This window comes from Pipistrellus hanaki, assembly GCF_964339955.1.
Source record: "Pipistrellus hanaki genome assembly, chromosome: 5".
Classification (NCBI taxonomy): Eukaryota; Metazoa; Chordata; class Mammalia; order Chiroptera; family Vespertilionidae; genus Pipistrellus; species Pipistrellus hanaki.
In genome coordinates, this window is record NC_140507.1 from 81121347 (window position 1) to 81177604 (window position 56258).

Consider the following 56258-nt stretch of genomic DNA (forward strand, 5'->3'; position numbering starts at 1 on the left):
AAGGACACAGGAGGTTGGCCAGCTGGGGAGGAAACGTGGGAGGACTCCAGGGCATGTCCAGCCCATCTCGCTCAGTTCCTATCGGCCAGACCCCAGCAGCAAGCTAACCTACTGGTCAGAGTGTCTGCACCCTGGTGGTCAGTGCATGTCATAGAGAGCGGTGGAGCGGCCTTACCATATCATTAGTATATTACACTTTGATTGGTTGAACGGACAACCAGAAGACTGGACATTCAGCATATTAGGTTTTTATTATATAGGATGGTAAACATGCTCTGTTAACTGTGATTGTTTTGTTCTGATTAAAGAAAGTACATTCTGCCCTTGCCTGTGTGGTTCATTGGTTGAGCACCGAATTATAAACCAGGAGATCAGAGCAGCCTGAGTTGTGGGCTCAAGCCCCAATAGGGAGCATACAAGAGGTAGCCAATCAACGATTCTCTCTCATCACTGATGTTTCTATCTCTCTCTCCCTTTCCCTTCCTCTCTGAAATCAATAAAAAAATCTATATATTAGTGCTAGTATATAAAACCCCAATGTGCAAATAGACCAAACAGTGGAACAACCGAACAACCAGTTGCTTGATGTGCTCTGACCACCAGGGGGCACGTGGAATATGGTGGGCACCAGCCATAGTGGCAGGATGGTGGAGCAGGTGAGCAGGGGCACCAGACCAAGGCAGGGCCCTGGTTGCTGTCATCAGGGCAAGCTTCTGGTGGTTACTGAAAATTATTTGCTCCTGCACACTGCAGTCCTGTCCAGGGCTGGTCCCGCTCACACCCACTGCTGGCGATGGCCCAATCTCTCTGCACCATCAGCAGGTGCAAGTGGGGCCAGTGCCATCAGCACATGGGAGGGGTGGGAGCGGGGCTACTGGCAGACGAACGGGACTTGGGGTGCGGTAGGAGGGGCCAGGCAGGGGCACAGAGGATAGGCTGTCCCCTGTCCCCACCTCGTGGCCCACAGTTCCTTTCAAGGTGCACAAATTCATGCACTGGGCCCCTAGTGTATATATATATGGGCCCAGTGTGTGTGTGTGTATATATATATTGAAATATCTAAAAAAAAGAAAAAAAGAAATCACATTCTGACCTGGCTGGGAGTTGTACATCCTGGGATTAACCTCAAAATGTGGTCCATTCTCCTTATCCAAGAACTATCATCATGGAAAGATGAACAACCTCGTTGCCGAAAGAATTGAGTCCCCGAGGTGCCCCCACCCCTTTGCAACCCCCAGCCAGCACTACCTGTAACCTGTAACCATTATACCCTTTCTTATTCCTTTTGCCTACTTTGCCTACTTACCCATATAATCTTTGTCCTTCCACCCAATCTAAGCAGCTGGCTTTGGGGTTGGGGGTAGGGGATGGAAGGGGGATAGAGCAGATTTCTGTGGATGACCTGCTGCTCTCCCATACTGCCCTAATTATTGAAATAAACACTCATAGGATTCTACGCTGCCTCTGCTTAACTGACTTAAGTCCCGAGTGACAGGCAGCACAGACCCGGTTTCAAAGTGACCTCCAAATCTGTTTAATAAAATAATAAAGTAGCCGAAACCAGTTTGGCTCAGTGGATGGAGCATCGGCCTGCAGACTGAAGGGTCCCGGGTTCAATTCCAGTCAAGGGCATGTACCTTGGTTGCGGGCACATCCCCAGTGGGGGGTGTGCTGGAGGCAGCTGATCGATGGTTCTCTCTCATCGATGTTTCTGGCTCTCTATCCCTCTCTTCTTCTCTGTAAAAAATCAATAAAATATATTTTTTAAAAATAAAATAATAAAGTAAACAATATTACAAGGGAACAGGGGAGGACAGTAACCCAGAGGAGGGGCCCAAGAGAAATTCGAGCCGCTCACGGTTCCATTTGGCCAAATTCAACTCCTGATCTTGATGGGCCTCAGTTTCCCCCATGGACGGCTCGGTGCTAATGGTTCTGCCTCCTTCTCCTGCCTCCTCCCGCCCCAGCTTCGCAAACGGAGGCAGAGAATGTGAGATAGGGGAGCGCAGAAAAAAAAAAGAAAAAAAGAAAAAAAAACCCGCAAAGCGACAGCGAAGGCTCAAGAGTGTTTTCCTCCACCTATTGGGTCTCCGGACCGCGCACGGACTGCGGGCTCTGGCGCGCCCTGGCGGGTGAGGTACGAGGCGGCCTGCCTCCGGGCAGCGGCCATCTTGGTAAAGGCAAGGTTCTAGATTGCCTGTACCTGCCCCTCCTGGCTCGCAAATATCTGAAGTGAGCACCAGGGATCGTTTTATAAACTATGCTTCTTGAAGAAAACGAATAAATGGCTGGTGGCCTTGGCTTGGGTCGGAGACACGGCCAGCACTTCCTTTACCAAGATGGCGGCGGTGCGTTGCGTCATCAGCGCGCGCCTCGGGAGCTCAGCACGCAAGCTCCACGGTGACGTCACGGAGGAGCGACCTGACCGGCGCCGGGGGTAGGAGGTAGGAGCGGCCGCGGTGCGGGCGGAGCTGGGTTTCGGGGTGCGGGTGGGCCGGGTGGGCGTCTGGGCCTGAGACCATTCCCCGCGAGGGCTAGAGGTGGGGTGCTCGGAGGCGGGGCCTCTTCCGGCGCCCAGTCTTTATGACGGCTGCCGCGGAGGCTGTGCCCATTAATACAGCTCGCGACTGAAGCCCAGAGGGATCGCGTCGTGTTCGAGTCCACCCAGGTCTGGCCCTGCCCTTGAGCAGCTGCCAGGCTTGGGATGACAGAGCTTCGTCCCCCGTGAGATCAGGACTGGAGAGAGGGACGATGGGCTGGGCGAGCCCAGAAGGGAGAGCCGGGGGGCGCTTCTTGAGGCGGAGGCTTTGCGCTTCATCTATTCTCTCTTACTTTCACTTCCAAGCAATTATGTGGTTCTTGGTTCTTGATTCCCACCTAAGTGTACCCCCTGTCCAGCCAGAGCCACTCCCCACATCCCTGATCCCTGCTGGAGCTCCCTGCTTCTGTCTCCTCCCCCATTTCTCATCCCAGTTTACTTCCTCCCCAATCTTAGAGGTTTCATCCCCATAGGTCTGCGCCTCCAGGCTCTAACACCCTCTGCACCCTCCCTTCACCCTGGAGTACAAATCCCTTTCCTATCCTGCCTCCCTCACGTTCCTGGGGGCTAGGATTTTCCTCTCCTTTAGACTTTTTCCTAGGTATCTCATCCAGGAAGTCTTTTGACTCACATCTCCCAGAAGCCCCCTTCAGGCTCCCCCACCTCCCATCCCCCTTGGCAGGTTCCTATCACAGCTCAGATCTCAAGTTGTCACTTTTTTTTTTTTTAATATATTTTATTGATTTTGTTCTGAGAGGAAGGGAGAGAGATGGAGAGTTAGAAACATCGATGAGAGAGCGATCAGCTGCCTCTTGCACACCCCCTACTGGGGATATGCCCTTGACCGGAATCGAACCCGGGACCCTTCAGACCCCAAGCCGATGCTCTATCCATTGAGACAAACCGGTCTCGGCTCAAGTTGTCACTCTAAATGCTTATTTCCCAGACAGCCTGGCAATCCCATTTGGGCAGGAAGCCCATTGGCTCCACCTCTTTCTCCAGGGGCTTGTATTAGGTGCTCAGTACATGCTTACTGGATGACACAGTGAGGGACTGTGTACCAGAGGAGAGCTGTCTGTCTTAGTCAGCCTGGGTTGCCATAACAAAATACCACAGACTAGGCAGCTTAAACAACAGATAATTTATTTGCTCACAGTTCTGGGGATGGCAAGTCCAAGATCAAGGCGCCATTTAATTTAGTTCCTGGGGCAGGCTTTTCCTGACCTGCAGACCGCCCACCTTCTCATTGTGTACGCACATGGTGGAGGGTAAGCTCTAGTGTCTTTTGCTCCAGGAGCACCAGCCCTATTAGATTAGGGCCCCACCCTATGACCACATTAATCTTTTTTTTAAAGTAGGATTTCCACCAAAGTGTCTTCTTTTTTAAAAAACAATATTTTATTTTTTACATAGAGGAAGGGAGGGGAATAGAGAGTCAGAAATATCGGTGAGAGAGAAACATCAATCAGTCGTCTCCCGCACACCCCCTACTGGGGATGTTCCCGCAACCAAGGCACATGCCCTTGACCGGAATCGAACCTGGGACCCTTCAGTCCACAGGCAAACATTCTATCCACTGAGCCAAACAGATCAGGGTTCTTTTTTTTTTTGGAAAAAAATATTTTTTGTTGACTTCAGAGAGGAAGGGAGATGGAGAGAGACTGAAACATCAATGATGAGAGAGAATCATTGATTGGCTGCCTCCTGCATGCCCCCTACTGGGGATTGATCCCTCAACCCAGGCATATGCCCTTGACTGGGAATCGAACTGGGGACCTCAATCCATGGGACAACGCTCAACCATTTGAGCCACACCAGCCAGAGCTGACCTCATTTAATCTTTATCGCCTCCTCCCCGGTTCTGCCTCCAAATACAGTCACAGCGAGGGTTGGGCCTTCAACATGGGAATTTTAGAGGGACACAAGCATTCAGTCCTGGGTTCTCAGTCTGAAGAGGGGGTCAAAAAAGCCGTGTCAGGCCTTGGGTTGAAGATGAGGGTGAGGAGATGCTGGGCAGAGTCCCTGTGAGTGGGCAGGGTTTTCACAGGAGGAGGGTGAGGGTAGGGTGTGTTAGATGAGGGCATAGCAAGAGCAGAGTTCCAGAGGCAGGAGGGGATGGGTGAGTGGGAAGAACAGTAAGAAGATGAGTTTGGACACGACACAGCATGAAGTAAATACTGGAGGAGCCCTGCAAATCAGCACTTGTTCATTCATTTGCCTAAAACATTTATTGAGCCCTGGCTGGTAGCTCAGTTGGTTAGAGTATCAATCTCATACAACAAGGTTATAGATTCATTCCCTGGTAAGGGCACATATAAGAAATAACCAATGAATGCATAAATAAGAGGAACAACAAATAACCTCTCTCAAATCAATAAATAAAAATTTAAACACATTTCTTGAGAGAAAAAAGAAAAACATTGTGCAAATGAATGAGGGTACTGGGGACACGGCAGTGACCAAGGTAGTCCCAGCCCTGCCCTTACGGAGCTCCCAGCTGGTGAGGAAGATGGGCGTTTGTTAGTCATATTATATAATGAACAGAAAGTAACCCAGACAAGGATCTCAAAGTTTGAGGTGTAAGAGTCAAGGGGATCCCAGGGAAGGCTGGGAGAAGTTTAAATAGGAGTTTACTAGATTAAAAGAGGAACAAAGAATAGCCACGTAGAGCACACAGCAAGTGCAAAGGCACTGAGGTGGGAACCCTCTGATATATTTGAAAAACAGCAAGGAGGCTGGTGTGTCTACTGCTGGATTCGCAAGGGAGAAATGGAGGGACTCACTGGAGTCGGGGTGAGGACTTTTCTCGGCTGTAACCTGGGCAGCAATCCCCACTCCTTGGTGCTTTCCTGGGGAAGCCGGGCCAGGTTTCTGGTGTGGATGCTCAGTAGTGAATGCTGCATTCAGTGTGGGGAAGGCCTAGAATCACCCCCACATCTCAAACAAGAAAACGGGGTTTGAAGGGAAATATATCAGTTATGATACTAGAGCCGAGGACTCAACCCTGAGTCTCCTGGGTCCACTGATCCCCAGTCTGTCCCGATCTTCCTTCTGGGGTTTGCTTCTGTGTCAGGTGAGGGTCCCTGTGGCTTCAGAGTCCTGATCTGTGTTGATGTTCTCTGAGGGACCTGCCAGGACCCTGGGGTGGAGCAGTGATTAAGAGCATGGAGTCTGGCCTGACCGGTAGAGTTCGGTGGTTGAGCATTGGCCTGTGAACCAGGAGGTCACGATTCGATTCCCAGCCAGAGCACATGTCTGGGTTTCGGGTTCAAACGCCAGTAGGGGTCCTGCATGAGGCAGCCTATATCAATGATTCTCTCATCGTTGATGTTTTTATCTCTTTCCCCCTCTTACCTTCTCTGAATCATTAAAAAAAAGGGGGGGGGGGAATGGGGGGCGGTGGGGAGAGACTGAGGTTGAAATCCAGGCCCCTTCACTGACCCCCTGTATGGCTCTGAGCCTGTCCCTTAACCTCTCTGCCTCAGCCTCAGGTCTCTCGTGTGTAAATGGGCACCGGGTACTTGAGCCTTTCCCCCTTAGAATGGGAATAAGGACAGTCCCCAGGATTGAGGCTTGGGACGCTTGTTTAGGTTGGTCCATGTGAAGTGCTCAGTGGAGGATGCCTCTGCTGCTGCTGGGGATGAAGTGGTTTAGAGCACACGCACAGCTTCATCCGACCAAACCTTCCGCTCCGCCCGCTGCATCATCGTCATCCCCTCAGCGTTCCGCGCCTCCCCCTGGTCAGCTAGAGAGGGCTTTGGAACAAACTAATCGGAAAGCGTTCCCGCCCTGCTCAAAGCTGCCTCGGCACTCCCCGTGCCTGAACACAGCCTCCCCCTCGCCTCAAGGCCTTTGCCTGTGTGGTGCCCTTCACCCTGAGTCCTCAGCCTCTGTCCTCCTGGGGCTGCCTCCAACCCATCCTTCAGGCCTCTGCGAGCGGTCTCCCTCCGGGGTTGTAAGAATTCACTAAGATGCTGCCTGTCAAGCACTCAGCCCAGCCGCACAGCTGCCGCAAACAGGAGCTGAAGTTAGAGTCTCTGCTGAGGGCTCAGCGATGGGCACCAGTCACGCAGCTGAGGGTGTGGAGTTAGAGGCTGCCTGTCCTAAGTCGGGGTGGTCCCACATTCCCTCCCCTTTATTCTTCTCCACGGTTCTGTGAGGGGTGAGGATGACTGGAGGGATGTGCATCAGCCCGTTTCCCAAATGAGGAAACCAGCCCAGCAGGCATGTGCCTTGGGCCATAGAGCACGTGGTCCTCAGTCAGTGCTTGGAGGTAGTGCTGTCCATGTCTCACCTCACAGCCTTCCCTTCCTCACCTGAAAGGCAGACTGGAGGTGAAGTGCCAAGCTCAGCCCCGTGTGACCAGGCCAGGTACCTCGGCTTTCCTGCCTTAGAATGGGAACAAATCCCCATATTTACGGCTTTGGGGCATTCATCGAATTGGTCCGTATAAAGTGCTGAGCAGAGGCTGGGCACAGGGAAATAGCTGGGACCTGCACAGACTATGTCCCCGCCGGACATAAGCTTCATGATTGCTACAGCACCTCCCAGCCGTGTGAGCCGGGCTGGGTCATTGCCATTCACAGCGGCTGCTGACCCAGCATGAGGGGGACTGAGGCTCAGTTCTGTGGGACCCAGGAACTAAAGCCTCAGAGGTGGCAGACTGGCCTGCAGAAGTCCACACTAACATGACTCACACCTAAAAAGCGAAGAGAACCCAGATGTCCATCAGGGGATGGATGGATAAACAAAATATCCGTTCACACAAGGGGATGTCACTCAGCCATAAAAAGGAACGAAGCAGTAACTCATGGTACAATGTGATCCTAGAAAACTTCATGCTGAGTGAAAGAAGCCAGATGCAAAAGACCACATGTGTGATTCCAGCTCTGAAATGTCCGGAACAGGCAGATCCACAGGGACAAAAAGCAGATTATTGGTTGCCGGGGCCGGGGGAAGGAGGGACTTGGGGTGATAGAAATGTTCTAGAACTAGTTAGAGGTGGTGATGATACAACATTGTGAATGTATGAAATGCCACTGAATTGTACGTTTAAAATGCTTCGTTTTGTGTCCTGTACATTTCACTCCAATACATGTTTAAAAAGAGAAATCACTAAATCTGAGTGCTTGTTTTACACATGAGGCCATTGAGGCCCCAAGGGGGTCCTGGCCGCCCAGGAGTGAGTCTGGGGCTCCTGGCATGGATGCCCCCTACTCACTGGTCCCCACCTCCTCCCACAGCCTGCTGAGGGATGCCCAAGAAGTTCCAGGGCGAGAACACCAAGTCAGCAGCAGCCCGGGCACGGAGGGCTGAGGCTAAGGCGGCGGCCGATGCCCGGAAGCACAAGGAGCTGGAGGATGCCTACTGGAAGGATGAGGACAAACACGTCATGAGGAAGGAGCAGCGCAAGGTCAGGGGCCCTGGGCTGCTGCGCCTGCGGCTGAGATGGGCACTGGTGGGAGAGGTGGTGGGAGGCCTCTGGGGCTTTGGCCTGAAGGGCAAGGAGGCACCGAACCCGGAGCGAGGGCGGGAGGGAGGCAGAAGCGGCAGCTCGTACAAAGGCCCTGGGGTGGCCAGGCCTTGGCTCGTTGGAAGGAAAACAAGGCAGCACCGCCCTCCGTGGGCTCGTTTCTCTCCTTCATGTGATGCTAGGGTCAGGTCACCCCGGCAGGTCTCACCTGAGGGGTGATTCTGCATCCAGGGAACACTTGGCAACATCTGGAGACATTTTTAAAAAAATCTTTTTTTAATTGATTTCAGAGAGGAAGGAAGAGGGAGAAAGAGAGAGAAACAACAATGAATGAGAATTATTGATTGGCTGCTTCCTGCACACCCGCTACTGGGGATCGTGCCTGCAACCTGGGCATGTGCCCTTGACTGGAATCAAACCTGGACCTTTCAGGCTGCAGGCCAACACTCCATCCACTGAGCCAAACCTGCTAGGGCATGGACACATTTTTGGTTGTCACAGCAGGTTGGTGGGAGGTGTTCCTGGCATCTGGTGGGTCAAGGCCAGGCATGCTGCTCAGACTGGGCCCCAAACAAAGACTGAGCCAGCCCAGACATCAGCAGTACCCAGGCTGGGAAATTCAGATAGACTCCCACTTCTGACCTGCTGACCTGGGCCTGCAGGACCTCGCAGGAGTTTATAAAGACACAGAAGAGGGCAGAGATAGCTGGCTATCCCTGATGGGTCCCAGTGCCAGGCACACAATAGGTGCTTAATGGTCTGGGAATGTTTGAGGGCTGGTGCTTACCTGTTTAGTCCAGTAGGTGGCGCCAGAGACCCACATAACAGACATCCTGGTTCCTGGGTTGGTCACACCTGCCTAGGATCCTGGGGATGCATTGGTGACTCCCGGCAGAGAACAGGGTTTCCTCCGTTGGAAAACTGATGAAGGTTGTGGAAAATAGCAGTGGTGATGCGCAGTCCCTGCACACCTAGATCATGGGGTGCCCGGGTATTGTGAGAGTTTTCCCATTGTCTTTCTGTGCAGGACTGGATCCTGCCTGGTTGTTAGTGGACATTGAATGTCACTGTTCCCTCCCCTCCTCCTCCTCACCATGCTACATCAGGCTTGTGGGGGTCTTTAAACTTTTCGATTTTCAACATTTTGACAACATAGCAAAGTTGAAAACCCAAAGGGAAAATCAAGTGTCTGCCAAAGATCCATTATGCAGACAGAAAAGCCAGGAACCTTTGACAGTCTGGGCCCTGGAAGCCCTCCCCAGGCCTTCACTTTGTGCCGTGGGGTCATCCCTATCTTCCAGATGAGGAAACTGAGGCTCAGAACACAGTGGCCTTGCCTGAGGTGCCTGAGCACGAAGTGGGAGCCCCGGAGCTGTACTCAGACACCCCTGGCCTTTAAACCTGCCCACACACACTTGGCGCCATGCAGGCAGGAGGGAAGCTCAGTGGGTATCCTCAGGCACATCAGCCCCTCTCCTGGGACATTCAGTCCAGCCAGAGTGTCACGGGGAATTGCAGGCCGGGACCACCCCGGAGGCATGGGAGGCAGATGGCGGGATTGTAGGCATGTGGGGGTGCCTGCAGTGCAGAACCCAGCCAGAGGCCACATGCCTACAGTGAGCACCTCACTGTCCCCGGAGCAGTGGAAGGGCAGTGACCCTGGGTAAGTTCTGTAGGCCAGATGTCCCCTCGCCCACTGGCATCTGGGTCTCCGTGGGGGCCAAGGTGCGATCAGTTCCGGCCACTGCTTTGCTAGACTGGGCACAGTGCCTCCTCCGAGGTCTCTTGACCCAAAACGGCAGAACTCTTGCCCCAGCTAGCAAATGGATTCAGACCCTCTGTGGCTCCCGTCTCCTTTGGAATCCAATACAAACTGCTCCCTAAGCCCCTGAGGCTCCTAAACTGCCCCCCCACCCCCACCCCAACACACACACACACACAGGTCTCCCTGTACACTTCCCATCCCCACTTCAGCTACACCATTCTCTCTGCTTCTCTGGTCATGCTGGGTGGTTCTTGCCTCCGGGTCATTACACCACCACTCTCCTTTCCCCAGCTCTCCTCCTGGCTGCTCCTCCTCTGGCCCAGGGGTCACTTTTTCCTTCCAGACCTACCCACCCACCTGTGTGGACAAGGTTCCCACGTTCCTATCTTCATATATGTTGGACCCTCGTGCTCCCAGCCATGTCTCCTGTGCCCAGCACAGGGTCTAGCACACTGCAGCATCTCGGACCACCTTGGTGGTAGGGTGGACCCACCCCTAACTGCCCCCTTACCCCAGGAGGAGAAGGAGAAGCGGCGCCTGGAGCAGCTGGAGCGCAAAAAGGAGACCCAGCGCTTGCTGGAGGAGGAGGACTCAAAGCTCAAGAACAGCAAGGCCCCCCGGGTAGCTGTGCCAAGCAAAGTCACCCGCGCCCAGATTGAGGAGACGCTCCGCAGAGACCATCAGCACAAGGAAGCCCAAGAATCAGGTGGGGCAGGGTCCCCTGTGGAGCTGCCCTCTTACACATTGAATAGGCAGCGGACCTCCCCACCCAGATGCCTGGGCTCTGCGTGCTGAAGCGGGGGAGGGGGAGCGATGGCCTGTGCCTGGAAGGCCTGCCCTGAGCGCAGGCACACCCTGTGGACGTGCTTGTGCTCCACTCCTCCCCCGGAGATGGGAGATGTTGCCCGAGGCTAGGGACATAGCAGCCCGTGTGAGCTTCTCACATGCCCAGCTCCAGCTCCGGAGGAGTGAAGAGGGCAGAGGGCTGAGCACCGATAGGGTAGGACCACCCCCTAGGACGGTCCTGGAAGGGCTTCTCTGCTCCAGTAGTGTTCCTGCCATCATTCTCATTTTCCCCTCCCTTTCCCCACTGTGTCTCTCTATCACCCGCTGGCTGCCCATCCCCAGCCGAGAAAGCCAAGAGCCACCTAGAGGTGCCCCTGGAGGAAAACGTGAACCGCCGAGTGCTGGAGGAGGGCAGCTTGGAGGCGCGCACAATCGAGGACGCCATCGCGGTGCTCAGGTAGCGGGGCGGGGCCTGAGCTCTGGGGGCGGGGCCTGAGTCTCGGACTCACCTCCTGGACCCCTTTGAAATCGTGTCCTCCCTGCAGTGTGGCGGAAGAGGCCGGCGACAGGCACCCGGAGCGCCGCATGCGGGCTGCTTTCACCGCCTTTGAGGAGGAGCAACTGCCTCGGCTCAAGCAAGAGAACCCCAACATGCGGCTGTCGCAGCTGAAGCAGCTACTCAAGAAGGAGTGGCTGCGCTCACCAGACAACCCCATGAACCAGCGGGCCGTGCCCTTCAACGCCCCCAAGTGAGCCCCGAACTGGGGGAGCAGCCCCACGAACTGGGAGAGCCGCCCTAGGGGCGGTCAGGGTCGTGACCCTGCTGCCCTCTCACCGGGTCAGCTCCCAGCGTTAGGCCCGGGCCAGTGTGTGTCCTGGGGGCTAACGGCGTCATCAGCCATGCCTCCCGCCAAGGGTCCCTCTGTGAGCGACACCCACCGCCCTCCTGTGTGCAGTCCTGGGCTGATGCCCAATAAAGGTGGTGGGTGAGGCAGAGTGTGGCCTTGAAATTGAAGTCTGGGGGGGCGGGGTTTGAAAGCTGCCTTCTGGGGGATATGCGATACACGGCCCAAGATGCTAAGAGCTCCCAGCAGCACTCCTGTTGCAGCACGCTACCCGAGACCTGTGCCCCTGCTCCTAAGGCGCTCCCTCCTGGGTGGGCCGTTTGTCCAGCGAGGAACCTGCACCACCGTTCCTGGATCTTGATGGGCTTCTGCAAGAGTGAGACTTGGAGAGCTGGAGGAGGCTCTGACTCGGGTCACTTAGGGAATGACTCAGGGGACGGGAGGAGAGGCGGGTTGCTGGCATCCTAAGCCTGGGTCAGAGTCGGCAGCCAAGTCACATGCTGTGCGCGGGGTCAGGAAATGCTGGCCGCTCTGCTGTTCCAGCCCAGGAGGCATCTGGTGGAGGCCTGGCAGGCTCCCAGGGGAGGGCTTTTCCAGAGCAGGCCTCCGTGGAAGATCAGTCAGATTCCATCTCAGGCAGGGCACTGGGCAGGCAGAAGCCCGGAGGCTGCAGCAGGCTGGTGGGTCTGGGTAGCAATGAGCATCCCTTCAGAGGCCACATGCCCGGGAAGGGCTGGGTGAATCTGAGCCTGGTTTCTGCTTCCAAGTGCTTCGTTACCCTCAGGGAGTCAGCAGAGAGGGAGGGCAGCTTGGAGATGGGCCCACATGTGTGGAGTGGGGTCTAAGCATTTACCAGGTCACTGCTAAGGCTCCCGCTAAAGTGACACCCTCCCTGTACCCACAAGGCTGCCCCTGAGTCCTTTCTCCACCCACCCCCATTCTTCACCCCCTCTCAGCTCCAGCTCCTCCTGCCTCCTTGCTCTCGGCTTGTTTCCCCTCAAGGCCGATGCCTTGTGGGTTCTTCCTGCCAAATAGGTTATTCTTTCAAATGGCAAGTCTCAGGTGCAGATCCTCATAGAGATCCCCAACTGTGTGGAGTCAGGGCGAGGCCAAATGGGGCCAGGCTCTGCCCAGAGGGAGGGCCTTGGAGGATGCATAGAAGTTCTCCACACACACAAGAAACAGAAAAGGCCAAAGGAGCCACTGGGACAAAGGCCTGGAGGTCGCAACTCTACCGTTGAAGGGAGGGGTGCCATTAATAATTGGGCACAGCTGGAGCGCAGTATGTAGGGTGCCTGAAACAATGGCAGCTGGCACACACACTAACCAACGTACAGTGAGCACTGGCTTAGGGTGGGGTCCCCCGGGAGCCAGCCCTGAGACAGGACTAGAAGGCATGTGGCGGATTCAGGAAGACTTGTGGGAGTTAGGGAAGAAAGATGGGGGAAGGAGCCCTGCAGAGGGTCCCCATTAACAGTCCCCACCAGGGAGTGAGAGGACTAGACAGCTGTAAGGGGATGCCCTGGTGATACCTCACTGCACCCAGAGGACAGCCTGTGAGATACTGGTCCCCTCCACAGATGGGAGAACTGTCACCTGCCTGTGTCAGCCAGGAAGTGCCCAGAGCTGTGAGGGAACCGGCAGGGTGGGGGTGGGGGGCCAAGAATCCGGTGAAGGGTCTGCCAATAACCAGTTCAGGAGTCCTGATGGCTCCCCACAAATCTTCTCAGGTCCTCTTACCTCTAGGACCTGAGGCCAGGGACTTAGTGGGTTTGAGCCTGTTAAGTCCTATATACAATGAGACTAAAAGCAGTCTCCCCCTGAGCTATCTGAGAGTCGGTAAGATGGTGCCTGGGGAGGGCCTATCTTGAAGAAGGGAGCCTCCTGCATGGCTTGTTGGGGTTTGGGGGCCTGGAATAAGGGAAGACCAGGGACCAATGGTGACTAACCCTAGGAAGGAAGCCATCAGACAGGAATGGGGCTTTACCCGAGGGCGATGGGCAGTGGTGTGACTAGGGGAGGAAGAGTACGGGAGCTGAGGAGCTGGGCATGCCAAGCCCTGCTTGGGGACCTGTAGGGGGCCGGCCACCTGGAGAGAAATGATAAAATGCAGGAGATGGTTAGAACCGCCGTCAGCCCTCAAAAGTAAAGATGTTGGTAATAACCTCTGTTCACAGAAAAGCCCCTCCTCTCTCCGCCCCGCGAAATCCCGAGCCCGCACGTGCGCGCTGGCAGGAAGGAATCCCCGGCTTCGCGGCGCGCGGGAGGGGCGCGAACAGGGAGTTCCCGGCGCTCTCAGCCCTCCCGCGCGCGCAGCCCGGACGACCTGGCGGGGCTGAGGGGCCGCCGAGGGCGCACGGCGCCTGCGCGGGGCGGGCGGGGGGAGGGGGCGGGGGCGGGGGGAATCTCCACGCTTCAGGGCTTTCCCGATGCGCGCCAGTGGCGGGGGGGGGGACACGCCAGCCCAGCGCGCATGCGCCGAGCCGGTCGGTGGGCCGGGGAATCCTCGCCGCCGCAGTGCGCCCGGGGGCGGGGCGGGGAACCGGCTCAAACTGGAGCGGGGTTCGCCCAGGTCCGGGCGGCGGCGCGCGTAGGGGGAGCGCAGGGTCTTCCCCGGGTTCCCGCTCCGGCCCTTGCCGTTGCCTTGGCAACTTGGCGCGCGGGCTGCAGTGCGGAGGCGGCCTGGGGAAGCCGGGCTCTCTGCGCCTGCGTGCAGTTCCGCGCCGGGGGCCGGGGTTTCCCTCCGCGCTCCCGGGGGACCTGCAGGGGAGGCTGCGGGGAGGCTGCGGGGAGGCGCGGAGGGGGTGGCGCTGTGGGAGAGGGTGAGGGAGGGAGAGGGGCTGTGGGGAGGGTGGGATCCGGAGGAGGTTGGGGGGATGCGCAGGGTGGGGATGATGGGGAGAGGGGTGCAGGAGGAGGAGGGGCTCGGAGAGAGCGTAGAGGGAGACGGACGACAAAGGAAGAGGGAGGGGAGGGGGACCTTGGGGAGCAGTTAGGGAAGAGGGACAATGTGAGGACAAAGAGAAGCCTGTGAAGGTAGCACGGAGGTGGGGGGTGATGTGGGAGTGATGGGAGGAGAGCCTGGGACGGACACCTTCTGGTGCCCCAACCCTACTCACCCCAGCAAACCCCAGAAGATTCCAGGCTAGGATTTCCAAGGAAAAAAAGGAAAGGATGCCCAGTTAAATAATGAATATAATTAATATTATTATTAATAGGTTCCATTTCGTGCCGGATCTATTATCTGGCAGCCTAATCTTGGGCGTTCCCCCTTTCCTTACTCCCTCCCCACCCCCTCTGTCCTTTGAGTCTTTCTGAAAGCCATGGGGACAGAGGATGTCTTTGTCTCACCTCCTTGGTTCCCTACAGCCCTGCGTGCCGGGTCCCACCCCCAGCCCATTCCCCATGCCACCTCCCAGCCTCCGGGATTTCAGCACCGGCCTGAGCTGGAGTGGTGGCCAGGTAGTGAATTTCACAAAGGTGTGGCGCTCTCTTCCCCCAACCCAAACCCTCTGCCGTGGGCCTGGCCCTGCTGAGGCAAAATGTCCCACCTCAGACAACCAGCCATCACCCTCTGGAACCTCCAGGGCTCCCTACCCTCTGCCTGCTACCCAGGAGCCCCCACCTGCCAGGCTCACCATCAGTCTCTGGGCAATTCGCATACAGTAGGTGCTTGGAAAACATTTGAGAGTGTATTTTCTGTCCCAAAGGGGGATACCCTCTCTGAACCTTTATACCCTTCAACAAAGCAATTTTTCTTCTATCCTTCCCCTTGGTTAAAAAATGTAGGATAATAAAACTTTATGGAAAACCCAATAATGGGAATGGTCATCCCCTGAGGGCCTCTGGCCCTGGGCTGTCCCCCTTGCCTCCTTCCCCTCCTCCCCCTTCTCATCTTTGCTCATCAGACTCATTGGCCATGGGAACACCTCAGCAATTGCTCCTCTGCCCTGGCTTCTCCTTCACAGTTCGGGAGCGTGGTCCCTGTGGATCATCGTCCCCAGCAGCATGTTATTCTGGAAACAGGCTAAGTGGCTCCAGGTGGGGGGCACATGCTTTCGGTTTCTCTGTCCTCTGCAATGCCCCCGCAGAAGCAGGACCTGTATCTTTTGTGCATATCCTAGGATGCTTTCCGGGGTGGCGAGCTGAGTAGTGCTGTCCCTTTATTTGGAGCTGGGTAGCTTCTGAGGTGGCGCTGGCTCAGAGGGACCCTCTCTTCCCATCAGCCAGGCCCCGGTGCACTGAGACCCACATTTTTCTGGGGCAGGAAGGGGAATAAGTTAACAGGCCATAGCAGGGGTTGAGGACAATAAACTAGGGTGATATGCCCAGAGAAGGGACGACTCTAGACAGGAGGTGACATTGGATCAGACTCTGAAAGACAATAGGGGGTGAGGAGGGCCAGGGAAGGGCAATTCTAGCAGAAGGAACAGCAGATGCAAAGGTCCTGAGGTTGGGCTGGTTAGGATGGATGCCGGGCATGGCCAGAGCATAATGTATGGTCCAGGGAGACAGCTGGAGGGGTTGACAAAGGGGAGGGAGAGCCAGACTAAGAGGGACTTTGAGGAGGGGGTGATTCAGGGTCCTTCTCTTGGTTCAAGTAGGAGAGTGTCAGTTCTGAGGGGCAGGTGACCTGATCAGTCACATGGGTGAGAATAGAATTCTGTGGCTGAGTGACTGTGGGGAGACAAGCTGCAGGACTGGGAGGGGCCTTCTGGGGGCTCCAGAGGGCAACTGTGAGGATTCAAGGGTAGGAAACCTTTCCCGATGATGTGCGTTCTGTGGCTGCTGACTCCCGACTGTCCATCGCGGTGTCTGACCAAGGCATGGGCTGCAGCCTCCCCCCAGGAGTGGTGAGTCACCCCCACAGAGACACTGGCAGGGGTACCTGAGGTGCTGTCAGCTCCCTCCCTTTCTGTCTCCTCAATATAGACCCCAACCCCCCACTTTGTTCTCTCTCCCTGTACACGGTCACGGTCACGCTGGCAGCGCCCTCTGAGCGCGTCTCGCTCACACAATGGGAGGGAGTGCGCTCCCAGTGCCTGCCCCCCCTCTCCCCCGCTCCCGCCTCCCAGGTTCCAGTCCTTCAGCCCACCTTCACCAAGGAATCCCGGCCTTGGGATTCCAGCCTCAGGACCGGGCCCAGGGATCACATTATCTTTCAGGAGATGTTCCCGACCAGTGGGGGGTGGGGGGTGGAGGGGAGCTTGAAAGGAGAGGGCTATTTTTAGAATGAATGGAAGAAAGGAGGGGGAAATCACAACAACAAAGGACGGAGGCTTGTAGGAGAAGCCCTCTGGCTCCCAGGAGGATACCCCCCCCCCCCCCCCCAAGGCTGAGGCAGAAGGTGGGTAGGGATTAGAGGCAGGTTGGGTGGGGCAGGGGGTGGCGTGGGGGGAATTCTGATCTGGAGGGTACCACGTTGCTTGGGGGTGGAGAGCTGGAGCGGAACAGCAAATCGCAGCAGGCACCCTCACAGACGCCCCGGAGCAGAAAGGACCCCCAGAAGTCGCTGTCCAGTTGCTGAAGTGAACCAGGCTCAGGCAGCCTGGGCAGGACCAAGGTCATGGCAGGTGCTCTGCCCTGGGCTCTTCCTGCCCCATCCTTATGACCCAAAACACGGAGCCACATTGCTCTCATTGGCAGAGTGACCTTCACAATCTGCTGCCCAGCCTCTGTCACTCACGCTCAGCGGGGTACCCCAATAGTGAGGGGAGATTTCACGGCCCAACAATGGCATAGAGAAGTTCTCTGTGGCTTGTTTTCTGGCCATCCAGGGTGCCCCCACTTTTACCAGGACCTTCCAGCCTGGGCACCATCCCCAGCTGTCCGCGAGGCCTCGGGGTTCCCACTGGACACCCCCCCCCCCAAGCCCCAGAGCCCGCTCAGGGTGTGGGGGGTGCTTACTTGCTTTCCCCTAAGCTCTTTGGCTCCAGCTCTTTTCTGACTCAGGAAAGCAACCCCCAGAGCGGTAATCGGTGCTGCTGGGGTGCTGGGCCCTGGCCAGGGACACCCCCTCTCCGGATCGCAGCTCCCCATCTGTGAAATGAGCGCGGTGAGGCGGCACAGGGTCCCTCCAGCTCTTGGAGCCGATCTCTGAGGTTTGCAGGCACGTTCAGAGGGGCGGGAGCTTGCTGGAGACCCAGAGGGGGATCCCCGACAAAGCAACGTGGGAGGGAGGGAGGGCGGGAGGGAGGGCGGGCGGCCAAGCAGGCCCTTCCCAGCTCCGGGTGGTGGGGTGGGGCCCAGGGCCAGGGGAGGGGGCGCGCTGCGGCGGCGCGCTCACACCCTCTGGCTCACGCCCGTGCCCTGCTTTACACTTGCCTTCGAGCTCGGGCCAGCGCGGGGCTCCGGCTGCAGCGGCCGGCGGTCTCCAGACAGTGAGTCGGCAGTGCGGCGGGGTGTTTGGGGATCCCGGGGGGGGGGGGGGGGGGGGGGGGTCCTGGGGGAGGTTCGGGGGAGGTCCCCGCAGAGCTCTTCTTTTCCGTGAGGGGCATATTTGTGGGAGGGGCGTGCCCAACTCGGGGGAGTCAAAGGGGAGCTGTGGGAGGGAGAGAAACCCCTTCCACACCCAACACCAAGCCCCAGTCAGCTCCGAACCCCACACCCCCGTGAGGAGGGGGCTCCTGCTACTGCAGTTTGGGGGGCAGAGGCATCCCCCACCCGGTGGAAGGTGAGGACTTGAGGACCTCCGAGGCAGCGCTCAGTGGGGGTAGAGGGAGCGGAACGACTGGCCTTATTGCCCTCCAGCCCCTCACCCCCATCATCTCTCTCTCCCAGTGTGCGGGATTCCCCGCCTCTGGCAGTGGATGGGAACTCCCCCACACGCACGCACCTGCCAGCCTTTTGTGCTTCGAGCTGCCGCTCCGCTCTCTTCCCCGCTCCTCTCCCGCTTCCCAGCCCCTCATTGACAGCCCGTTAGTGCTCACCCAAGGTCACCCAGATGGGCAGGGGCTGAGCTGGGTTTGCGGCTGACTCACTAACCCCAGAGCCCAGACTGGCATCCGCGTCAGGGTTTTCTGCTCCCTGCCTTTCCCTGCAGGTGTGAGGAGCTTGTCCGGGGACCCCAGAACTGGGAGGTGGAGGGCTTCTCTCTCCCCCCAGTCCCTCCGCCCTGCTGGAGCCTCAGGCAGGACTGCCCTGCTTGGCTCCCTCCTCCAGGCTCACAGGTTTCTTGTCCCCCCCGCCCCACCCCAATATCTCAACCCCATCCTCAGGCTGCTCAACCTCAATGGAAATCTTCCAGACGGTGAGCCAGAGCATCACGAGCTGGTTGAATAACATTTATTCTGATGCACCTGCCCAATGCATGATCTTGGCCCCCTGTCCCCCCAGGGTCAGAGTCAGCTCCAAGGTGCACCGGCCTGGAACAGGCAGCAGCCCCTGAGCCATGTGGGTGGCCATGGCCCAACCCAGACCCCTGATGAGAGAGAGGGCAGCTGAACATTCACATCAGCTGTTTTCCTTTCAGCCTCACTCTGAGCTCTGGCTGTGCTCCCACCGCTCCCCACCATGGGGCTGCTCTGTGTTCCTTCCTCCTCCTCCTCCTCCAGGATGGGTACTCTGTGTTCACATGGGAACTCTGAAGACCATCCTGTATGGACAGAGGGAACACCATGAGGGAGCTACAGGCCTCAGGACAGCAGTGGGGAGGGCGGGACTTGGGGGTGGCCAGGAATAGAGCTGAGAGAGCCATCGATCCCTGATGCTTTCATCCTCATACCAGCCCACTCCAGCCTCACCCACTCCGATCTCCTCGTGAGAAAGGACTTGGGGGAGGACAGGGAACAATATGGGGAAAGTCAGAGCCTCAAGAGTTCAGTGTCCAGTGGAAGAAGGTGGGGCCTCCAGGGAGGTGGGTATATGGGGAGGGTATATGGAGGGACTCACCGAGGGGCCTGAGGGAGGAAACAGGGCTACGTTGAACGGACTCTGCCACCAACTTAAGTTTCCTTAAAACTTGCAAGGTGATCCAGACCTCATATCTGCTGTAAAGACCATTGCAGTCTGGGAGGTGTTTGCGCCCGTCCTTCTGGGGCCCTGCCTCCACCCTGCCCCTATATCTGGTCCTTACAGGTCAAGGAGGAAAGAAAGGGAGCCACAGCCCCCCCACCAGCCAGGTGGTAACCCAGCAGGACTGCAGAAGACAGCCCCTTGGGTGGTGGCTCGTCAGGAAGATCCCTACACCCCAGGTGAGTGGATCCCTTTGGGGGTGGGCGTGGCCCAGAGGTTGGATAGAAAAACTGATGACTTAAGAAAAAGCGCCAACCTTTGAAATAATAGTAACAGAATAATAATAATAATAATAATAATGGCTATGTTCTCTAGAGCCCCTCTGAGAATCACTGGCATCTTTCTCTGATCACTTGTGGAGGAGAACCTGCTAAGGGAGGGTAGGTGACCTACCCAGTGTCACACAGCCAGAGGGGGACTCCCTACCAGATCTTCTCCACCAGGTGTCTGCGGCCTCAGCCCCTGGAGACAGCCCGCAGGGAGCAGCTCTTCGCTCTTTCTTTTCCTGAGTGGACAGGGCAGCACAGGGCAGGCCCCATGGGCATGGCCGGGGCTCCTGGGCCTCAGCCACTGGAGGGGACTCTGTGCTGATGACAGGGGTGATTTCCTGCCTTCCTGTCACCCCCAGGGTCTCACCTCCTCCTCCAGGGCAGGGTCTGAGGGCTCAGTGGACTGCCAATGGGGAGCACCAGGGGGTGCCAGGGGTGTCCCCACCCCTCCTTTGCCTCATTTCCTCCATGTTTCTTCTGCAAGAATCAGTTGTATTCATTTATTTATTTTTTAGAACTTACCTTTACCAGTATTGTTGAAAGTAATACAGATAATCCCCTTTTCCTCCCCACTGACCCGCCTCACCCACCCTGTATTTATATATTATGTATAATACTTACTTGAGGATATTTTTTTTCATTTCTTCTCAAAGAGGGAGGGAGGGAAGGAGAGAGGGAAGGAGGAAGGGCTGGCTGGAGAAACATTGATGTGAGAGAGACACATAGACTGGTTGCTTCCGCAATGCCCTGACCTGGGGTGGGGAGCGAACTTGCAACCCAGGTACGTGCCCTTGACCAGTAATTGAACCTGCAACCCTTTGGTGTGCAGGGCCCACGCTCTAACCACTGGTGTACACAGGCCAGGGCTGTATTTATTTATCAAGATCTGATCTCGCCCACTAACCTGAAACCTAAGTTTGTTTGTTTTTTGTGTGCTTTTCTCACCTCAGTATCCCCATTTCAGGGTATAAGCCTTGCATACAGAAGATGCTTAATATATGCTGATAGAACAAGGGAAGCTTCTCCAAGCCCCTGAATTTGGAGACCCTAGGAATAAGCCCTCCAGGTGCTGCCTTGTTCCTCATCCTGCCCCAACAATTTCCAGGACCCTAGCGGGCCTAACCCTCCATGACTTTTGCTTTGCTCAGAGTCCTCCCACACACTGTGTGACCCCTACTCTTCCCCCACCCCCCGACTTGACCCACCCTGTTTGCCTCTTCCCTCTAACCCCGCTGGACTCCCAAATGCCCTTCTTGGTCCTACCTCAGGGCCTATGCCCTTGAAGTGGCCTCTGCCAGGGGCACCCTTCTCCCAGCTCATCCAGTGCAGCTCCTGGGCCCCCTCTGAGTGCTCCTTCTCCCGAGAGGCTTCTCCTGCTCACCCTGGGTAAAGTCTCCCCATCCCTGTCCCTGGTTTTCTGACTTCATCAGATCTTTTCCCAATACTTTGATCTAGGATTCTTATTGGTTCTTAATTTAGAGAGGATTGGTCCCCTCTTCTAGAACGTCAGCTCCCAGATGGGCAGGTTTGTATCTATCTCAGACTAGATGGCCCCAGCACCAGAGTCAGAGAAGGGGCTGGTGGATATGTGAGTAAATGAATGCGTGAATACCTTTCCCTCTCTTCCATCCCCCACTCACAGGGAAGTCAGCATCCCGCCTCACCTCTGCCCAGTAGCCGTCAGTTAGACTAGGATGGGGCTGACATTCCTGTGGATGCACAGCTGGGGGCTTTGGGGGGTGGCCAGGCCATCCCTGCTCAGGCGGCTCCCTCTGGGTCCCTCCGGTCCTACTAGGTTCTCCCAGCTCTCCTGTACCTTCATCCTGGAGGAGAGGCTTCGTATTCAGCCGCCAGCCTCTCCCCTGCCCAGTCTGCAGGCCATTTCCCGGGGGAATGGGTCCTGGGACACCGGGCCATACTCCAGTCCCTCCTGGCCAGCCACGGGCTGAGGGGCTCTGTCTGGAATGGAGACCCAGGTGGACCCCACCTACTGCCCTATCACCATCCATTCCCCACTCCTGCCCACCACCAGCCTTGTCTTTGAGGGGGGAGGTCCAGGCAGACCGCAGGCAGACGTGGGCAGGGGGTGATCACTCCCCACGCTGACCATCCTCAGTTCAGCCCCTTGAAGGGAGTCCCTGATCCCTCAGCACAGGTGAGCTCAGAGGAGAAAAAGGGTCTTTCCTGGGGGTGGGGGTGGAGGGGCTGGTGCTTTTGTAAATTTCTGGGTGTTTACAGGTTGGACTTGGATTCAGAAAGTGTCAGCTGCTGCACGGCCCTTACAGCAGCCTGTGTAGCCAAGGTCAGCCTGTGGGCATGATGTGAATGCCTGTTGTGGGGCAGGGACCCGTATGTGGGCCGGGACAGTGAATGTGGTGCAGGGATGTGTGCCAGACCCCACGGGAGAGGTGGTTGGCTTCATCAGTAGCTTGGAAAGAGCCCCAGGAGCCCAGGCCGGGGAAGAGCCAGGGCAAAGGCCTGGAGGTGGCACAGCAGAGGGGAGATGGGAGACGTGGGTGGGAGTGGTGGGTAAAAGGGGGGATGCAGGAGGAATGTTGCACGCAGGGAATGACCCCTTTCCTGGTGCCCTGTGGACGTGGCAGGGGAGGGGTGTTCCCCAGGCCTCCACTTCTCAACCGTCACCGCACTGGGCAGTGTCACCACGATCAGGCCTTCCGTGGGGTCTCCCCATCAGGCTGGGATGAAGAACAGGCTTCCGAGAGGAGGGGACAGGAGTCACCAGCCTAAGGCTGTCACTTGTCTCTGCTCAGCCTCATTGCCATTACCACCCATGGGACCACCCCCTGCCCAAGCTGCGGGGTCTACTCAATTCATTCATTCCATCCCGCTATTTTCTGGGCCTCGGAAAACAAAACCGATCCTGACCAGTTACAAAGCTGAGGCCAGGAAGAAAACAGATGTGGGCCTGGGGAAGAGATGAAGGAGCTGCTGTGTGAAAAGGTCATCTCAGGGGTGGGGACAGGTGTCCAGTCGCTTTGCAAAGTTGTCCGGGAGCACAGAGGTTGAGGGGCAGCTGGGGTTTGGAGGACCTGGTTTTGGGAAAGGGTGGCTAGGGGTTCCTGAGGCCTGTCAGCGACTGGTGTAGTGGCTTGGCTAGTGTCCCCTCTGTCTGTCGCGCATGCAAAAGGGCGAGTTTGAGGAGCCGCCGCCGCCGAGCGCTGGCGGGGGGAGGGGGAAACCGAGCACCCGGAATCAGGGATCTTTAAATGTGGGCGGGGCTTGCGGGGTCGCTGGGGGCGGGTCCAATCAGGCTTAGCCAATGGGATGCACCGCCCGCGTCGCACCGCCCCCTCCTCTCCGGGCCCGGGCGGGCGCTCACCGCCCCCCGGCCCCGCCGGTGCACCGGGCGGCGGGGGATGCTCCCGCTGTCGCCGCCGCCGCCGCCGCCGCCGCCGCCTCCCCCCGCCCCGCCGCCTCCGGGCCCACCGTCCTGCAGCCGCTGCCCGGCCCCGCCGAGACCCCGGCCCCGGCCCCGGCCCCGGCCCCGTCCTGCGGGTCCTTGTCCGCGCGGGACGCTGTCTCCTCCAGCCTCCACCGCCCGCCCGAGCCGAGCCCCGCAGGTACGGGGTAGGATGGCAGGGGCGCCGGGGGAGGGAGCCACGTCCGGGCGGGGGACGCGGTTCGGGGCTGGGGACACGGGGAAGGGCATGTGTGTGTCTGTGCACGGCCAGGCTGAGTGACGAGTCCCGGACCCCCATCCCGGATGGGGCGGGTGCTGGGTTTTCTTTGGGGGGTGAGTCTCCAAACTCCATCCATACGGTGGGGGTGTCCTCAGGGCGGAGGCAGTGACCCGGGACTGACTTGGGAGTGGGAGTCAGAAGACCTCGCTGCTGGCTCCTGGATCCAAGCACAGCTGTCAGGGGCAGCACGGCGGGGGTCGGCAAGCCCAGCTCACCTTGGACAGAGATTGGAGCACCCCCACAGGCACTGCCCGCTCCCCTGGAGGGTGGGTGGCCCATACATGTGAGCGCTGGAGGTTGGGGCTGAGCGAGAGGAGCTGGTGGAGATGGAGCAGCGTGGAGGGCGCTGGTGGACAGCCTGGGGAGGGCAGGGGAGGCTAATTGCACCCTGCTGGCTGCTGGCAGGTCCCTGATGGAGGTGATGGGGGAATGCCTGAGGGACCCGGCAGCCCGCCAGCACCTCACTGCACCGGTGCTGGGCAGTCCATGGGGAGGGAGGGCGAGCGAGTCCTGTCCACCCTGCAGAGTTAGGGCCCCCGAGTGCTGGGATGGGAGAGGGGGCCCGTCCCCACCCTCCACAGGGACACACAACCCTCGACTTGTCCACGCATCCCAGAAGGTTCCGCCATGTGCTTCTGGCCGTGGTTTCTGGAGACAGCGTGGTGGGCATTGTGCCTCACAGGGGGCTCTGCCGAGGGACCTGAGGGGTCAAGGGTACCTCCGCCTGGTCCGCCTGGCAAGGACAAAGCTTGGTGCTGAGCAGCAGCACGGTGGCAGGTGCTAAGATTTTCCACATGAGACCTGGCCACCCACCCTGATGGGCGGACACCAAGATGCGGCTTTCCTGATGAGGCAGCTGAGGAGGTGGCTTCACCCTGGCCGGGACGCTGGAGGTCCCTCTGGGCAGCTCCTGCGCCCAACCTGTCCTTTGTGAGAGGTTCCTGTGAGTGCCTTTGGGGTCTGCTGGGTTTCTTTGTCTTCCTTTTGAGTGGCAGAGCACCTGCTTCCCGCTGCCTGCCCGCCTTCTTCAGTCCCTCCAGAGCCTTCCTGAGCGCCCCCGGTCCCGTGTGGCTCACCGGGTCCCCACAGTGTCTCCGGATGGTGTGGAGGGAGCTCTGCTCACCCTCCTACCCTGGCCCTCAGCGCATGGAGGGCTCAAGCTCCAGGCACATTTGACAATTTGGGCCATTCCAGGACCCCTCAAGACCGAATGCAGCCCATAGGGTGTTACTCACCATTTAGGGGAGCTCCTTGGAGAGACTTCACTAAAAAAACAAAGCACAAAACACTCTTTAATGGATCTCCCAACCTTGCCCCTGGTTCAGAGGGCCTCTTGGGTCTTTGGGAATCCCTGAGGGGTCTAGGGACCCCAGCTTTAGGTCCAGGTTGCAGTGGGGGGGGGGGGGGTGTTACCTGGGAAGGGGAGGGCCTCTTGTCCCCAGTCCCTCTGGTCCCGCTCAGCCTTCAGAGAAGGACTGCTCCTCCTCCTGTGGGATCTCAGGCAAACCACCTCGTTCTGTTTTCTCGGAGGTCACGGGAGGGCATGGGCACCCATCATGCCGCTGCCCTGCGCTCTGGGGCCCTCAGGATAGGGCCGGGCTGGCTCCCTCTCCAGGTGGCAGCTCATCAAGAGGGAGCCAGGCAGATCTTGCCACCCACCGCCCCCCCATACCCACCTCCCCCAGTTGGCACCGACTTAGCTCCTGCCCTTCCTGGCTGTGTGACCTTGGGCAAGGTACTGACACTCTCTGAGCCTTGTCTCCTGTCTGTAAAAAGGGGTCAGGGATGCCTCCTGCCTTGCCGAGTGGCGATGGAGATTAGATGTGATCGTTCTGATAAAGGGCTCAGCCCACAGTAAGCACCAGGGGCATGTCAACATGACGGGGTGCCTCCACCCTCTGCTCGAATGGCAGCCCACGCCCCCACTCTCACTCGGCCCCGGGCACCCTAGGACTCAGCTGCCAGGCAGGGAGCAGCGTGGCCGACAAATGTCTGGATTTGGCCTGTGTGTTGGGTGGCTGAGTCACATCCCCAAATTGCATCTTCACCGGTGCATTTCCGAAGGTCGTCTGTGGGCCCCCACCCCCTCCTGGTCCTGTCTGCCAGGCCTCCCACCTCTCCTGCCTGTGCCCCCAGAACCCCCAGAAAGGATCTGCACTTTCCGGAAGGATAGGGAGAGGAATGCCTGGGGTTTCCTGTTCTCCCAAGCAAGTCTGGGGCTGCTCTGCTGACAAGCTCTCAGACCCACCTCGCAGCCAAAAGCCCTTAGGGTGGCAGGTCCCTGATGGTGGTGACGGGGGAATGTCCCACAGCCCAGGAGGAGAGTAGCACCCCAGTGTTTGTGAGTCACACACACACAGATCAGGACCAAGGTCAGCCTTATATACCGTGACATGCCAGGCCTGCAGAAGGCCAGGCCTTACACGTTGGGAAGTGGCAGGCCACAGGTGGCCACAGCCCGGGTGATGTGTTGGGCGGTAGGGTGAGGGAGGAACATGTCCTAAGGCTCATGCGGTCACTGCCCATGGCAGGAATGTTCCTTGCCCTTCTGAGTGCTGGTACCAGCACCTGGGGGCACACAGGGAGCGGGGCATAGCAGTCTGGGGGCACCGGACAAGGACACAGGGGTCCTGGGATGCAAAGGGCTCTGGCAGAGGTCGCCCGTGTCCTCCCAGCAGCACGGCTTCTCTTGGCATGTCCTGACAAGGCAGTTTCTGCCCTGTCACCCCCAGAGCATGGTTCCAGGGCCGGGGAGATGGCCTGTCCGTGCACACCGTCCCTCTCCCAGGCCCCCAGGGCGTGCTGGCTTGGCCTTTTCCAAGGGGACCACGCTTGGCACGCTGCCCACTGCTGCCAGGCTTGTTGGGAGAATGTCAACCAGGCAGCGTGGTCCAGAGTCTCCCCGGTAAGGAGATAGTCCCATCACAGCACAGTGCCTCCGTTTCCCCATCTATAAAACTGGCCGAATCCCAGGACCCTCTTCTTGGGGGTATTTAGAAGATTTAAGAGAAAATTTGTGTGAAATATAGAGACCAGCATGTAATTGGTTGGGGGTAGGGAATGTCCGGGGTAGGGAACAGCCTTATAAACTGTGACGTGCTGGGCCTGCAGGAGACGAGCCCATATAAGCAGTGAAGATGGCTGAGAAACGTTGATGGAGGGACAGCAGGTGGCTGCAAGGCTTAGAGAGTAGGCTGGGGTGGGTCTGGCGAGTCAGGACCCAGCAGACAGGATCGTGGAGGTCCCTGCGTTTGCACATGACACCCACAGTGCTGCCCTATGCTGGGGCAATATCTGAGGATGTGGCACAATCCATCTGCTCTTCGGCCTGGCGGGGAAACTGAGGCTGGCCCGGTGTCACCGGGCCAGGCTGAGCATATCCCACAGGCCCTACAGATTCCATTCTGGGATCTTAGGGTTAAGTCCTGGAATCTGGAGATCACTGACCTCCCTCCACCCAGGCAGGAGGGAGCAGGGGTCTCTATATAGCCCCAGCCTCGGTCCCTGATGTGACCCCAGCCAGAGCCTGCACCTGCGTAAGTGTGTGAAGGCTTTGGACCAACTTGAGGGGAGGAACTGGAGGCTCAGGGAAGTGAGGTTACATTGGCCATGAGCCTGACGGTCCGTGGGAGACTAGCCCAGGTTGGAATCACCTCCCAACTGTACCTGCATGACCTCTCCTCCTCCCAGGCACAGCTGCCAGTCAAGCTCAGGGCACACACAAGGGCTTCCTGGGTAGTGGCTGTGTGCTAGGCACTGTCTATGTACTGGGAGACCCAGGGAGTTAGCGGGCAAAGGTCAGGTGGAGGGTGTTCCAGGCGGAGGGCACAGCACGTGCAAAGGCCCTGAGGCAGGGCCACACTGGCCGGGATAGGTGAGAGGGAGGCCAGTGTTTCTGGAAGGGAGTGCTTCTGGGAAGAGTGAGGGGGACGAATGGTGTGGGAATGGGACCGCAGAGGTGGGGGGTTTGGTTTTTAGGCAGTGACACTGGGGAGCCACGAGAGGGTTAGAGGGTTTGAGCGTGGTCCCGGGCCCTCTGCTCAGGTGGCCTGACCGTGTCCCTCATGCCCCTGCAGGTCAGCGTGGGAGCCCCGCTGCTGAGCCATGCCGGGCCCCAGGCAGCCTGCCGTGAGCCCAACCCCGGCACCCACATAGTCATGAACAACCACAGCCACAATGGCTGCGGGGGGCGGCCGCTGGGAGGCGGACTGGGGGCCCTGACCCGAGACCCTCCGGACGCCGAGGCCAGCTGCCCCCTGCAGCCCCCGCACAGTCCGGGCCTCCAGGTCGTGGTGGCCAAGAACGAGCTTGGCGGGCCCTCACCCGGCAGCCCGCGCGGGCATTCCCAGGACCAGGAGGAGGAGGAAGACGAGGAGGAGGATGAGGTGGGGGGGCAGCGGGGCTCCCGGAGGCCCCCCAACGTGGGCCACCGCCTGGGCCACCGGCGGGTGCTCTTCGAGAAGCGGAAGCGCCTCAGTGACTACGCCCTCATCTTTGGCATGTTTGGCATCGTTGTCATGGTGACAGAGACGGAGCTGTCCTGGGGGGTCTACACTAAGGTAGGCATGGCCCTTCCCCCTGGCACCGCAGGGAAGCCCTACCCAGCACCTCACAGAGGCCCTGCCTGGCACCCCTGGCTCCCCGTCATCCCTCGGGCATGGAATCAGGGCACGTCGCCCCAGGAGAGGAGGATGGGGGGTTCAGGGGACCCCGGAGATGGGAGATGGGGGGCTCCTGGGGATCCTGCTGTGCCCACTTCCTGGGGTGGAGGGAGACTGCAGATGGGGGGCAGAGACTCGAGTCCATTCCCCCGCTTGCACCAGGGGCCATACCCTGGCTCACAGTGGGGTAGGGGATGTCCCCCAGATATGCCTGGGCTGGGGGAGCTCAGACAAGGCCTGGGTGGAGAGCAGGGAAAGAGCCCCCTCCCCCCCCAGCAGTTGGGGCTCGGATATGAGCCTGGCTGTGGTCCCTTAGCGCTGCCTGAGGGTGTGTGAGGGCAGAGCGGTCAGGGCTGTCTGCCTGTAACGGCGAAATGCTGTGCCTGTGAGAACAGGCCCTATAAACTCTGAAGTGTATGTCCGTGTGAGGCTAAGCCTTATAAACCCTGGCATACTGAGCCTGCAGGAGGCCAGGCCTCATACATTCTGAAGTACCGTACCCACATGAAGCCTGGCCTTACAGACTGTGAAGCACTAACCCATCTTACTCTAAGCTCAGGCTAAAGAGTAAGGGCCGGAGTGTCGCTTTCTGAGCGAAGTGCCAGGTGTGAGGGTCAGAGGGCCGCCCCCCTCTACCCCTCTCAGCATCGTCCTGCTGTTTGCTCTCTCTCTGCCCAGGAGTCCCTGTACTCATTTGCACTCAAATGCCTCATCAGCCTCTCCACAGTCATCCTGCTGGGTCTGGTTATCCTCTACCATGCCCGGGAAATCCAGGTCAGTGCCCAGCTGGGCTGGGGTACCCCCTCTTCCTCCCCACCAGCCACCTGGAGCCCCAGCCTCTAAGCATGAGGACCAATAGCTTCCTTATAGAAAAGGATCTCCGGGAAGGCACACCATTTTGACAACTCTGACGTTTCCTAGAACGAGTGTCTATGTTTTACTTTTTATTGGTTATTTGAGAAAGGGTCGGTCGGAGCGCAGGGTGGGAAGTGGGGATGAGCTGAGAGCTAGCACACAGGGCCCATGTGGAGTCTTCGGAGGGTTTACATGGTGGAAACCAGTGTTATGAGCACCAGGCTCCTTTCGTATTCCATTGGACCCTACATTTAAAGGATTTGTCCCATGCCAGGGAGTTTGTTCTTTTTGGGGGGATTAATCAAAACCAGGCCCGGCTTGAGTCCGGCTCAGGGCATGTCAGGCAGGTGTGCCCACGGAGGGCGGACATCCCCTGTGCCAGGTCCCAGGGACACCAAAGGATGTCAGATCTGGCTCCTCTCCTCTGGCCTCTGACCCCTGGCAGTCTGGCAGGAAATGGGTGGAGGAAATCCTGCCTGGGCTGCACCATGTGTAGGTGTCGATGGAGACACCAGGGTCTGGCACACGGGAAGGGCCCTGGGTGTGGCTGAGGGCTGCAGAGGAGGGGACAGTGACAACTGAGCTGAGAGGAAGCCGTTCGGAGGCTACAGCCATTGGGAACAACAGACTGGCAGCTCCTCAAACAGTTACTCACAGAGTTAGTTACCAAATGATCCGGCAAATCCACTCCTAGGTGTAGATCCAAGAGAAACAAAAACATCCACTCAAAAACGTGCACACAGATGTTCATAACAGCCCTCTTCACAACAGCAGAAAGTGGAAAGTCAGCTATCTGTCTGTTATCAGGTGTATGGATAAACCAAAAGGTCTGTTCATACAGTGGAATTGCTATTCGTTGTGTTATTATTTTGTTGTTGTTAATCCTCACCTAAGGATATTTTCCCATTGATTTTTTTTTTAGAGAGAGTGCAGGGGAGGGGGAGAGACAGAGGGGAACATCAGAGTGAGAGAGACACATTGATCCGTTGCCTCCCTCACAAGCCCTCACCAGGGCCAGGAATCAAGCCTGCAGCTGGGGTACATGCCCTTGATGGAATCGAACCTGGATCCTTTAGTCCACAGACCGACACTCTAGCCACTGAGCCAAACTGTCTAGGGCTCATTGTATTATTAACATATTATATTATTCTATTTATATATTATTCACTTATTTGGTATTCAGCCATAAAAAGAAAGAAGGAGGTTTGCACAGCTGAGTGGCTTCAGCAAACAGAAGCTTATTTTCTCACAGTTCTGGAGGCTGCAAATCCAAGATCAGTGCTGGCAGGACTGGGTCCTGGGGAGGCCTCTCTCCTTGGTTTGCAGGCAGCCACTGTCTCCCTGTGTCCTCACAGGGCCTCTTCCCTGTGTGCATGTATTCCCAGTGTCTCTTCCTCTTCTTCTTTTAGATTTTAATTCTTACATGAAGATTTGATTTTTAGAGAGAGAGAGAAAAGCAACCATCTATGTGAGAAACATCGATTGGTTGCCTCTCACACACATCCTGCCCGGGGATGGAACCCGAACCATCTAGTGTACAGGGTGACACTCCAACCAACTGAGCCACCCAGCCAGGGCTCTTCCTCTTCTCAAAAGGACACACACCCTCCTGACCTCATTTAACCTTAATCACCTCTTTAAGGCCCTGCCTCCAAATACAGTCACGTTGAGAGTTAGGGCTCCAACATAGGAATTTCGAGGGGACAAGATTCAGCCCATAACACTTCACCCTCTGGCCCATCCCCCAAACTCATGTCCTTCTCCCATGCAAAATGCACTCCTTCCGTCCCAATATCCCCCAAAGTCTTAAGCCGTTTCAGCATCAAGTCCAAAGTCTCATTTAAATATCATCTAAGTGCCCTAACCGGTTTGGCTCAGTGGATAGGCCTGCAGACTGAAGGGTCCCAGGTTCCATTCCGGTCAAGGGCATGTACCTTGGTTGCGGGCACATCCCCAGTAGGGGGTGTTGATCGATGTTTCTCTCTCACCGATGTTTCTAGCTCTCTGTCCCTCCCCCTTCCTCTCTGTGAAAAATCAAGATTTATATATATATATATATATATATATATATATATATATATATATATATTTTTTTTTTTTTTTTTTTTTTTTTTAAACCATCTAAGTGAGATCTGGGTGAGATTAAGGTAAGCTTCTTCCCCAGCAGTGACTCAGGCAAGTGCTGGCACAGGCACAGGACAGACATTCCTCTTCCAAGAGGGAGAATCCAAAAGAAGCAAAGGGCATGGGTTCCAATCGAGTCTCAGCGCCAGCAAGGCAGATTCCATGAGCTCTGGAGGCTCGAGAAGAATCCCCTGGGCCGAATGCTCCACCTTCCAGCCCCCCGGAGTGGCAGCGTGGGCCCTGGGCCCTGGGAGAGGCTGTGTGCCTGGCCTCTGTCCCTCAGCCTGGTGTTTCCAGGGTCACCCACACGGTGGGGTGTGCCAGTGCCTCATTCCCCTTCGTGGCTGAGAAACTCTCCTTGGTGTGAGCGGACACATTTTGTTCACCCTCATCCTCTGATGGATGCTGGGTGTTCCCACCTCGGGTGGTGTGAACAGTGCTGCTGTGGCTGTGTGTGCACAGGAATTGGTTCCAGCGTCTGTTTTCATTTCTCCTGTGGACCCCACTTAGGATTGGGATTGCTGGGTCCTGGTCCTTCTGTGGTTAACCTTTTGTGGACCCCCGGCCCCATGTTTAGTTTGGAGTGTGGCCAGCCCTGGGATGGAAGGGGTTTAGCCTGGGAGGCGTGTTTGTGGTCAAAGCCGGGTGGGAGCGGTTTCCCCGCGGGTCTTGCAAGCTGGGGGCCCGGATGTGTGTGTGAGAGCCCGCCGCCCACCCGCCCGCCCTCCCCCCGCAGCTGTTCATGGTGGACAACGGGGCGGACGACTGGCGCATCGCCATGACGTGCGAGCGCGTGCTGCTCATCTCGCTGGAGCTGGCCGTGTGCGCCATCCACCCGGTGCCCGGCCACTACCGCTTCACCTGGACGGCGCGCCTGGCCTTCACCTACGCGCCCGCGGCGGCCGAGGCCGACGTGGACGTGCTGCTGTCCGTGCCCATGTTCCTGCGCCTCTACCTGCTGGGCCGCGTCATGCTGCTGCACAGCAAGATCTTCACGGACGCGTCCTCCCGCAGCATCGGCGCGCTCAACAAGATCACCTTCAACACGCGCTTCGTCATGAAGACGCTCATGACCATCTGCCCCGGCACCGTGCTGCTCGTCTTCAGCATCTCCTCCTGGATCATCGCCGCCTGGACCGTGCGCGTCTGCGAGAGGTGCGCCTCCACCCCCAGCCCCTGGCCCAGGGAGCCACGCCCACCCATGACGTCAGTGACCGGCTCCCCCAGCCATCGCTTCTGTCCCCCTCATCCCGGTGAGCCCCACCCATTATTTCAGTGCCCAGAGCTCCCCTAGCAACCCCATCCATCCTCCTGACCCTGATGACCCCAGACCCATCCATGGCTTCAGTGACCCAAGGCTCCTCCAGCATCTCTTTCATCCCCTTGATCTCCCCCACCCTCCCCTGTCCAGTTCCTGGTCTCAGCGACTGTCCATAACCCTGGGACTCCAGCCTTATGTCCCCCACCACCCCTGACTCACACCCCCCTGCATCCCCAGCCCCCTTCCTCCCACTTTCCTCTGGGGTGGGGGGGACTCATGCCCCTCTGCTCTGCGGGCAGCTGGCCTCTGACCTCTGGCCCGCCCAGCTGCCCGTCCCTCCCCCAGTTTAACCTGCTCTCCTTCTCCCCTCTGCCTGCCCCGCTGGACTGTAGGGGAAACATGTGAGTCCCAGCCTTGGCCAAGCTGTGTGTGCAGAGCTGCTGCCACCATGCTGCCGTGAGCAATTTAAGATTAGCTGCCGAGAGGGAGGGACTGGGGAGGGGAGGCAGGGTGGCCAGGACTGGCAGGAGCCCATGGCGGGGCGGGGGCAGGTAGGGTTGAGTTAGGCTCAGGACCGTGGGAGGCAGGCCATTCTCAGCCTCTGCCCTCTTGGGGCCCTCGGGGCCTTTGTCAGGTGTGGGGAGGAAAAGGGCTGAGTCTAGCATCTTGTTTGGGCAGCTGACCCAGGGATCCGGAGTCTGGGCTGGAGGACACTGGCCCAGCCTTTAGGATCCCTACTTGGGTTTTGTTCTCAACAGTCCTGGACGAAGGCAGCCATCAACCCAAGTTACGGATGAGGAAACCGAGGCTCACGGGGGCAAAGGGACATTCCTGAGAGCCTGCTTCCGGTTTCTGCCAACCCGGGGACCCCGGGAGGGAGGGGCCGAGGGGCACCTGTTCAGGCGGGGTCTCTCCTGCCTCTGCCTCGTCGGGGAGCCTCAGGAGGGTCAGTGTTAGGTGGTGCTATGATTGGGCTTCCTGGGGGAGGGGCCCTGGGCTGGACTTGCCCCCCAGGACCTCAGTCCCTACCCCTTCAAGCCCCCCTCCCCCTTGTCATCAAGGCTTACCACCGGGGGATCACACGGGGCTCCTTGGACCCCTGATATGCCCCAATGTCAGTTCCCACAGCCCATTCCCCACCCTCAGGGCAGGCTCAGGACCAAGGTCTGGGGAATGAGAGAGGTATCCCTCCTCAGGCACCCCTGAGGTCCAGGCTGGATCATTCCGGGGGTCCCCGGGTGGGGGTGGGGAATGGGGCAGGAGGGGGGGCAGCCAATCCTAAATTCTAAGCCCATATCGCTGCTTGAAACTCCCTTGCCTGCGTCCCTCCACCCCATGGCTCTGTCCCACCCCTACCTCACCTCCCGCATGCCCCCTCCCTGGTCCTGGGGTTCTGCAGCCCCCACCCATGGCTAGAGAGCCCCCCTCCTGCCTCCTGAGTTGGGGGTGCTGGTCTCCCCAGAGTTGGAGGCTGAGGCAGGTTGGGGTTCAGTACTTCAGTGAAAATTAGGGGTCAGTTTCTGTCCCCTGCACCCAGCAAACATCACGGGAGCCCCCCAGTGGGGCGGAGACTCCCGAACACCAGACCTGCTGTGATGGCCCCCATCCCTCCCGCTCCCGCTGGGCTTCCCGTCCATCTCCTCCCCACCTGAACCCCTGGCCCCGCCCCATCTACCTAAACAGCCTTCCCCCGCCCCCTTACACCCCACCGTGAGGGCCCCCCTCCTTTGTGCCACGATGGCCTCTGACCTCTAACCCTTTCAGAGGTCTGTGCCTGGCGGGGTTTCAGATGGCCTGAGGCCAGCTAAGGAGGGTTTAATTAGAAAGGGCTCCCCAAGCTGAAGGGGCTTTGCAGGCTGGGGGCTGGCCTAGAGCAGAACCTTGAGCTGCCCCCAGACCCAGAGAACTGGCTGCTTGGTCCCCAGCCCGGGCTGACTCAGGTAGAACCTGTTCATAGTCTGTGCGATGGGGACAAAGCGGGTGCTTTGCAAGGCCTTGGGGCCTGAGACCCCCCCTCCACACACACACACACATCAAAAGTTTAGCCCCAGGCTCCCCCCAGGGCTAAGTATGCCATCCCCTCTCTCCTTACCCCCAGATCAACCCAGACATGGGGTTGGGGTGACTGGTGCTGCCCTCCACACATTGATATCTCTTCTTCACCCGGGTCCCGGAGCCTGATTCTTCACCCCCCATCTCCCCAACAGACCCTCCCTCAGGGCCGGCCGGCTAGGGAAGTCCTTCCTGATGTCTGACGTGAATCCTCACCGCCATGCCGCTTCTGGTGCCCATGGCCGCGTGTCCGCAGCTGTCTGTGTGTCTGTCCGTGGGAAAGGCTCCGGTGGACATGTGTGGACACACGTGGACATACCCTCACCTGGCCCCCTCTCTGCTCCGTGCCCAGGGCCAGGAGGGCAGATGTCTGGAGCAGTGGCTTTGGGGTGGGTGAAGGAGGGAGGGTGACAGGGAGCCGGGGGGAGGATCTGGGTGCGCTCTGTCCCGGAAGCACCCCCCCCCCTGCAATCCGCCTTTATCACTGTGAGCCCTGGGCGGCCGGCTCTCTGATCCTAGACACGGCCCCAGGGGTGTGATGGAGGAGGAGGGACCGTGCCCGCTGACCAGCCCTCCCTGCTCTCCCCAGGTACCACGACAAACAGGAAGTGACCAGCAACTTCCTGGGGGCCATGTGGCTCATCTCCATCACCTTCCTCTCCATTGGCTACGGAGACATGGTGCCCCACACCTACTGCGGGAAGGGCGTGTGCCTGCTCACCGGCATCATGGTAAGGCCGGCCCTTCCACACACACACACACCGACACACACACCGACACACACACCGACACACACACCGACACACACACACACACACCCGACACACACACACACACACACACACACACACCCGACACACACACACACACACACACACACACACACCCCGACACACACCCCGACACACACCCCGACACACACACACACACACACACACACCCCGACACACACACCGACACACACACACACACACACACCCGACACACACACCGACACACACACACACACACACACCCGACACACACACACACACACACACACCCCGGCAGGGAGGTCACGGCACAAACTGTACCACACAGACAAGCGTTGGTTCTCGCAAAAACGTGGCGCCACCCCCTGCACCACGTCCTTTCCTCTGCAGAGGCTCCCACAGCCCCTTCTGGACGCTTGTCCCCAGGGGTCACCGTCTCTTTAAGCCTGAAGCCCAGCTGCTCTGTTCGCCTTCCCTTCTCACTCCCTCCTGCTTGGACGCTGCTGCGGGCCACTTCCTCCTGCCTCCCCACCAGGCAACCCCCCGCTTCCTGCCTCCCCACCAGGCCTTCCCCCAGCCCGCACCCCGCCTCCTGGCCCAGCTGAGCGCCCTCCCATGGGAAAGGGCATCCTGCACACGTTGTTTTGTGACAGAGGAAGGGAAAGTAAAGATCAGCCACAACCCCCCTCTCCGTCCCCTGCCCCCCCCCCCCCCGCCGCCGCCAGCAAATGGACTTTCTAAATAAACAAAAACACATACGTGAGCTTTAACCCAGAAAACCCTCAGTGGGAGGGAGAAGCCGTGTTCTCTTCTCCGGGACGCAGCTCCTTCCAGAAAACCAGTTTCATGTCCAGCCAACAGCGCACTCCCAGCCCTCGCCCCAGCACACACACACACACACACACACACACACACACACACGGTCGTGCCTGGGTCCCTTTAGCTGCTCTGTTGGCTCTCTCCCGTTCCCTCTGTGCCCAGTGCGTCCCTCCCGGTCGCTGCTCACAGACTCAGCCCCTCCCACTGTCCCGCCAATCACGCATCTCCCTGTTCTTCTTTTAAATATATTTTATTGATTTTTTACAGGGAGAAAGAGAGAGGGATAGAGTTAGAAACATCCATGAGAGAGAAACATCGATCAGCTGCCTCCTGCACACGCCCTACCGGGGATGTGCCCGCAAACAAGGTACATGCCCTTGGCCGGAATCAAACCTGGGACCTTTCAGTCCGCAGGCCGACGCTCTATCCACTGAGCCAAACCGGTTTCGGCACGTTTCCCGTTTCCCTGTTCTTGAACTTCCTGTCCCTCGGGGCTTCCTCTGAGCCTGCTCCCGCTGTGGGCAGCGGTGCCGTGGTGCAGCGCGGTCACTGTTCTCCTTCCCCGCCGGGCAGTGCCACGGGCAGGTTTCCGGCGCGCTGCTTTGCCCCCGGTCACTGAGTTTCCCGAGGAGCCTCGTCAGTCCTCCCAACGCCCGTGCCCTGACCAGGAGCCCTCATCCCCTCATTGGGGTTTCCCTGGAGGGTACCTTGGTGCCCACCTCACCAAGCCGGGCGTGTTGGCCCAGCCAGGAGAGTTTGACAGTGTCCCTGGACCTTGTCCACTCCTCCCCATCAGCGTTTCCTTCCCCCCTGAGAAAAAGTGAACTGTGCCAGCCACCCCCCAGCCCCAGCCCTTAGGGCCCTCGCCGGGGTTTCTCCCTCCTCCCACCCGGTACTCAGCAGCTGCGGGCGGGAGCACCAGGGACAGCCTCCAGCACAGGCCGAGGACCGACTTCTGGCTCCATCGCCTGCCCTGCCGCCCGCTTCCGGCCACTTTTGAGGCTGATGGCGCCTCCTGAGCGTCCTAGGCTCCCTGGACCCCACTTCTCAGTGACAGAACCTCCCCCACTTTCTTCCTCCTGTGTTGCTTTTTGCTGCCCCTCCCTTCCCTGCCCTTCCCTCCTCCTTGGCGCCTCACTCCTGCACCCGTCCCTCCCAGCAGCCCCCAAGCGACCTCCTTTCCTGGCTGGGCTGCTGCTGAGGGCACCCTGAGGAGAGTGGACCCACCAGGGAACCCCATGAGGAGGCACCCCCCCCCCTGCTGGGACCTGGGCATTCCTCTCCCCCCTCCCCCCCACCTGCTGGGACCTGGGCATTCCCCCCTTCCCCCCACCTGCTGGGACCTGGGCATTCCCCCCCCCCCTGCTGGGACCTGGGCATTCCTCCCCCCCTCCCCCACCTGCTGGGACCTGGGCATTCCCCCCCCCCCCTGCTGGGACCTGGGCATTCCTCTCCCCCCCCCCCACCTGCTGGGACCTGGGCATTCCTCTCCCCCCCCCCCCCACCTGCTGGGACCTGGGCATTCCTCTCCCTCCCCCCCCACCTGCTGGGACCTGGGCATTCCTCTCCCTCCCCCCCCACCTGCTGGGACCTGGGCATTCCTCTCCCTCCCCCCCACCTGCTGGGACCTGGGCATTCCTCCCCCCCCCCCCCGCTGGGACCTGGGCATTCCTCCCCCCCCCCCCGCTGGGACCTGGGCATTCCCCCCCCCCCCCGCTGGGACCTGGGCATTCCTCCCTCCCCCCCCCCACCTGCTGGGACCTGGGCATTCCCCCCTTCCCCCCACCTGCTGGGACCTGGGCATTCCCCCCCCCCCCTGCTGGGACCTGGGCATTCCTCCCCCCCTCCCCCACCTGCTGGGACCTGGGCATTCCCCCCTTCCCCCCACCTGCTGGGACCTGGGCATTCCCCCCCCCCCCTGCTGGGACCTGGGCATTCCTCTCCCCCCCCCCCACCTGCTGGGACCTGGGCATTCCTCTCCCCCGTGCAGGTGCCCCGTTGTGCGCGGCTGGCCGGCCCTTCCCCACGCTTCCCTTCCCCTTCGCACTGTCAGCAACTGTTAGCCCAGCCTCGGTCCCCAATACCCAGACCCAAAGCCCCGACAGATTCTAAATCCTCCCACTTCCACGGTCATCGGCCCCAAACTCGCCTGCAGACCCTGCTGTTCCTTGTCCCTTTCCTATCTCCGAGCCTCGGATCCCGCTCTGTCCGATGGAGATGAGGACGGAGCTGTTGGGATACAATGCGCTCCTCTGTGGGACATGCTCCCGGACACTGGATGGATAGAGCACACGGGAGTTCCCCGGGAGTCAGCCAGCTCTGTGCCAGCGCTGCGGGCTCGGAGGGTGAAGTCCGAGGCGGGCCCAGGGCAGGCTTCCTGGAGGAGGGAGCGTGGCTGCTCTGGCCGGGGACCCGCAGGAAGCAGGGTGCTGATGTGCCCCCCCCTCCTCACGCAGGGGGCTGGCTGCACGGCGCTCGTGGTGGCCGTGGTGGCCCGGAAGCTGGAGCTCACCAAGGCGGAGAAGCACGTGCACAACTTCATGATGGACACACAGCTCACCAAGCGGGTGAGGATGCCAGCCCCATCACAGCCCCCATCATGCCAGCCTCCCGATCATCAAGGGCAGACCCTCCCGCCCCCCTTCTGCACGTTACAGGCACACCCATGTGCCCACTGGTCCCCACGCTGCCCTGCGTGTGCCAGCACTGCCCTGGGCTCCGCCATTCACGAGGTCGCCCGGGAGCGTGCCCAGAGCCGCGGGGAAGGCCGCAGGGTCCACGTGTGCCCAGTCACCGCCCCGCTGCGGGCCGGGCAGTGAGAGGCGGGAGTGATGGGACCCGGCAGCCAGTGCAGGTTATGAGCTGGCCGTGGCGGGCCGGCCTCGCTGTGCCTCCGTTTCCCGCGTGTGAAACAGGGGATGCTCTCTCTCCGGCCCAGGTGAAAAACGCCGCTGCTAACGTTCTCAGGGAGACGTGGCTCATCTACAAACACACCAGGCTGGTGAGGAAGCCAGACTACGCCCGGGTTCGGAAACACCAGCGTAAGTTCCTCCAAGCCATCCATCAGTAAGTCCAGCACCTTTCCCACCACGGTTCTGTGTCCGCCCGGGGCGGAGGCAGCGTGACACCCCGCCCCCCACGGGAGGAGGCCGAGGCCAGGCCGGACAGCCTAGGTGGCCTGGGGCCTGGGGCCAGCATCTTCGGTGGGATGGGTCGTTAGCATGGTCCCAGGGAGAGAGATGAAGGGCCCAGCATTCACCCAGGGACATCACCTTTGGTAAGGCATGCAGTCCATCCAGCATACATGGCAGGAAGCATGTTTTATGCCCTGGAATAGCCCAAAGGATTCTACTCCTAGACACTGAAGCAATGTCCCCTTTGGCTTTGGCTAGCAGGAAGCTCAGAATTTGTGGCCGGATCTATAAGCTCACGTGGAATAATGAGAAACTACTTAGTTTCCTCTTTTGTCCCTTTGTCCTGAGAATTACTCATTCAAGTAGTTCCGATCCTTGGCTGCTCTTTGGAGTCGCTCAGCTGGCTTCTAAAAATCTTACCGGCCACACCCAGCACCAGGTACACTGCAGTCTGCGGTTAGTCTGGGCTGAGGCTTACGGTCCTCTGGTGAGTCCAGAGTTGGCACGTTTTCGGTAAAGAGCCAGACAGTAGACATTTCAGGCGTCGTGGCCCAGATCACCTGTCCCGGGAAAGCCGTGGAGGTGAGCGGGCATGTCTGTGCATGGTTTTCCAAAACGGGCATCTGGCCAGGCTTGGCTCACAGATATGAAATACCAGAGACTGTCCACTCAACACATCCTATGAGCTACACATACAATGTCACACTGCTTACTAGCCACATTAAAAAAAAAAAAAAAAAAAAGCAAAAGGGAGCAAGTAAAATAAAATTAACATATTTATTTAGTGTATCCAAATTATTATTATTCTAGCATGTTATTAAGTTTTTTAAAATCACTGAGATATTTTATAAAGTTTTTTTGTACTAAATCTTCAAAGTCCATCATATATTTTACACTCACAGTGTGTTTTTATTTGGACTAACCACATTTTACAGTATATAGGATGCATGAGCCAGCATCTAGAATTTATTTTTTATTTATTTTTAAAATTTGTTTTATTGACATTTTTACAGAGAGGAAGAGAGAGGGATAGAGAGTTAGAAACATCGATGAGAGAGAATCATCAATCAGTTGCCTCTTGCACACCCCCCCACTAGGGATGTGCCAGCAACCAAGGTACATGTCCTTGACCGGAATCGAACCAGGGACCTTTCAGTTCCCAGGCTGACGCTCTATCCACTGAGCCAAACCAGTTTTGGCTCCCTGTCTAGAATTTAAACAGCTCCCGATTCTGTGGGGTGGAGTCACGTGGCACCTGGTGTAAAAGAGTGGAAACATGCTCTTGGGCCCTTTTCAGAGTGAGCCTCTCTGAAGAGAGTCCCCAGGTCTCACGTCATGAGAAAACCCGTTCACCAGTGGGTTCTCCCCGGCAGATGCGAGGGCTCCCTGCCCCAGGAGCCCGCAGGCCAGACTCGGGTCAGAGGGAGAGATGAGCAGCGTTAGGATGTGAGCTAGGACAGCAGGAGGGCGACCGACTCAGCTGAGGCAGCACAGAGAGTGCCAGTGTGAGCAGTAGGACGGGGAGGCGGGACAGAGGAGGACCCTGAGCGGCTGGGACGGCCCTGAGCCTGGGCTTCCGGAAGGGAAAGGAGAATGGAAAGGAGAATGGCCGCTTACCAGGGAGAGGCCAGGCCGTGGGAGAGGAAGCTCACCAGCTGGGCTTTAATTTCTTAATTCCGTTCCATCATGTTTACCTCTTTTTTAAAAAAAATATATTTTATTGATTTTTTTACAGAGAGGATGGGCGAGAGATAGAGAGTTCGAAACATCAATGAGAGAGAGTCATCGATCAGCTGCCTCTTGCACACCCCCTACTGGGGATATGCCCCCAACCAAGGTACATGCCCTTGACCGGAATCGAACCCGGGACCCTTCAGTCCCCAAGCCGACGCTCTATCCATTGAGCCAAACCGGTCCCGGCTGTTTACCTCTTTTTTAAAAACAGCTTTATTGGGGTATAATTGACATACAGACAACCTCACCCATTAAAGTGTACAGTTTGACGAGTGTTAACCTATGTGCACACCCACGAAACTACCATCAAATAATGAACAGATCCATCACCCCAAACGTCTTCTTGTGCTGCTTACCATCCTCGTCTTTTAACTGGAGAGTTTAGTCCATTTACGTGTATTGTGTTTGCTGTTATAATTGGGATGCTTTCTAGTGACAATGATCCATACTCCCCAGGACTTCGGGAGGTCTAAAGGAGGTGATTTGCAGAAATGCCTGGGATAGGCCCCAGCACAGAACCATCTCTTGGCAGCACATAGTGTCCACCTCACCCCCGGCCCCTGCTCTCTGCCTCCGCTTCCACCACCATCCGAAAACCAGAGAGAGGAGCCGGTCTCCCCCTGTGCCCCGGTGCCAGTCCTACCTCCTCACAGGCTTTGAGACCCTGAGGGCAGGGAACTCTCCTTGCTGACTCTTCCACAGTTGTTAGTGGACCACTGGTTCCCAGCCTGGTCCCTTCCACCTAACGGGGGGGCCTGGGCCGGTGACGCACTGCTCCACGTATCTTATCTGTAAGAGGAGATGGTAACGCGGGTGATATTGATCTGACACAGCTGGGATGACCAGATGACTCACCTGTGCCTGACAGCCGCACAGCATTTTCTAAATATAGGAACTGGAATTGTTGTTATTTCCACAAGAATTTCCTGCACCAGCCGGTGTGGGGGACACTAGATGTGGCTCGGCCCTGGATCTTGCCCTAGGGGATGTTCCAGAAAGTTCTTTGGGGAAGGTAGGAGTATGAGAATTGAGGACAGCCAGGGCTGGGGAGGAGGCGCCTGCTCGGTGAATTATCTGTGACCATTTGTCTGGGGCAGGACTGTTTCAATCACCTTTAGATCCCCTTGCACCCCCACCCCCACCAAAAGCAATAGCCCTGCAAGAACAGATGATGAAGTCGAGCGAGTGTGAACGGGAGCCGGGAGGGCGGATGGGATGTGAGTCGGAAGCTGAGAGGCAGGCTGGCACACCAAGGAGGGCCCCCAGGCTGAGGGGAGGCAAGGAGGCCATGCGGTCTCAGAGGAGACGGGTGTGTGTGGGGGGTGTCCCTGGCCTGCGGTAGTAAGTGGGTGGTGTGAAACAGCAGAATTTATGGTCACCGTCCGGAGGCCAGAAGACCAAAACCAAGGTGTCAGCAGGGCCGTGTTCCCAGGAAGGCGCCAGGGGAGGATCTGTTCCAGGTCTCTCCTGGCCGCTGGCAGCGTCCGCGTTCCTTAGCCGGCAGATGCATCGCTCCAGCGATCCATTTCTGCGTGGCGTTCTGCCTGCGTCTTCGTGTTGTCCTCCATCTGTGCGTGTCTGTGTGCAGACTTCCCCTCTTGTATGAAGACACCAATTAATAATAATACAATAATCCCCCCAGTGACTCATCTTAACCTGGGGAAACAGGTCACATACTGAGCTCCTAGGGCAGAGGTCAGCAACCTTTAAGACATAAAGAGCCACTTGGACCCGTTTTCGAAGGAAAAAAAAAACCTCGGAGCCGCAAAACCATTGCGACATAAGTGATACAGCTCCCCGCCCCGCCCTGCTATCTGCCCTGCTAGTGTCGGACCTGCTGGGGGCCGCAGCAAAGGTTCAAAAGAGCCGCATGCAGCTCCGGAGCCGCAGGTTGCCGACCCCTGTCCTAGGGGTTAGGACTTCAATGTATCTTCTGTGGGAACACCAGCCAACCCCTGTGACTCCCCGGGGAAGGCCGGCAGGGCTCCTCAGCAGCCTTCTGGGGCCGGCTGTATTCGCCTCCGTTCTCCAGACCGAGGGCCGGGTCTGGGGACCTGACAGGTTCAGCATGGTGGGCCCTAGGGGCCTCCCCACGCCTCCACCGAATGCAGGCGCACACGGGCGGAGTTTGAGCCAGTGATGAAGGGTCTTACCTGGAACCACTCCCCCGGCCCAGTTTAACCACAGAGGCTGGGAGAGGAAGGCGCGGACACACAGGCCATCCCCCACGCCTCCGCAGCAGTGGAGGCCAAGGGCAGAGAGGCTGACCAGATCCCGCTGGGGTTTTACCAGCCATTGGCTTTGCCACTCTGAGCCTCAGTTTCCCCCTTAGGAACCATCATGGGGATAGTTTACTGGACTAACAGTCACCTCTGGGGCCAGGTGCCTGGCACAGGCTGGCAGACAGCGGAGTTGCCGCCCAAGGGCAGCTGAGTTTGTCTGGGCCAGGGCTGGGTGGGTACTGCTCGAGGGAGGGGGCAGAGGACGGACGCACCCCTGAGGGGCCGGCACCGCCCTCTCAGAAGCTGAGCCCCTCTGCAGAGCAAGGGCAACAGCCCCTGGGCCCAGGGGTCAGCATGTGGGAGGAGGGCAGCGCTGGGCATGAGCCGCCCCGTGGTGCTGAGATTAAAATTGCCCTGTGATTTCTCTCTGCTCCCCCGGGTCCTGCCAGAGCTCAGAAGTAAGTCTCCTCCTGCGGGTCAGGGGTGCATGGTGGTCACGGGTCAGGGTGCATCCCGGGGGCAGCTCCTGGAGGATGCACATGGCCAGACGGTGGTCACATTGGGCAGTGGCTGAGCTGCCGCCCAGGCCCTGCTGTGGGGAGGGAATGGGCTGCAGGGGGCCTGACCCCAACTCCCACCTCATCTCCCCACTGCATGTCCCTGGGTGGGGCAAGTGCATGAGGGACTCCCCAGCCCCCCAACAATGCATCCTCCACACAACCCCACCCGCCCGCCGGTCCCCAGGCTCCGGAGTGTGAAGATTGAGCAGGGAAAGCTGAACGACCAGGCCAACTCACTCGCAGAGCTGGCCAAGGTGAGCAAGGGGGGCCAGGTGGGATGACTCCCTGGGCCAGTCTGGGCTGGTTGGGGAGGAAGGGGGCATTTCCATAAAGGACTGGGCACAGCTCCTGCACTGGGTTCTCAGGGCAGGCAGGTGACACCAGCAGGTGACACAGGGCATATGAGCCACCAGGGCACAGCAGCCCCGTCTGCAAGGTCCATGGTGACAAGCTCTGACTGTGAGAGGAACTCCGGGAAATCTGTATCTGCAAAGGCTACTCTTTAAATCGGCAATAGTTTTATTTTTTTTAAATATACTTTTATTGACTTCAGAGAGGAAGGGAGAGGTGGAGAGATAGGAACATCAATGATAAGAGAAAATCACTGATCTGCTGCCGCCTGCATGCCCCCTACTGGAATTGAGCCCACAACCTGGGCATGTGCCCTGACTGGGGACTGAACTGTGACCTCCTGGTTCATAGGTTGATGCTCAACCACTGAGCCAAGCCTGCCAGGCTAGTGTTTTGTTTGTTTTTTTTTCAATTAATATATAAGGAAATCATATATATGGGCAAAATTGATGATGTGGTATTTTCGCTGCGGATATAAAGTCAAATAATAGTCCCAACAGAAAGCTAAACACCTTTTAGGAAATTAAAGTTGATTCCACAGCTCAGTCCAGTCAGTTTGTGTTATAAATGGATCTATTTGTTGGTTCAAACATCAAGTCCTACCCTCTTTCCTGCTTTTCTCTTAGAATGTTCTCACACTATTCAGAACTTCTCCTGACAATGTGGCATACTTCATAAATAGTTCATGTGCGAGCTTTGCCTGTTGGTCCCACTCCCTAATCAATTATCAGTTAGAGGTTACTTTAATGTTATCTTTAAAAGATGCTAAGTCCTGTTCTATTTCACTTCTTATACCCAGCTCATTGTGGACTCGCTCTCTCCCTCATTTCAAGAGATCACAAAGTGATTTAATATTAACCTACATCAAATTAATTTGGAAGGGAACGTTACAGAGGAAAATACATTCTAGAACCCTGAAGAAATAATTCAGCCGGGCTGGTGTGGCTCAGTGAGTGGTTGGGCATCAGGCACATGACTGGCTGCAAGCTTGATCCCCAGCAGGGGGCGTTCAGGAGGCAGCAGATCGATCATTCTCATCATTGATGCTTCTATCTCTCCCTCTCCCTTCCTCTCTGAAGCCAATAAAAACATGTTTTAAAAATAAATCAATTGGTAGTAGATACTAGAGCATAATCCTAAGAGAATATAAAAATCATTTGGCCAATTAATTTGACGTCATATGAAATTATAGCTATAAATATAAAATACCTTGGAAAAACTCAGATACTAGGAATTATAATTTGAGTGGTCCATATTACACTTCTTTAGCACAAATGATTGAAATTTGAATTTTAAAAATTTTAAACCTTGTAATCATGGCGATATACTCTCAAAATACATTTTACAAAAGCTTCTTTGGATTCAGTCTTTAATTAGATTGGATTATATGGGTTTCTAATTTTTTTAATTAAACAAGGTTAAAATGTTTTCCAATCAAATTTTTCTGCTTTCCTTTCCAAGGTTGCTAATTTAATTTGTATTTCTCTGGCAAATAAAATATAGAGGGTGTCCCACACTTTACAGCCAATAGCTCAGTGATGTTTCTTTTCAGATTTAACCCATTGGAATTCATTATTCAAAGTGTGCATACATTTTGGGGGACACCCTGTATATCCTACGTTTAAAACAATTTTTTTTAAATCTCAGAGAGGGCCAAAAGGAACCACCCCAGTGTTGGATGCCTCCAGATATTACCCTCTGACCCTGGGGACTGTGGTTCCTGAGGCAGGCTGGGGTGAAGGTCAGTGGCCCTAGGAGGGCTCCGAGGTGTTTGTCCTCCCCCTTCTCCCTCCCCTACCCGTCGTGGGGTCAGCCTACTGGGAACCCAAGAAAGGGTGGAGGGCAGAGGTGTGGAGAGGCTGGGAGAGTCTGCAGGTATGTAATCGGCGCCTCATCCTATTTCTCTCCCGCGGAGCGAGGGGTTGGGGTGTTTGCCCCCCCCCCCCCCCCAGCCAGACCCGCCCCTGCAGGCTCCCCTCCAAAGCCTAGGAAGGGCGGCAAACTCCGGGTCTCGCCTGCGGGTCTGGTCTCTGAGAGTTGGGGTTCGAGACGCAGAGCTGTGTTCTAGCGCCACCTGGTGGCCAGAGTGGATCCTGATCAGCAGAACTGGCCCGTGCTGGCTGCCCTGTGGGGAGTCGTAAAGGTGGTGGGGACACCTGTCGCCTATCATAACAGCGATTATGGCAGTCGTGTTCCTGGGTCTGTGATTGGGTCAGATCCTCACCTCCCTCCAGACCCCTGTCCAATCCCTAGTCTACTGTATGTGCTAGGTGGCCAGTTCAATCCTCAGGGCGGCTCTGGTCACATCCACCCCTCCCCAGTGCAGCCCTGGGCCTTTCCCAGGCCTGCTGGCCAGCTGTCATTTAACTTGTCTGTCCCTCACCTGTTCTCCCACCACTTCCTGGGATCCAGCAGAACACCTGCAGGGCTGGGGGTATCCTCACAGTTGCAGTTATCTGTGTGTGTGTGTGTGTGTGTGTGTCCCTGTATCGCTCAGCCTCTTTTCTCCCACCTCTGTCTCTCGCAGACCCAGAATGCCATGTACGACCTCATGTCCGAGCTTCATGCCCAGCACGAGGACCTGGAGGCCCGCCTGGCTGCCCTGGAAAGCCGCCTGGATGCACTGGGCACCTCCCTGCAGGCCTTGCCTGGCCTCATCACCCAAGCCATACACCCACTTCCCCCGCCCCTGCCTCCCCCGCCTGGCGCCCCAGACCAGGCAGCCCAGAGCTCCCCATGCCGGTGGCCACCCGTGGCCCCCTCAGACTGCGGGTGATGGCCCTGCCCACCACCGGACCCCACGATCTTGGCCATTGTGTGGCCGCCACCTCCACACCATCCAGGCAGGCCGGTCTCGTTGTGCCTCTTGGAGAACAGGAGCCAGAGCTGATTGGGCTGAGTGGCCAGGGGCCCGTCCCACCCAGACTGTCTGGACAGGGGTGGCTGCTGCCTGCTTTCTCCCTGATTGGAGCTTAGGGAGCCCAGGGCGTCCTCCGGTTCCCTGGCCCCTAACTCTCCCCAGGCCCCCGGTGGGCTCAGAGCAGCAGGGAGAGGGGTCCTCGCCGGTTCTTAATAAAGCAGGACCCAGCCAGCTGCTGCGTGTTGTGTGTAGTTGGGGGACACTCACAGTCACAATATGGGAGGTGGACACCTGGCCTGCGTCCCCGGGATGGATACGGGGGTTAAGGTGAGTCAAGCTCCATCATCTTCCTAGCCTGGCAGTCTCCTGAGCCGGAGCCTGAGGACAACTGACAGCGGGACCTGCAGGGGGTGTGGCCCAGCCCCCACAGGGGCCCTGGGTAGTCAGACATCCTTCCCTTTGACCAGCTGGCTTTGCTGGAGCCACTATGGACCGGGTGCCAAGGAAGCACAGTCCAACAAGGGAGTGGACACGGGTGCGGAGGGCTATTCAGCCTTCACTGGACATGTACTGGGCACCTGCTGTTTTCAGGGAACGTGAGGTAAATGATCCCACTGACTCTACCGGAACCTGACCAGGGTGGGATAGGGAAACTGAGACTCGGAGAAGCGAACCCACCTGCCTGGGGCTACAGCGTGAGGGGTGGTGAGCCAGGACTCAAACTTGGGGACCCACTGGCCACCATGAAGAACCCAGACTCGGGGAGGACACTTCATGGGGGGCTGGTGTGAGCTGGGGAAGGTGTGGTGCAATTGTGGGGTTAAAGTGGCCCATTTAGGGTGGGCCAGAAGGGAAGGTTCTGGGCACAAGTAGAATCAGAGCCCTCCAGGCCTCGGGCTCAGGGTGTTGGGGGCAGCAGGCACCAGGCCCGATGGGGGTGGAGAGGGAAACCTGGCCCTGCAGAGGCTAATCTGGGCCCAGCAGACAGCCCAGGCCCTGGCAGCCCCCGATAAAGCCATTGGCACTGGCTGGCGGAGACAGGTGGGGTGCAAGAGAGAAGGGAATGGAAGGTGCCAGTGGGCTGCTGTCAGACCTGGGTTCGAGTTGTGACTCTGCCATCCCTGGATACCTCTGGCAGCGGCTGCCCCTCTGGGGGCCTCTGTTTCCCTGTCTGTGAAATCCAGTGATGAGAAAGGGTGCCCACCCTTGGGTGCCGCCAGCCTGATGGAGGAGCCACAGTAAACACACGGCAGTCACAGAGGTCAGAGCCATAAAGACGTAAACAAGGCCAGGGCATGACTAGGGGCCTGGGAGGTGGATCCGGGCAGGGCGTTCCTTAGCAACGGAACAGCCAGTGCAAAGGCCAAGAGGCCAGACCTGAGCTTGGTGTGTCTGGGGCACAACCAGCAGGTGACAGGGCGGGAGGAGGCGACAGGGGGCTGGGGCAGCACCCAGGGCCGAAGGTGCCAGGTGGGGGACGCGAGAGAGACCACAGGGCACAGCCCGGGGCTGCCTCCACACATCCAGCCACACCCGCCCCGCCCGCCCGCCCGCCTCTGACTCATCAGCGCCGACCCTACAAACACCGGGCCCGCCCCACGCCGGGGGGGGGGGGGGGGGGGGAGGGTGTGTCAACCACGCGGGCACACGGGCGGCACGTCCCCGGCGGGCCCGGTGCGTCACGGGGGCGGGCGAGGAGAACCAGGAAGTCAGCCCGGGGCCCAGGGCGGCTGCACCCGTTGGCAGAGGCGGGAGAGCGCGCGCGGCGCCCCGGCGGCAGGACCAGCCCGGGACCCGGAAGCCCCCGGTGCGCCCAGGCCAGGCGCGGCCCGCGGTGCCACCCCCGCCCCGCCATGCGGCCCGGCGGCGTCCGCAGCTTCGCGCTGGAGCTGGCGCGCGGCGGCGCGTACCGCGGCGGGGAGCTGCTGCGCGGCCGGGTGCTGCTGGAGGCCGCGGCGCCGCTGCGCGTGCGGGCGCTCGAGGTGGCGGCGCGCGGCGGGGCGACCACGCACTGGCTCCAGGGCCGCAGCGTGGGCATCAACGCGGTGTCCAGCGACTTCACGGCCGTCGAGACGTACCTGCGGCGGCGGCAGCTGCTGCTCCGAGGTGAGCCGCGACTCCAGGGCCGCGATCCCCTGGGCACCCTCTCCCCGGTGTCTCAGCTCTCCCGCCGGGACATCCCCCCGCCGACCCCCTCCCAAACCCTCTCTGCTGGGTCCTGTTCCCCTCCCCAGGGTCTGGGCACCCACCTTCCAGAGCGCGGGCGCCCTCGATTTATTTATTTTATTTTTTATTTAAAAATATATATTTCTTTATTGATTTCAGAGAGGAAGGGAGAGGGAGAGAGAGAGAGAGAGAAACCTCAACGATGGGAGAGAATCATTGATCGGCTGCCTTCTGCACGCCCCCTCCTGGGGATCGAGGCCACAACCCAGGCATGTGCCCTTGGCCTGAATTGAACCCGGGACTCCACAGCCCAACGCTCTATCCACTGAGCCAAACTGGCTAGGGCAACTCCCTGGATTTAGAGGCTGTGTGGAGTGTGTGGTGGGGACCGTCTGTCTGGAGCAGTGGTCGGCAAACTCATCAGTCCACAGAGCCAAATATTAACAGTACAACGATGGAAATTTCTTTTGAGAGCCAGATTTTTTAAACGTAAACGTCTTCTAACGCCACTTTTTCAAAATAGACTCGCACAGGCCGTGGTATTTTGTGGATGAGCCACACTCGAGGGGCCAGAGAGCCGCATGTGGCTCGTGAGCCGTGGTTTGCCGACCACGGGTCTGGGGGATTCCCTGGGTGGGGCAAGGAGATCCCTCTCTCTGGACCCCAGGATCCCTGTTAGCCCCAAGCCTGGGATCCCCGAGTCCCAGCGAAGGCCTGTGTCGCTCAGCCAGTGCCCCTCCCGCAGTCTGGCCCACAGTGTTTGCTGGGGCGATTCTTTCCTGGATTGGTGTTCTGGTGGCCCCTGCAGGGGAGGGGAAGGAGACTTGGGGTGAGGTCAGATTAGGCGGGGAGTCTGACCCTGGCAAATCTCAGCCCCGCACTCTCTGGCCAAATGGCCGGTCAGGAGCAGAACAGGAGCCGCGGAGAGGGCTTCGGAGGGCGGGGCCTCTTTGGGTGACCTTCCCATCCCCCCCTTATGCCCACCTGTAACCTATGCACGGCAGGAGGCAGCTCAGACCTGGCTCTGAGGTTTGGGGGACTCGGGCCTGACCAGCTGAGGAAACCCAGGCTGGGGTGTGGCAGGAAGGGGCCCCAGAGGAACTTCCCTTGTCCTGCAGCTCAAGCAAAACTGGGGCTGCTCTCACCCGACAGTCCCCCCTGGTCCCACTCCCCGGGGGCTTCTTCGGCCCTGGAGAGGTGACCCTTTCTCCTCTGCGGTCTGACCCTGCCGTCCCGGAGCGGTGGGTGAATGTCCCGTCTATAAAATGGACGAGGGAAGTGCTCACCACGAGCCTTCCGGTCCTGCCAGAGTCACCTCTTCCTCCACCTCTTCCTGGCTTATGGTCTCCGGTCCTCCCTGGGCTCCACTGGGCTGAGACAGAAGCTTCCAGCCCCAGAGCCTCCTCCTGTAAGCAGACCCCAGACTGATCACTGAGGGGACAGCCTCTGTGTCTCTCCCCTTCCCGCCCCTTTGGGCCTGCTCTGAGCACCGTCGCGGGCTGACCCTGTCTGGTTATGCCCGTCTCCCACTGGGGGGTGCGGAGGTCTTGCGGGGGAGGGTGCGAAGGTGCCTGCCTGGCCTGAGCCAGACTCAAAGGGGTGGCCGAGGTGGGCATGGCTTCGAGCGGCAGTGCATCGCGCTGCCAGGAGAGGGCGCAGGTCCCCCGTAGATCGCGAGGAGGCCACTTGTGGCTTAAAAACTCCTACGAGTGATTCTTCTCTCGCGAAACCGAGGCCCAGAGAGGAATCATCCCCGCCCCGAGGTCACAGCGCGGCCCCGGCCCCGGGTTGCCTGGAGCTCCCCCTGCACTCGGCTCTGTCTGTGAGGGGACCAGGCTGGAGGTGCCCAAAGCGGGCACAGGGGCTAGGCCTAAAAGTCTAGAAGGCATTTGTCCGGGGCTGGAGTTTGGAAAAGAAATGTCGGGTGCTTAAGTGCTTTGGTGCAATCGAGTGGCGAGCGGCGGCGCGTTGGTGACCCTGGAACAAGGCTGTGGGGAGGGTTCAGTGGGGGCAACACTGAGGTTCATGCACAACGTCCTCTTCCCTCCCGACGCTGCACGTGGGAACGCAGCTCCTAGAGGTTGTCCCCAGTCCGGGATTACCCAGCTGAACGGGGTTTGAGTCAGAGGAGGGGGCAGCAGGTACCCGTGGGAAAGGGGGGCCCCACCGACTTCCTCCGCCCTCCCCATTGCACAGAGGAGGAAACTGAGGCCCGGCTGACCTAGGCTCCCAGCGTCCCGATCGGGGCCCGGCCAGTCCACACCCCTCCAGCTCGGGCCGGACATGTCCGGGTCCTGTCTACAAACAAACTGGCGGGTTGATGATTAAGCCAAAGCACCGAATGAATGGTCTTTCTGAGTGACCTCAGGCCCAGGTCCCGCTTCCGGGCCTCAGTTTCCCCCCTTTTTTTTTTCTTTTTTTTTTTTACCCCCGGGACCCTCGAGAGACCGAATCTGGTCTCCAGGGCTTCCGTTCCACCCAGGGTGCACGGGGGTGGAGGGCTAGCCCACCCGGAGCCTGGGAGTTTGTTATTTTGCTCCACGCCTGGGCGGAGCCACCCCCCTCCCAGCGTCACTGAAGCCACGCCCCCGACGCACCATTGGCGAATCCCCATTCCGGGGCGGGGTCTGTGTCCCGCCCGGCCCCGCCCCGCCGTATAAGAGCGGCGCCAGCGGCGGCCGGGAAGAACCTCTGGTTTAGCTCCCCGGGTGGGTTCGCGTCCTGACGCCGAGGCTTCCGCACCTCGCGCCTTCGTGTCCGGGGTTCGAGGCTCGGGTCCGCGCGCCTAGGGGTTTGCGACCCCGGCGCGATGCTGTTCGACAAGGTGAAGGCCTTCGCGGTGCTGCTGGACGGCGCGGGCGCGGGCGCCGACCCGGTGTTCCGCGGCGGCCAGGCGGTGGCCGGCCGGGTGCTGCTGGAGCTGGCGGGCCCGGCGCGCGTGGGCGCCCTGAGGCTGCGCGCGCGGGGCCGCGCCCACGTGCACTGGAGCGAGTCGCGCAGCTCGGGCTCCAGCACGGCGTACACGCAGAGCTACAGCGAGCGCCTGGAGGTCCTGAGCCACCGCGCCACGCTCCTCGGCCCAGGTACCGCGGGGGACCCCCGCGTAGCGCAGGTGCTGCGCGCCCCGCGGACCCCTCGGCCACAGAGCCGCCCCCTCTCGCTCCTACCTGCAGATACTGGAGAGACCACCACGCTGCCTGCCGGGCGCCACGAGTTCCCATTCAGCTTCCAGCTGCCTCCGTAAGTCATCTGGGTGCTGGATTGTGGGGGAGTGCCCGCCCCCACCTCCCCCCCACCCCCCGGTTTGGGGCTCCACTGCTTCCTATCTGGGGACCTATGAGCCCCAAGACGGTCTCCACCGGGAGGCCCTCAGGAGTGTCTCTGTGTCCTTGGGAATCCCCAACCTGCTGGTCTCTGTGCCCTCCATCCCCCTGAAGCCCCTCCCTTCCACCCCAGGACGCTGGTGACCTCATTCGAGGGCAAACACGGCAGCGTCCGTTACTGCATCAAGGCCACCCTGCACCGGCCCTGGGTGCCCGCCCGCCGGGCCAGGAAGGTGTTTACTGTTATCGAACCCGTGGACATCAACACCCCCACCCTGCTGGTGTGTGGCTGGCTGCCCTTGGGGAGGTGGGATGGTAGCCCAGGGGCCTGGCTGCGGCGGCGGGGGGGGGGGGGCGTGGGGGGGGACCCCCAACTGGCTCCTCGCCCCCTTCACAAATGGTCACAAAGTGGGGTCACCGCTGGGCCCTGGCTGGGAGGGAGGCAGGTGAGGGAAGGGCTGTTGTTGAGTCAGCGAGGCTGGTGCAAACCCCAGCCGCACCATCTGCTTTGTGGCTCCGAGCAATTGTCTCACCCTCTCTGAGCCTCCGATGCCCGGGCTGTTAAGTAGGGCACCGCCGGGGCACAGAATAATAATGGCCTGCCGAGCACTAATTACATACCTGCTTGCTCACTCCAATTTGAGCTTAATGAGATGGGTCATATTCCTAGATCCATCATACAGATATTTCCCAGATTGTGAACAAGAGACGGGGACACTGGGCCCCGAACTCAGGTCTTCCCCTAGCTGGGGACGGTCTGGAAGCCCCCCACAGTGACCCGTCTGTGCCTTTTCCCTCCACCCCGTCAGGCCCCTCAAGCCGGAGCCCGGGAGAAGGTCGCCCGGTCCTGGTACAGTAACCGCGGCCTCGTCTCCCTCTCGGCCAAGATCGACCGCAAGGGCTACACCCCAGGTGCCGGGGGAGGGCCCGGGCGGGAGGAGGGCCGGCGCCGGGCTGCAGGGGAGACTGAGGCCCTGCCGCGTCCGTTACAGGGGAGGTGATCCCGGTGTTCGCCGAGATCGACAACAGCTCCACGCGCCCCGTGCTGCCGCGGGCGGTGGTGGTCCAGACGCAGACCTTCATGGCGCGCGGCGCCCGCAAGCAGAAGCACGCCGTGGTGGCCAGCCTCTCGGGCGAGCCCGTGGGCCCAGGGCGGAGGGCGCTGTGGCAGGGCCGGGCGCTCCGCATCCCCCCGGTGGGCCCTTCCATCCTGCACTGCCGGGTGCTGCACGTGGACTACACCCTCAAGGTGGAGCATTGTAGGAGGCTGGGGGGTTCGGGGGGGGGGGGGGTTGCACCTGCTCTGTCCCCAGGGAGGGTTCCCCAAGGCTTCGCTGGGGCCTCTGAGGACAGGAAGGGCCTCCTTCTGGAGAAGGCGGGTGTGAGGAGGCTGCCCGGGCACCCTCCATGGTGGCTCCTCCCTCCAGGTCTGCGTGGACATCCCGGGCACCTCCAAGCTGCTCCTGGAGCTGCCGCTGGTCATCGGCACGGTCCCCCTGCACCCTTTCGGCGGCCGCTCGTCCAGCGTGGGCAGCCACGCCAGCTTCCTGCTGGACTGGGGACTGGGCGCCATGCCAGAGCGGCCTGAGGGTGAGTGCCCATCCTGTGTCCCCCAGGGAGGGGTGGAGGTGCCAGGCCAACACGCCCCCCCTCCCCCACACAATGTCTGTAGTAGCACCCGGTAATGATCACACTGACCACCGTGGGTCCCCCGAGATCTCAGGCTGAGGACACGCAGCCCAGCAGCCCAGAACTCCTGGCCACTGGTCCCCAATGCCAGGGCCCCCGCCCACCACCCCCCTCACCCTCACCCTCACCCCCTGGCTCTCACTCCAGCCCCGCCAGACTATTCAGAGGTGGTGGCCGGTGATGCGGCAGCCGGGGGGCAGAGCCCCCTCCCTCTGCCTCAGGACGCCGACCTGAGCCTCGAGGGCCCCTTCTTCGCCTACATCCAGGAGTTCCGCTACCGCCCGCCACCCCTGTACTCCGAGGTGAGCCTGGGGTCCCAGCAGCCCCCGTGCCTCTCCGGGCCCTGGGAGCCGGGAGGGAGGTGGGAGACACAGGAGCTTTAAGTGTTGGTGAAACTCCTTTATGTGCAGACATGCAGGGCCTGGGCCAGCGGGGAGGGGTGTTTCTGGGCCTCTGGCGCCCCCCTGAGGCCTGGTGGGTTTGTCTCCCTCAGGAGGACCCGAACCCCCCCTCCGAAGCCATGAGGCCGCGCAGCATGACCTGCTGAGTGTGAGGGGACGCGGATACCTCAGGGATGAGGTTGCACACGCGCTTCCAGCCTCCGTGGACATGGGGCGTGGCTGGGCCGGGAGAGACATGCCTGCCTGCGGTGGAAGTTGGGGAAATCAAGTCTCAGAACGGAGGCAAGGCTGTTCCCATGGGACAGAGGAAGAGCCAGTCTCTGGCATCTGACTGAGCTGGTCCTTGTAAAAGCATCCAACGGCTGCTGCAGGATCCGAGTGACTGTTCGAGCTGTCTGTGCTGGCCTGTGGACCGGGCCGGGTTCCCCAGGAGCCTCCCGTCTGGGAGAGACACAGCCGGGCACAGACACTTCCAGTCCGGTGGGACCAGAGGAAGGCCTGAGAGAGTCCGGGGAGAAATCCGGGAAGGCTTCCTGGAGGAAAGGGCGTTTTAGCCGAAGCTTTGGCATTGTGAATAAGCTCAGGAGACAGGCAAGCAAGAGAGGGGAGCAGTCAGACAAGGCGAGAGCTCAGGGAAGCTTGGAACCGGGGCTCGGAGGGCAGGTGCTTCCGCTGAGGTCACACTGCAAGGTCCAGCAGGGGCCAGGGCCCAGGGGTGAGTCACTCAGGGAAGCAGGTCCTGGGAGCTACGGGGACCTGTGATCGGCAGGGGCAGGGCTCCAGCCTTTGAAGCCTCTGAAAGCTGGAGATTGTTCCCCAGGCTGAGGCCACCCGAGGGCTTCTCAGGCACAGAGCTGGGTGGCCAGGAGACCCAGAGCGGGACAGACAGGACCTGCCACGTAACTTGCTCATGAAAATGTGGGGGCCTTCTCCAGGGAATATTAAGAATTTCACGATAATGGCAGCAGAGCACTCACCCAGGCCCTGGGACAGAGGGCAGCCTGGGGTGACACAGCCAGGCCAGTGTGCTTCTGGAGACCCCGTGTCCAGAAGGACAAAGCAGGAGGGAGTGGCTGGATAGGCCTGGCCTGGCTGGGGCAGAGTCCCCGCCTGGGTCTCAGCATTCCTAAGCCTTAACTTGTTCTCTTTTGTACAATTATTTTTTTAAATAAAAGTGTGGAGGAAGAGACTAGGCTTGTCGGTTTCTCTTCCCCCAGCTGCTGAGGGAGCTGGGTAGCCTTGACGACCGTCCTGATGGGATTCCAGGCCAAAGAGGGTGGAGTGGCCCATCGTCCAGAAGGGGAAACTGAGGCCCAGGGACACACAGGGAGGCTGGGCTCGGGTTGGAGCCAGACCCCCACAGCCCTCACCTCTCCCCTGGAGCAGTCACAGGTGCTGGTCACGTGACTGGTGAAGGACAGGAAGCTTCTGTTCTCCGCAAATGGAGAGGAACAGGTGGGCTGGATAGGGTTCCGGGTTGCCGGAGGCCCTGACTATCCGAGTCTGGGCTTTTTTCTTTCTTTCTTTTTTTTTTTTTTTTTTTAATATATATTTTAAGAGAGAGAGTTAGAAACATCGATGATAGAGAAACATCGATCAGCTGCCTCTTGCACACCCCCCACTGGGGATATGCCCGCAACCAAGGTACATGCCCCTGCCCGGAATCGAACCTGGGACCTTTCAGTTCGCAGGCCGATGCTCAATCCACTGAGCCAAACCAGTTTTGGCTCTTTCTTTTTTAGAGAGACAATTCCCATATCATAAAATGAACCATTTTATTATTGATTTCAGAGAGGATGGGAGAAGGAGAGAGAGAGAGAAACATCAGTGATAAGAGAGAATCATGGATTGGCTGCCTCCTGCACTCCCCCAACTGGGGATCAAGCCCGCAACCCGGGCCTGT

At 58.9% G+C, this 56258-nt stretch overlaps 3 protein-coding genes across 14 annotated transcripts; all 3 read left to right on the forward strand.

The window, feature by feature from the left end:
* The first annotated feature begins 2357 nt into the window (after nucleotides 1-2357).
* Nucleotides 2358-11557, forward strand: CCDC124 (coiled-coil domain containing 124). Its single transcript, XM_084886044.1, has 5 exons — nucleotides 2358-2444; nucleotides 7783-7952; nucleotides 10294-10483; nucleotides 10906-11020; nucleotides 11109-11557. The coding sequence occupies exons 2-5, from the start codon at nucleotides 7794-7796 to the stop codon at nucleotides 11314-11316; spliced, it is 672 nt and encodes a 223-aa protein (XP_084742170.1). The 5' UTR covers nucleotides 2358-2444; nucleotides 7783-7793; the 3' UTR covers nucleotides 11317-11557.
* A 3652-nt stretch (nucleotides 11558-15209) lies between these two features.
* Nucleotides 15210-47007, forward strand: KCNN1 (potassium calcium-activated channel subfamily N member 1). Of its 11 annotated transcripts, none has more exons than XM_084885887.1 (12): nucleotides 15210-15449; nucleotides 16233-16261; nucleotides 19485-19600; nucleotides 27468-27950; nucleotides 28731-28826; nucleotides 31768-32186; nucleotides 34934-35075; nucleotides 38372-38482; nucleotides 38854-38981; nucleotides 43750-43819; nucleotides 45564-45657; nucleotides 46444-47007. In XM_084885887.1, exons 1-12 carry the CDS (start codon nucleotides 15328-15330, stop codon nucleotides 46890-46892), a joined length of 2259 nt encoding a protein of 752 aa, XP_084742013.1. In that variant the 5' UTR covers nucleotides 15210-15327; the 3' UTR covers nucleotides 46893-47007. The 11 variants fall into 11 exon arrangements, 9 of the variants coding, with proteins under 9 accessions (XP_084742013.1, XP_084742021.1, XP_084742016.1 ...); XM_084885889.1 differs by adding an exon at nucleotides 17740-17788 and having other exon boundaries at nucleotides 15349-16261; XM_084885895.1 differs by lacking the exon at nucleotides 43750-43819 and having other exon boundaries at nucleotides 15216-15449; nucleotides 38854-38956; nucleotides 46444-46571.
* Nucleotides 47008-48492: 1485 nt separating this feature from the next.
* ARRDC2 (arrestin domain containing 2) lies at nucleotides 48493-55544 on the forward strand. Of its 2 annotated transcripts, XM_084884089.1 has the most exons (9): nucleotides 48493-48882; nucleotides 51732-52025; nucleotides 52116-52182; nucleotides 52399-52546; nucleotides 53075-53177; nucleotides 53258-53514; nucleotides 53693-53855; nucleotides 54102-54256; nucleotides 54448-55544. In XM_084884089.1, the coding sequence occupies exons 1-9, from the start codon at nucleotides 48630-48632 to the stop codon at nucleotides 54499-54501; spliced, it is 1494 nt and encodes a 497-aa protein (XP_084740215.1). In that variant the 5' UTR covers nucleotides 48493-48629; the 3' UTR covers nucleotides 54502-55544. The 2 variants fall into 2 exon arrangements, with proteins under 2 accessions (XP_084740215.1, XP_084740214.1); XM_084884088.1 differs by lacking the exon at nucleotides 51732-52025.
* The last annotated feature ends 714 nt before the right edge of the window (nucleotides 55545-56258 follow it).

Coding starts and splice junctions, on each gene's coding strand:
- CCDC124 (XM_084886044.1), top strand. CDS start 7,794: ATGCCCAAGAAGTTCCAGGGCGAGAACACCAAGTCAGCAGCAGCCCGG. Junction 7,953..10,293: donor TGAGGAAGGAGCAGCGCAAG/GTCAGGGGCCCT, acceptor CCCTTACCCCAG/GAGGAGAAGGAGAAGCGGCG. Junction 10,484..10,905: donor CAAGGAAGCCCAAGAATCAG/GTGGGGCAGGGT, acceptor GCCCATCCCCAG/CCGAGAAAGCCAAGAGCCAC.
- KCNN1 (XM_084885887.1), top strand. CDS start 15,328: ATGGGAACACCTCAGCAATTGCTCCTCTGCCCTGGCTTCTCCTTCACA. Junction 15,450..16,232: donor AACAGGCTAAGTGGCTCCAG/GTGGGGGGCACA, acceptor TGTCTGACCAAG/GCATGGGCTGCAGCCTCCCC. Junction 28,827..31,767: donor ACCATGCCCGGGAAATCCAG/GTCAGTGCCCAG, acceptor CTCCCCCCGCAG/CTGTTCATGGTGGACAACGG.
- ARRDC2 (XM_084884089.1), top strand. CDS start 48,630: ATGCGGCCCGGCGGCGTCCGCAGCTTCGCGCTGGAGCTGGCGCGCGGC. Junction 53,178..53,257: donor CCGCAAGGGCTACACCCCAG/GTGCCGGGGGAG, acceptor CGTCCGTTACAG/GGGAGGTGATCCCGGTGTTC. Junction 54,257..54,447: donor CGCCACCCCTGTACTCCGAG/GTGAGCCTGGGG, acceptor TGTCTCCCTCAG/GAGGACCCGAACCCCCCCTC.